The sequence below is a fragment of the Castor canadensis genome, chromosome 5, assembly GCF_047511655.1.
Source record: "Castor canadensis chromosome 5, mCasCan1.hap1v2, whole genome shotgun sequence".
In the NCBI taxonomy this organism is placed as follows: domain Eukaryota; kingdom Metazoa; phylum Chordata; class Mammalia; order Rodentia; family Castoridae; genus Castor; species Castor canadensis.
The window spans coordinates 8,405,016-8,477,104 of record NC_133390.1 but is presented as its reverse complement, the minus strand read 5'-3'; the positions used below and the strand labels follow the sequence as shown (position 1 = coordinate 8,477,104).

Below are 72,089 nucleotides of genomic sequence, written 5' to 3'. Positions count from 1 at the left end.
TGTCTTTATTCTTTAAGGCCTCACTCCTTGAAGTTCTTTAAAACCTTGCTTCTAAAGTCTTTTTTAAAACCTTGCTTAAAACCTCTTCCTTAGACTGCACTGTCCCATGTTTTCTCTTAGCTTGTCTTTAGCCTAATCGCTCTTAAAGTCTTTTGCCCCCAACCTTGCAGCTTTTCTTCAGCATTCTCTCTTTAGCTTTCTTAAAGCTTCAGTGTTCAATTTGCAAAGTCTCGGTCCTCTATCTAGCACTGTCCCATGTTCTCTTTGGCTTTTCTTTAGCTTTTAAAGCCTATGTTAAAGTTTTCTTTGTCTTAGCTTTCTAAGGCTTATGTTAAAGCTCTCCATGCAGACTTTCTATCAACCCCTCTTTAGCCATTCTTTTCCCTTTAATAATTTTCCCTTCAGTAATTCTTTTCTCTTCCAAAACCTTCCCACACCAAAAAGCCCAAAGCAAAAGGCAAAAACCAAAGCCCAAAAAACCTCCAAAGTAAAAGTTGAAGGCAAAAACCCAAAGCCCAAACCCTCCTTCAAGGGCCCTTTTATAAACAGCAGCAAACAGGGTGGAGCAGCAGCTTTTGGGGAGGGGCGTGGCATTGTAACAGGAGAAACCTGCGTTCCTGTTTCTCTGAACACAAGTTTAGGAGATGTGGCTGTTCTGCTTTTTTCTGCTTCATGGCCGGGGCTGTGCCTATCTCAGCCTACAGGTAAAAACAATTAAGCCACACCTCACCTTGCTTACATCCAGTTCTCAAAGGCTTTTCATAATCCACTCTCCACAATAGTTTCTTGTCATTTCCAGTTAAATGTAGAATATTGATCTTTTTTGAACTCTAGTTTTAAAAAATTCAAACATAAAATTCCTAAGGATAAGATACCAGATCTTGATATGGGGACTTTGTGAAATTCTCTTCATTCTGCTCAGCATCACCTATGATATAACTCAACATGGGGAGAAAAAGCCTACAGAAGTAAAAATCCATCTCTATGGTTCATAACTCCACACATCTGCAGACCAGGAGTCAATCAATCCCTGCATTCTTTCCTTTTCCTTTACCACAAGGGCAGGTGATGTTTAGCAGGGAAAGGGCACAAGCAAGCCACAGTTGTTCTGCTTCCTAACTTGGCGGAAGATGTCACATGGCAAAAGGGTACCTGCAAGAAAACAAGAAGGCAAAAGAAAAAAGTGAAGGAAGCCTAAACTGGCCTTTATAATAACTCATTCTCCCAGTCCATCAAGAGGGCAGAGATCTGGTGACCTAAACACCCCTTAAGGACCCAATCTCCCCTACCATCACAGAGGCTATTCAATTTCAACAGGAGTTTTGGGTGGCTGGACATTCAAATTATAGAGTGATACATTGAGTGCACTCAAGATAATCTTCCCACCTCAAAATCTTTGCATTAGTTATACCCACAAAACTCTTCTGAAATGCAAGTTCTGTATTCACAGATTCTGGGGATTAAGATACCACCATCTCTAGGGGCCCATGATTCTCCCAACAACTTCAGATATATTGTTATGTTCTTTATACTTAGAAGCTACAATGACAATAAGGCAAAGGAAGAGACAGAAAAAAATAGTAGCAGTGGCCTAATGAAAGTCATTGCCTGAATATTAAACAAATTAAAGTCTGGGGATCCAGATCAGTGGTAGAGCATTTGCCTAGCATGAGCAAAGCCCTGGATTCCATCACTGCAAAAAAAATTTTTTTTAATATATTCAAGAATGAATCCAAACAAATTCATAGACAGAACTTCCAGAATGGTCTACAAAGAAAAGCTAGGGATATTTGTGCTGTGTCATCAATATTTGAAAGCATTCCACATAACAACCAAACCTTTTTTAGTAACTATGTTGATTTCGTTTAAAATCATGAGAATCAGCAAGGCACCAGGATGCATGTCTATAATCCCAGCTACTCAGGAGCCAAAAGTATGAGGATCACTGGGCAGTCCAGGGAAAGTTAAAACTTATCTCAAAAACAAAGTACAAAGAAAAAGGTTGGGGAAGGGCTAGTGGAATGGTTCAAGTGGTAGAACACCTTCCTAGAAAGCATGAGGCTCTGAGTTCAAATCCCAGTACCACCAAAAACAATAAAATAACAATAAAAAGGCTGGAAGTGTGGCTCAAATGCTGGAGCACTTGTCTATCATGTGTGAGACCCTAAGTTCAATCTCTAATATCACAAAGAAATACAATAAAATCATGACAATCACAGGGCATTTTTCAGCCTGAGATTGACAGTGGACAAGTTTGGAAAACAATCTGCCTGTGCCTGTGCCACAGTAAATGCTCAAGACATGATTCCACATCTTAACATCAGGAATGTAGTGTTTCCAAGGCTGAAGAAAGAGGAGGTGAGGCTCTGGTACTCTGACTTGAGAGACAGGGAAGGAATCGGGAGACATGATTAGCATATATGCATCTGAAGTCAATACAGACTAAATCCAACTGTTGACCAGTCCAGCAGGGCACTAACAAGTGGCAAAAGAGCTAGTTGTCTGCCCCCCTTCCTAAGGGAATCCCTTCCCTGTGCTCTGGATTCCCAAATTCCTAAAATAAAATCTTTTAGAGATTTTTAATAATATAAGTTTAAGAATTTGACCACTTCTTGGTGGTTAACAGGGCTGTGTACACACTGCAGGTATAGAATCGCTCTCTGGGGCTTTGTGTTTACTCAGGTCCCAATCATAAATTCCAGTATGATGCCCGTCTCTGCTCTGAAGCTGCAGAAAGGGTTACCCCAAACACTGAAGATTTCTGAAGGTACATGTAGTTAGTTACCAACCTCTATTACAATGCTGCTTTATGGACCACCCCACCAAGAACCTCTGACCTTGTAAGTCCCAATGAGCCCTCCACAAATAAGCCAGAGGCTAATGTCCCACAAAAAAACAAAATATAAACAAACTTCTGTTGGGTAGAAATAATTACCAATTATGTCTCTCAGTGCTAAAGAAACTCTGCTAAGAATTATATTGGTTATCTTTCTGACACTCATCTGTGAGGAGAGATCATTGCTATTACTAATAAAATTGCTACTATTATTTATGAGCACTTGTGTTCTGTCCACACTAATCTTACATATTTTAACTCATTTAACTCTCAACAATTTGGTGAACTTTCACTATTTTGCATGCTACCTAACAGAGGGACACAAAATTCCTTGCTCAAAGTGGCAGAACAAAGATTAAAACTCAAGCACACTGGTCCTGGTCTTAACTCTAAATACTCAACTCTACTCCTCTCAACAATTAGCATATTAACTCATAGTGGTCCTGTTTATATTTTTAAGCATAAATATTTTTGTCCTAAGATATTTTGACCCCATTAAAATTAATTGCCAAGCAATAAGACTTCCTTGGCTCACTTTTCAGAGCAAGGACCAAGACTCATTCAAAGTTTTAGTATACTACTACCTAAAATAAAAAAAAATCTCACTTGTTTTAACAATAGACAATTCTTCACCATAGAAATAACCACTGCCTCACCCATCTGTTGGGGGCATCTCCAACACTTGGCCTTCAGCCATACGTGTTACTTACCTAAGAGCTCAGGGACAGTGTCATTATCTTCCAGATGTCTCTCCAAGATGCCCCCAGCACTGACACATAACTCAGGTTATGCTTCTCTAAAATATGCATATTATAAATTTTTCAGATGCCTCCTGGGTTCTATGTGTGGTAATAAAAGGGAGCTTTGGTCACAGAATACGCCCTAACTAACAATGTGTATTGCAAAGTGCAGCTAGAACATTGTTAAAGACAGAACGGTGAGCAGGTTCTTCTCAAATGTTAACCAAATAGAGGTTGTTGGCAGAACAATTCTGGGATCTGGGGTACCACTCTGAGCCCCAAAACTTGATTGGTCTGGCACCAATTTACAGGAAGGATTACATAACTCTTTGGAGTTTGTCCTAAACCATTTTGCATAGTTCTAACTACCCAATATCTTAACCCTCATACATACTACCCACCATGAAAACCTGTCCCTGTAGAAGCTGAAAATGGCACACCGCACTAGCTGCCCAGAAAACAGAGGCTGGACATGTGTCTTTTCATGGCTAATCAGCTGTGAGGATTCTGGACTGGGTGATCAGCTTTATTAGACAGTAAATTTTTTTCATGCTTATTTTTTAGTGCTTAAAATAATGCCTGACTCATAAAAAGAGCACAATTAAGCCAGGTGCCAGTGGTTCACACTTATAATTCTAGCTTCTTGGGAGGCAAAGATCAGGAGGATCGAGGTTCAAGTCCAGCCTGGGCAAATAGTTTCCAAGACCCCATCTCCAAAATAACCAGAGAAAAATGGACTGGAGGTGTGGCTCAAACAGTAGAGCACCTGCTTTGCAAGGGTGAAATCCTGAGTTCAAACTCCAGTCCAACCAAAAGAAAAAAAAGGAGCACAATATATTTCTCAAATGAATCCAATATATGGATTGGATAGATGGATTAATATGCAAAGAAAGTTTAATTTTCTAGAACCTTCTTCATAGTATCGTGCATAATAAAGAAATTTATTTATGCACTTCCTCATCCAACCATTGTTATCTAGAGAAAGATCCAAAGAGGCAAAAGAGATCATTTTATTGTTTTATGAAGGATATGTTCATTCCCCCACTTTGAAGATGGTCTTCCTGAACCAAACTACATCCCATCTCCAGTGGCAGTGCACAGTTTAAAATGGGGATTTTTGAGATTCCAAGATGGCACTTAGAGGGAGGAAGCAGAAAGCGAGCCTCCTATAGTGAAATCTTGGAGAGACGCTGGAGACACACCTTGAAGGCAAAACCACTGAGAAAAGGCAAAACTTTGACCCCTCCACACCTCCAACCAGCGCAGAGAATCTCCACTTCACGTTAAACAGAGAAACCAGGAGGGCCCCGAGTTCGCCAGTTGCCCACACCCAGACGGCTTGGGAAGATGCAGACAAGGTGAGCTTAGCGGTAGGCGGTACTCCCACAGACAACCTTGGCCCAGAACAGCATAACCCCCTAGACAGACCGACTTCCACCCAGGGAAATAAGAGAAACTGAGTAATAAGCAATAAGAATAATAAAGACACATTGCAAAGAGGGTGGGGTGCACTGAGCACTGAAAAGCAGGAGAAGGGAATCCCTCCCGGAACTGTAAATAAACAAGCAGGGCCTGGCCGAAGAGGCTCCGGAGCGCCCAGCAACCAGGAGCGGGAAAGCTTGTGAGAGTGGCGGAGGGTGGAAAACTCCACAGGAGACGGGGGAAGACCCACTTCCCACGTGAACTGTAAATAAACACGCAGGCCTGAGAAAGCCGGTGCAGTGTCACCTCCCCCCAGTGTGCTTGGAAAGGGGAAAGCTTGTAGTAGTGGCTTGTGCACAGGAGAACTCTGAGTAAACAAAGTCTGTGGGGCCAGGTGAGTGCTAAGCTCACCCCAGAGATCTGCATAAATAAAGCCTCCAGCAACAGCAGGCTGACAGCAACGGGCAGGCAAGGCACAGCTGCAGATACCATTCTCAGAACTGTCTCCAGACTCTTTTTTTTCTCTCTCTCTACCTTTGATGAGAAAACAACTGAACTACACCTACATGCTGAAAAACTTACTGAAACTGTTTTGCATTTGAACTTGGGACACTTTGTGGGTTTTTGTTTTGTTTTGTTTTTCATTTTGTGCAGTTTTGTTCTACTTTATGTGTCCCCTTTGATGAGACAAATACAGAACAACATCTGAGGCACCATCTCCAGGATTGGAGGCTGAGACAGACACCAAAATTATTAAGACTGAAACTTCATTGCATTTGAACTTGGAGGTTTTTTTTCTATTTTTCATTTTGTTTTATTATATATATATACATATATTTCTTTCATTTACTTATTTTTTATTTTTATTCTTATGTTTCTTCTTTTCATTGTTTATTTTCAATCCTCTCTCTGTCTCTCTAATGCCTGTTCAGCTTACTGTCAATTAGTACACTAACACTCCCTGTTTATATCTTTGAAACTTTTTGTCTGTTTCTTTGTTTTCCCTTTTTCTTTAACTTCTTTACTTTCCATCTCCTCTCACCCTTCCATTCTAAATATCACCATTGTTATTATTACAAGCTAGAAAATACTTAATTGCACACAGTACAGGGACAGTAACAACACCAAAAGCAATGATGAGAAGACAGAAAAAACAGGGAAACCAGTTTCCCCACAGCAAAAAATTAGTCCAGGAACCAGAGGGAAATGAAGAAAACAGATACTCAGATCCAGACTCCAACCAAATGAAGATAAACTATGCCAAAGGACCCAATGAAGCCCACAAGAATAATTTAAAAGAAGACATACTACAGGTACTCAATGAGAATTTTATAGAGATGATACTGGATATGGTCAACCAAAATGTACAGGAGACACTCAAGAAAATCCAAGCAACAAAAATAGAGAATTTGAAAAAGCAAAAGGAGAAATAAAGGAAACCACAGAAGCACTGTATAAACACCAAAGTGAAACAAAGAACATGATTGATAAGCAGATAAATGAACTCAGGACAAAAATAGACAACATTAAAGAGGAAACGACCCAGGATATGAAAAACCTCAGAAAAAAAAAATGAAACAGAACTGCAAAAAAAAACGGAAGGCCAATCCAGCAGAACAGAACAAACAGAAGACAGAATCTCAGAACTCGAAGATGAAATGGTAATTAAAGGAAAAACTGAAGAACTATTAATTAAACAACTCAAGACCTGTGAAAACAAAATGCAAGAACCCACCGACTCCATCAAAAGACCAAACTTGAGAATCATGGGCATCGAAGAAGGAGAAGAGGTGCAAGCAAAGGGAATGCACAATATATTCAACAAAATAATAATGGAAAATTTCCCAAATCTAGAGAAAGATATTCCCATACAGATGCAAGAGGCCTCCAGGACGTCAAACAGACCAGATCAAAATAGAACTACCCCATGACATATCATCATTAAAACAACAAGTTCAGAAACTAGGGAAAGAATATTGAAGGCTGTAGGAATGAAAAAACAAATAACATACAAAGGTAAACCCATCAAAATCACAGCAGACTTCTCAACAGAAACATTAAAAGCAAGAAGAGCATGGGGTGAGATCTTCCGGGCACTGAATGAAAATAACTTCAACCCAGGATACTCTACCCAGCAAAACTATCATTCAAAATAGATGGAGCAATGAAAGTCTTCCATGATAAGCAGAAACTAAAACAATATGTGACCACAAAGCCACCACTACAAAAGACTCTTCAAGGGATTCTGCACACAGAAAGTGAAACCCAACTTAACCATGAAAAGACAGACAGCACCAAACTACAGGAAAAGAAAAAGCAAGACAGTAGAGAGTAACCTCAACTTAGGTACACACAATCAAACCTTCAAACAACTGAGACAACTGAATGACAGTAATCACCACATACCTATCAGTACTAATGCTTAATGTTAATGGACTTAATTCACCCATCAAAAGGCACCGCTTGACAAAATGGATTAAAAAAGAAGATCCAACAATTTGTTGCTTACAGGAGACCCATCTCACTGACAGAAATAAGCATAGGCTTAGGATGAAAGGCTGGAAGAAGATTTACCAAGCCAATGGCTCCCAAAAACAGGCAGGAGTAGCAATACTTATCTCTGACAAAGTAGACTTCAAACCTACATTGATCAAATGAGATAAAGAAGGATGTTCCATACTAATAAAAGGGGAAAAAGACCAAAAGGAAATAATAATTATCAACCTGTACGCACCCAATGTCAATGCACCCAATTTCATCAAACATACCCTGAAGTACCTAAAAGTATATATTAACTCCAACACAGTGGTTGTGGGAGACTTTAACACCCCATTATCATCAATAGATAGGTCATACAAACAAAAAATCAATAAAGAAATCCAAGATCTAAAATATACAATAGATCAAATGGACCTACTTGATGTCTACAGAACATTTCATCCAACTTCTACACAATATACATTCTTCTCAGCAGCCCATGGAACAATCTCCAACATAGATCATATCCTAGGGCACAAAGCAAGCCTCAGCAAATACAAGAAAATAGAAATTATACCGTGCATACTATCTGATCACAATGCAGTAAAAGTAGAACTTAACAAAAGTAAAGACAAAAAACATGCAAACAGCTGGAAACTAAATAACTCATTACTTAATGAACAATGGATCATTGATGAAATAAAAGAGGAAATTAAAAAGTTCCTGGAAGTCAATGAAAATGAAAACACAACCTACCGGAACCTATGGGACACAGCTAAGGCAGTCCTGAGAGGAAAGTTTATAGCCATGAGTGCATATATTAAAAAGACTGAAAGATTCCAAATCAATGACCTAATGATACATCTCAAACTCCTAGAAAAACAAGAACAAGCAAATCCCAAAACAAATAGGAGAGAAATAATAAAAATAAGAACTGAAATCAACAAAATAGAAACCAAAAAAACCATATGAAGAATTAATGAAACAAAAAGTTGGTTCTTTGAAAAAATAAACAAGATCAACAGACCCCCGGCAAACCTGACTAAAATGAGGAGAGAAAAAAACCCAAATTAGTAGATTAGGAATAACAACAAACACCATGGAAGTCCAGGAAATCATCTGAGACTACTTTGAGAACTTATATTCAAATAAATTTGAAAATATTGAAGAAATGGACAGATTTCTAGATACATATGATCATCCAAAACTGAACCATGAGGAACTTAATCACCTGAATAAATCTATAACACAAAATAAAATCGAAGCAGCAATCAAGAGTCTCCCAAAAAAGAAAAGTCCAGGACCTGATGGATTCTCTGATGAATTCTATCAGACCTTTAAAGAAGAACTGATACCAACACTCCTTAAACTGTTCCACAAAATAGAAAGGGAAGGAAAACTGCCTAACACATTTTGTGAAGCCAGTATTACACTTATCCCAAAACCAGGCAAAGACACCTCCAAAAAGGAGAACTATAGGCCAATCTCCTTAATGAACATTGATGCAAAAATCCTGAACAAAATAATGGCAAACCAAATTCAACAACACATCAAAAAGATTATTCACCACGACCAAGTAGGCTTCATCCCAGGCAACAACACATCAAAAAGATTATTCACCACGACCAAGTAGGCTTCATCCCAGGAATGCAGGGGTGGTTCAACATACGAAAATAAATAAATGTAATAAACCACGTTAACAGAAGCAAAGACAAAAACCACTTCATCATCTCAATAGATGGAAAAAAAGCCTTTGATAAGATCCAACACCATTTCATGATAAAAGGTCTAAGAAAACTAGGAATAGAAGGAAAGTACCTCAACATTATAAAAGCTATATATGACAAACCTACAGCCAGCATTATACTTAATGGAGAAAAACTGAAACCATTCCCTCTAAAATCAGGAACTAGACAAGGATGCCCACTATCTCCACTCCTATTCAACATAGTACTGGAATTCCTAACCAGAGCAATTAGGCAAGAAGAAGGAATAAAAAGAATACAAATAGGTAAAGAAACTGTCGAAATATCCCTATTTGCAGACGACTTGATCCTATACCTTAAAGACCCAAAAAACTCTACTCAGAAGCTTCTAGACATCATCAATAGCTACAGCAAGGTAGCAGGATATAAAATCAACATAGAAAAATCATTAGCATTTCTATACACTAATAATGAACAAACTGAGAAAGAATGTATGAAAACAATTCCATTTACAATAGCCTCAAAAAGATCAAATACCTAGGTGTAAACCTAACAGAAGATGTGAAAGACCTCTACAAGGAAAACTATACACTTCTGAAGAAAGAGATTGAGGAAGACTATAGAAAGTGGAGAGATCTCCCATGCTCATGGATTGGTAGAATCAACATAGTAAAAATGTCAATACTCCCCAAAGTAATCTACATGTTTAATGCAATTCCCATCAAAATCCCAATGACATTCATTAAAGAGATTGAAAAATCTACCGTTAAATTTATATGGAAACAAAAGAGGCCATGAATAGCCAAGGCAATACTCAGTCAAAAGAACAATGCTGGACGTATCACGATACCTGACTTCAAACTATATTACAAAGCAATAACAATAAAAACAGCATGGTACTGGCACACAAACAGACATGAAGACCAATGGAACAGAATAGAGGATCCAGATATGAAGCCACACAACTATAAGCAACTTGTCTTTTACAAAGGAGCTGAAAATATACGATGGAGAAATAGCAGCCTCTTCAACAAAAACTGCTAGGAAAACTGGTTAGCAGTCTGCAAAAAACTGAAACTAGATCCATGTATATCACCCTATACCAAGATTAAATCAAAATGGATCAAGGATCTTAATATCAGACCCCAAACTCTTAAGTTGATACAAGAAAGAGTAGGAAATACTCTGGACTTAGTAGGTATAGGTAAGAACTTTCTCAATGAAACCCCAGCAGCACAGCAACTAAGAGATAGCATAGATAAATGGGACCTCATAAAACTAAAAAGCTTCTGTTCATCAAAAGAAATGGTCTCTAAACTGAAGAGAACACCCAAAGAGTAGGAGAAAATATTTGCCAGCTACACATCAGACAAAGGACTGATAACCAGAATATATAGGGAACTTAAAAAGCTAAATTCTCCCAAAACTAATGTACCAATAAAGAAATGGGCAAGTGAACTAAACAGAACTTTCTCAAAAGAAGAAATTCAAATGGCCAAAAAACACATGAAAAAATGCTCACCATCTCTAGCAATAAAGGAAATGCAAATTAAAACCACACTAAGATTCCACCTCACCCCTGTTAGAATAGCCATCATCAGCAACACCACCAACAACAGGTATTGGTGAGGATGCGGGGAAAAAGGAACCCTCTTACACTGTTGGTGGGAATGTAAACTAGTACAACCACTCTGGAAAAAAATTTGGAGGCTACTTAAAAAACTAAACAGTGACCTACCATTTGATCCAGCAATACCACTCTTGGGGATATACCCAAAAGACTGTGACACAGGTTCCTCCAGAGGCACCTGCACATCCATGTTTATTGCGGCACTATTCACAATAGCCAAGTATGGAAACAGCCAAGATGCCCCACTACTGACGAATGGATCAAGAAAATGTGGTTTCTATACACAATGGAATTTTATGCAGCCATGAAGAAGAACGAAATGTTATCATTCGCTGGTAAATGGATGGAATTGGAGAACATCATTCTGAGTGAGGTTAGCTTGGCCCAAAAGACCAAAAATCGTATGTTCTCCCTCATATGCAGACATTAGATCAAGGGCAAACACAACAAGGGGATTGGACTTTGAGCACATGATAAAAGGGAGAGCACACAAGGGAGGGGTGAGGATAGGTAAGACACCTAAAACATTAGCTAGCATTTGTTGCCCTCAATGCAGAGAAACTAAAGCAGATACCTTAAAAGCAACTAAGGCCAATAGGAAAAGGGGACCAGGAACTAGAGAAAAGGTGAGATCAAAAAGAATTAACCTAGAAGGTAACACCCACGCACAGGAAATCAATGTGAGTCAATGCCCTGTATAGCTATCCTTATCTCAACCAGCAAAAGCCCTTGTTCCTTCCTATTATTGCTTATACTCTCTCTTCAACAAAATTAGAAATAAGGGCAAAATAGTTTCTGCTGGGTATTGAGGGGGTGAGGGGGAGAGGGAGGGGGCGGAGTGGGTGGTAAGGGAGGGGGTGGGGCAGGGGGGAGAAATGACCCAGCCTTGTATGCACATATGAATAATAAAACAATTTAAAAAATGGGTATTTTCAAAAGAGTGGATTATCACTGTTTTAATGACTGAAAACTCCCAGGAAAAGGAAAATATCACAAAACTTTGCATATGCTCAGATTACCAGCCACTGCTAATCACTTTACAAGTCAAGGAGAAGTGTTTACAAATGAGTTAGGAAAATATTGCATTAAATTTAAAAGAGGATTCATAACATAGACCACTTTACTTAGTATCAAGTCCCTTAAAATCTAGGGCAAATTAACATTTGACATAAAATCTGGGTAACTGACACATCCATATCCATGCACTTACACTTGACTCTTCATGCAAAATGTCCTTGTTTGCTTCTACAATTATCCTATGACATGTTTTTCAGAACAACCCCATCAAAGCTATGAACTTGATAAAGATCAGTTTGTCTACGTCTGTTACAAATTGCAATATCAAATGAGAAAGTGCATTCCAGATAATAGGGGAGTAGAGAACTACTGATCTCCATTTTGGTATCAATAAACATCTATCAAAATAGCATTTTTTTTTAGCAACCTCTTCTTTCTGCACATTGGAACTTCTCCTATATTAATCATTTCATATTGTCACATTTCACAAAAAAGATGACACAGAACCACAATGGCAAATGTAGGATATTCACCTAGTTCCTCTTCCACTCCACATCCTTGAAATGGTAGGCAAAAACGTTAAGAACTGTGCCATACAAGGATCAGCAAACAACATTAGCCAGAAATTTTGAGATGAAAAGCAGAAAGACACAAAGCAGACAAAATCAACTTGTCAGAGAAAACTACAGATAAATACTTGTACAGAGAGGCCTGCTAGAGAGGCGTGGTGATGAAGTGTTCCAAGCTCTGAGGCAACGGATCCAAGCAGCAAAGGGGCAAAGGGGCAGAGATAACATGGGATTAATTGAGTTGCTGCATGTGAAGCAGCCACACCCCTTGGCTCCGCCCTTCCCCACTCTGGAACTAAGCGGTGACTGACAGTTGCATATTGCACAGGCTCACGTGATGGGTTGGTATATGTGGGCCTAACAGGCCTCATTCCACCCCAGCAGTGGTAGAAAGTGGATGAATGCTCACCTTGCCCATCTTCCTTTTCCTAAGCTCACAGGAAACTATATGTGCCCACTTCCTCTGCAGTAATGACGAGATCGTGTAACTAGTTTCTAGCCAATAGATGGCAAAGAAAGGTACCCCACCCAGGCCTGGCCATGCAATCCTCCTCATTCTTTCCTCTCCAATAGAAAAGGATGCAGCCAAGATCTAGGAGGAGCCATTGGAAAAGGACAATGCCCCAAGATGGAAAAAGATTGAACACTGAACACTTTGAGCAAAACACAGAGAAATAAATCTTTATTGAACTACTAAGGTTCTAGGGACATTTATTACAGCTGACAAGCGTTATCCCATTAATACCACAGCCAAGGAAGCTCTGAGAGGATACAGAGTAGCCACACAGGATATACCTTCACAGCATCTCCATGATCTTGGTCAAGGTATTGACAGGAAATAGATTATCTAAAGAGATACTTAGAAATCTGTTTTAGGAGATATTCATAAATGGACTATTTTAAGAGGTTGTGATAGAACTAAAGGAACCATTGGGAGAAGATGAGCTCTCAGAGGTTAGCAATGGTAGGAAACCATGACCTCCTCCAGTCCTGAAGAGGAAGGGGATAAAGCACTTACCAGGAACGGAGGAAAGCAGTAAGCACAGTAGAAAGTATCCCTCCAGGAATTCTGACTATAGAAAGAAAACCATCTCCAAAACCGAAGAGAAAGTGGAAGGGCAGGGGAGAGGGAAATCAGTACTCTTAACTTTCCTTCTGTGCTCTAGACTCAACTGGAGTCTCCCTTTGTATGAACCAAGGCAGCAGGCCAGGGAGCCCAGTGATGACAGATCAGCCTCTGGAGCCCACAGCCAAGTGGATTAGGACAGAGCATAGATCTGGGAGGCAAACTGAGAAAAGTCACATGTCCTCCCAGCAGCTCTTATACCCAACTCTAGCTCCAGAGTGAAGCACCTGTGATCAGAGCTGGTATCCATGAGGGACAAACAGGAGTCACAAAAACAAAGATGAGTATACAACAAAGAATCAAAGATTTAAAGTCACTGCAAAGGAAGAATGACACCAAAAGAAGTAGAGGTCATAGAACAAACTGAAACAATTATCTTTCATGTCATATTTTGGGAACATAAGAGTGGCTCTCACATCTATAAACTAAGAATCTGCTATTATAAAGGAGAATTTGAGACCTAAGCAATTTTTAAAAATTGATTCAGCCAATAAAATGCTCAGTGGATCAACAAATTTGGAAAAAGTTCGCAGCTAAATAGTAACTTATTGATCTAGAAAGTTCAGCCATGGAATTATTTAAAACTAGATCACAAAATAGTAAAACTGGAAAATATTTCTTTTGAAAAAAGGGCATAAAGTACAATACCCATTTAATGAAAACTCTAGAAATAGAGAACACGAAAATATTTAGAAATGTAATAAAATAAATAATTTAAAAGAAAATTTCCCCAGGCCAAGGAAACATACAAATTTTAAAAGCTCATCACTTGTGAAAACACCTACCCTTTGACATAGAGTTGTAAAATTTAAAAGTTCAACGATGAAGGAAAAAGTCCTATCTACTTCATGAGAAAATGAACCTGAAGTGAAGAGTGAAAAGTGTACGGCCAGCATCAGATACCTCCTTGATAACCCTTAATGCTAACAGATAAATCAATCAATACCTGAAAAATTCTAAGGAGGAAATATTTTGAATCAAGATTCTTATTCTTATTCAAATTAGCACTCAAAAAGAAAAACACAAGAAAGACAACTTGCACCACGCAGACCTTCTTTAACAGGTTTAACCAGGCAAAAGAGAAATTAACTCAAACAGGGACAGAGGAGGGACCCAAGAATCAACAATAAGCAGAAACCAACCAAGCATGCTATGAAAACATTTCTCAACTTTTTTTAACAATAATCTGCAGCTCAATCCCAGATGACTTCAACATGGGAAGGGGAGAGGTTAGGGGAGTAGTAGAGGAGATAAAAGGGAAAACACGCCAACAACCCAGTTTTGTTTGGAGTGTGAAGTCAAAACAACTACCCAGTGATTCCAAGTAGTAATTACCCTAGCAATGAGAAAAAATTACTGTAGATTTAAGATTTTATTAAATAAAAAATGCAACTGCCCAAAAAATGAAGCTGATCATCTCAACAAGTGATTTTTTACAAAAGTCTGAATTAATCAAATGTGACCCAAGAAGAGTTAGAATATGTGAACAGATCAATAATACACTTATGAATTTTAAAAAGATAATTCTAATACTTTAATTTTTTAAAAAGATACCAAGTCCAAATATTTTATGAGAATTTCTATTCCTTAAAGGACATAATAATCCTAAATTACGTGTCTGTTTGAAAATACACAAAGATGACTTTTAGACTATGTGTAGCTATCTGGTATAATACGTAAGACATAAAGTGGGAATCTAATTCAGACTTTTAAGATTTTAGAGTATCAATAATAACAATAAATACTTACATAATAGACTTTGAAATAGGCCTAATGAAAGATATGCTGGAACTGAGTTTTAAGAGACTACACAACAATGGTTTTGCTCCCTGGGTGCACACTGGAATGACTGCAAGACTAAGTAAATCAAGGCTTCTCAAAGGGAGAGCCCGGCATTACTATGCACAGCTAGAATTGAAAATCTCTATTATAAAATGGAACGGTGCTTTTTAATAATGCCAATACAGTCACTTTGCATGGCGTGTGGTTTGATGTGTTCCCTGAAAGGCTCACATATTGAAGCCTTGCCCCCAGTGGTGACACTGAGCTGTGATAGGAACATGAGCTCTGATTTCTCACTTGATTAACCCAGACTAAGTGGGCTATGAGGAGGTGGGGCCTGGTGGGAGGAAGTAGGTCATGGGACAGGCCTTTGAAGGGTATGCCTTGTCAAGGCTCCTCCCTGTCTCTTTCTCTCTGCTTCCTGTTGCCTTGAGGTGAGCTTACCTCTGCCATGCTATTCCTTGATGCTGTCCTCACCGCAGGCCCAGAAACACGGACCCAACTGAGCATGGACTGAAACCAAAGCCAAAGTAAATCCTTCCTTCCTTCAGTTGTTCTTTCAGGTATTTTTGTCTCAGAGCAAAGAGCTAACTAAAACAGATGTTAAATAAAAAATTGTAAAGAAGTCAGGTCTCCCAAGTTTTTCCATAAATTCAATCTGAATCAACAACCAACAGCATTTTTTAAGAAACTGGCAAATTGATTTCAAAATTCATCAGGCAGAGAAAATATATAATAACAGTTCAATGTTTTTTAAAAAGTTAAAAGCAACTCCCATTAAATTTCATAACATACTTCAAATCTACATTAGTTAACTGTGTGCCATTAAAACAGCCCATTTTGCTCAGGTTATTTGGGAAATTGGTCTTGTGAACTATTTTCCCAGCCTGCCTCCTGATCTCAGCCTCCCAAGTAGCATAGGGCACCAGCACCCAGCTCTTTAGGTTTGTTTGAGACAGGCTCCTGCTATGTAGCCCAGGTTGGCCTCAAACTCATGATCTTCTTGCCTTTCCCTTCCAAGTGGCAGGATTACAGGTATGCACAACCATGCTTGGTTTATATTTCAGTTTTATAGAGCTTTAATTTAGTGGGAAAGGATGAACAACCAAATAAACAACATTGAAACAATTATATACTTATTAAGAAAAATTAGGTTAGGCTTCCTCCCTCATAACATCCTCCAAAACAGATTCTAGATGCATTAAACAGCTAAACATCCTTTAAAATTATAAATATTAGGAAGAAATCAGGGGAGTTCTAAGTTATCAGGAGTGATATCTAGAATATTTAAAGAATTTAAACAAATCCATAAGAAAAAAAGAATTTTTAAAAGAAGAAAGCAAGAAAAGACACAAGGAATAACACACACACACACACACACACACACACACACACACACAAACGGCCAAAAGCAAACAACATGATCTGATAAACAGGAAATTGCTAATTAAAATAACAACCCTGTATTCTCCCATCAATACAGCAAAAACTCAGACTGACTAAAAGGTAGTGCCTATAAGAACAGGGAAGCAGTCATGCGTCCTTGCTACAAATTAGTAAAGCTTTCTTGACAATTATTTTTAAGAAATCATCTTGATCTAATGTCCGCATATGAGGGAGAACATATGATTTTTGATTTTTTGGGCTAGGCTAACCTCACTCAGAGTAATGTTCTCCAGTTCCATCCATTTTACCTGCAAATGGCTGCATAAAATTCCATTGTGTATAGATACCACATTTTCTTAATCCATTCGTCAGTGGTGGGGCATCTTGGCTGTTTGCATAACTTGGCTATTGTGAATAGTGCCGCAATAAACATGGGTGTGCAGGTGCCTCTGGAGTAACCTGTGTCACAGTCTTTTGGGTATATCCCCAAGAGTGGGATTGCTGGATCATATGGTAGATCTATGTTTAGATTTTTAAGAAGCCTCCATATTTTTTTCCAAGGTAGTTGTACTAGTTTACATTCCCACCAGCAGTGTAAGAGGGTTCCTTTTTCCCCACATCCTCACCAACACCTGTTGGTGGTGGTGTTGCTGATGATGGCTATTCTAACAGGGGTGAGGTGGAATCTTAGCGTGGTTTTAATTTGCATTTCCTTTATTGCTAGAAATGGTGAGCATTTTTTCATGTGCTTTTTGGCGATTTGAATTTCTTCTTTTGAGAAAGTTCTGTTTAGTTCACTTGCCCATTTCTTTATTGGTTCATTTAATTTTGGGAGAATTTAGTTTTTTAAGTTCCCTATGTATTCTGGTTATCAGTCCTTTGTCTGATGTGTAGCTGGCAAATATTTTCTCCCACTCTGTGGGTGTTCTCTTCAGTTTAGAGACCATTTCTTTTGATGAACAGAAGCTTTTTAGCTTTATGAGGTCCCATTTATCTATGCTATCTCTTAGTTGCTGAGCTGCTGGGGTTCCATTGAGAAAGTTCTTACCTATACCTACTAATTCCAGAGTATTTCCTACTCTTTCCTGTACCAACTTTAGAGTTTGGGGTCTGATATTAAGATCCTTGATCCATTTTGAGTTATTATTGGTATAGGGGAGTTATTATTGGTATAGGGTGATATACATGGATCTAGTTTCAGTGTTTTGCAGACTGCTAACCAGTTTTCCCAGCAGTTTTTGTTGAAAAGGCTGTCTTTTCTCCGTCGTATATTTTTAGCACCTTTGTCAAAGGTAAGTTGGTTATAGTTGTGTGGCTTCATATCTGGGTCCTCTATTCTGTTCCACTGGTCTTCATGTCTGTTTGTGTGCCAGTACCATGCTGTTTTTATTGTTATTGCTTTGTAATATAGTTTGAAGTCAGGTATTGTGATACCTCCAGCATTGTTCTTTTGACTGAATATTGCCTTGGCTATTCGTGGCCTCTTGTGTTTCCATATAAATTTAACAGTAGATTTTTCAATCTCTCTAATGAGTGTCATTGGAATTTTGATGGGAACTGCATTAAACACATAGATTACTTTTGGGAGTATAGACATTTTTACTATGTTGATTCTACCAATCCATGAGCATGGGAGATCTCTCCACTTTCTATAGTCTTCCTCAATCTCTTTCTTCAGAAGTGTATAGTTTTCCTTGTAGAGGTCTTTCACATCTTTTGTTAGGTTTACACCTAGGTATTTGATTTTTTTGAGGCTATTGTGAATGGAATTGTTTTCATACATTCTTTCTCAGTTTGTTTATTTTTAGTGTATAGAAATGCTAATGATTTTTCTATGTCGATTTTATATCCTGCTACCTTGCTGTAGCTATTGATGATGTCTAGAAGCTTCTGAGTAGAGTTTTTTGGGTCTTTAAGGTAAAGGATCAAGTCATCTGCAAATAGGGATATTTTGACAGTTTCTTTACCTGTTTGTATTCTTTTTATTCCTTCTTCTTGTCTAATTGCTCTGGCTAGGAATTCCAGTACTATGTTGAATAGGAGTGGAGATAGTGGGCATCCTTGTCTGGTTCCTGATTTTAGAGGGAATGGTTTCAGTTTTTCTCCATTAAGTATAATGCTGGCTGTAGGTTTGTCATATATAGCTTTTATAATGTTGAGGTACTTTCCTTCCATTCCTAGTTTTCTTAGAGCTTTTATCATGAAATGGTGTTGGATCTTATCAAAGGCTTTTTCTGCATCTATTGAAATGATCAAGTGTTTTTGTCTTCACTTCTGTTAATGTGGTTTATTACGTTTATTGATTTTCGTATGTTGAACCACCCCTGCATTCCTGGGATGAAGCCTACTTGGTCGTGGTGAATAATCTTTTTGATGTGTTGTTGAATTCGGTTTGCCATTATTTTATTGAGGATTTCTGCATCAATGTTCATTAAGGAGATTGGCCTATAGTTCTCCTTTTTGGAGGTGTCTTTGCCTGGTTTTGGGATAAGTGTAATACTGGCTTCATAAAATGTGTTCGGCAGTTTTCCTTCCCTTTCTATTTCGTGGAACAGTTTAAGGAGGGTTGGTATCAGTTCTTCTTAAAGGTCTGATAGAATTCAGCAGAGAATCCATCAGGTCCTGGACTTTTCTTTTTGGGGAGACTCTTGATTGCTGCTTCAAGTTCATTTTGTGTTATAGATCTATTCAGGTGATTAATATCCTCTTGGTTTGGATGATCATAAGTATCTAGAAATCTGTCCATTTCTTCAATATTTTCAAATTTATTTGAATATAGGTTCTCAAAGTAGTCTCTGATGATATCCTGGTTTTTGTTGTTATCTCCCCTTTTGCATCCCTGGTTTTACTGATTTGGGTTTTTTTCTCTCCTGATGTTAGTCAGGTTTGCCAGGGGTCTATCAATCTTGTTTGTTTTTTCAAAGAACCAACTTTTTGTTTCATTAATTCTTTGTATGGTTTTTTGGGTTTCTATTTTGTTGATTTCAGCTCTTATTTTTATTATTTCTCTCCTATTTGTTTTGGGATTTGCTTGTTCTTGTTTTTCTAGGAGTTTGAGATGTATCATTAGGTCATTGATTTGAGATCTTTCAGTCTTTTTAATATATGCACTCATGGCTATAAACTTTCCTCTCAGGACTGCCTTAGCTGTGTCCCATAGGTTCTGGTAGGTTGTGGTTTCATTTTCATTGACTTCCAGGAACCTTTTAATTTCCTCTTTTATTTCATCAATGACCCGTTGTTCGTTAAGCAATGAGTTATTCAGCTTCCACCTCTTTACATGTTTTTTGTCTTTATTTATGTTGTTGAGTTCTAGTTTTATTGCATTGTGATCAAATAGAATGCATGGCATAATTTCTATTTTTTTATATTTGCTGAGGCTTGCTTTGTGCCCTAGGATATGATCTATTTTGGAGAAGGTTCCATGACCTGCTGAGAAGAATGTATATTGTGTAGAGGTTGGATGAAATGTTCTGTAGACATCAACTAGGTCCATTTGATCTATGGTACGTTTTAGATCTTTGATTTCTTTATTGATTTTTTGTTTGTATGACCTATTTATTGATGATAGTGGAGGTGTTAAAGTTTCCCATACCACTGGTCCCTCAGGGTATGTTTGATGAAATTGGGTGCATTGACATTGGGTGCATATAGGTTGATAATTATTTCCTTTTGGTCTATTTCCCCTTTTATTAGTATGGAATGTCCTTCTTTATCTCATTTGATCAATGTAAGTTTGAAGTCTGCTTTGTCAGAAATAAGCATTGCTATGCCTGCCTGTTTTCGGGGGTCATTGGCTTGGTAAATCTTCTTCCAGCCTTTCATCCTAAGCATATGCTTATTTCTGTCAGTGAGCTGGGTCTCCTGTAAGCAACAAATTGTTGGATCTTCCTTTTTAATCCAATTTGTCAAATGGTGTCTTTTGATGGGTGAATTAAGTCTGTTAACATTAAGTGTTAGTACTGATAGTAATGTGATGATTCCTGTCGTTTACTTGTCTTAGTTGTTTGAAGGTTTGATTGTGTGTACCTAAGTCGAGGTTACTCTCTAATTTCTTGCTTTTTCTTTTCCTGTAGTTTGGTGCTGCCTGTCCTTTCATGGTTATGTTGGGTTTCACTTTCTGTGTGCAGAATCCCTTGAAGAATCTTTTGTAGTGGTGGCTTTGTGGTCATATATTATTTTAGTTTCTGCTTATCATGGAAGACTTTTGTTGCTCCATCTATTTTGAATGATAGTTTTGCTGGGTAGAGTATCCTGGGGTTGAAGTTATTTTCATTCAGTGCCCAGAAGATCTCACCCCAAGCTCTTCTTGCTTTTAATGTTACTGTTGAGAAGTCTGCTATGATTTTGATGGGTTTACCTTTGTATGTTACTTGTTTTTTCTCTCTTACAGCCTTCAATATTCCTTCTCTAGTCTCTGTACTGGCTGTTTTAATAATAACATGCCATGGGGTAGTTCTATTTTGGTCAGGTCTGTTTGGTGTTCTGGGGGCTTATTGCAGCTGTATGGACATAGATTTCTCTAGATTTTGGAAATTTTCTGTTATTATTTTGTTGAATATGTTGTGCATTCCTTTTGCTTGCACCTCTTCTCCTTCTTCAATGCCCATGATTCTCAAGTTTGGTCTTTTGATGGAGTCAGCGAGTTCTTGCATTTTCTTTTCACAGGTCTTGAGTTGTTTAACTAGTAGTTCTTTGGTTTTTCCTTTAATTACCATTTTGTCTTCGAGTTCTAAGATTCTGTCTTCTGCTTGTTCTATTTTGCTGAATTGGCCTTTCATTTTGTTTTGCATTTCTGTTTCATTATTTTTTCTGAGGTTTTCTATACTAAGTCACTTCCTCTTTGATATTGTCTATTTTCATTCTGAGTTCATTTATCTCTTTATTAATCGTGTTCTTTGTTTCACTTTGGTGTTTATACACTGCTCCTATAGTTTCTTTTATTTCTTCTTGTGCTTTCTCAAATTCTCTATTTTTGTTGTCTTGGAATTTCTTGAGTGTCTCCTCTACATTTTGGTTCTCAGTCACATTGCTTAAACTCATTGAACCTTATTTTTCCTATCAGAAAAAAATAACATCTATGCTATAATCGTTTGGAGGACTAAACAATGAAATTCATGAAAAGCCACTAGCACAGTGCCTGGTGTTGCCATTTCCTAGGACTTCAAAACAAAGCACCCCAAACTTAGTGGCCTAAAGCAACAATTGTGCATACAAATCTGATTTTGACCAGGGCTGAGCAGGGATGTCTCATCTCTCTACTGGTACTCTCTGTTACACAGCCCAACTAGGGCTAAAGGATCATTTCCAAGGCAAGATGTCCTTGCTGTTGGATTCTCCCCCTGACAGCCTAGCAACAGGGTAGCTTGGGCTTCCTCTCAATATGGCGACTGGATTCTAACTTGCCTCTCAAAAGAGGAAGTAGAGGCTGCCAAGGCCTACAGACTGGCTCAGGGTCACTTCACCATATTCTATTGGTCAAACAGTTATGGAATCAGACCTAATCTGCTTCTGGACACAAAGTATTGATAACATGTAAAATATTTCACCTCTCCCAAGAGCACCCAAAAGTCTCACCTTTCTAAATTATGTCCACATAGAAATGAAACTCCCTGTGTGTGTCTCTTTGGATATAGCAAAGAGGTATCATTTGAATGCTGTGAACTAAAGAGACAATTATCTACACACACACACACACACACACACACACACACACACACACACTCCTCATACAATAGTGGAATAAGCACAGGATAACCACAGTAGACACTCAATTCCAAAAGAAGTAAATAAGAGACACACAGCCAGCACTGGTCCAAAGCAATTCTGCAATCCAGAATTCCTGGTTGCATTCTCTGGTGTCTTGGTTTTGACCCTAAGTATCGCTCCTTTTCTGCAAGATGGTAATTTTGTAGACTCCTCAACCTACATCCTCCACAGAAATAGGACTCTGTCTCTTTCACCCAACTTGATGATATTTCCAGCCAAGTGATCAAGGTCAATAAATAGAGGCAATTGTGATAATTGCCATTAGTAACATGGATAAAGATATAAAGACATCTTACCAAACAGGTAATACCTATTGTATTAGCCAGCTTTCCATCATGTGACAAAACACAAGAGATAATCAATGTAATAGGGGAAAAGGCTTATTCTGATCCATGGTTTCAGAAAAGGTTCAGTCCATAGTCGCTTGGACCATTATTTCTGGGAATGTGACAAGGCAGTACATTACGGCAGGCAGCACAAGGCAGAGGACACTGCTTACCTCCTGACCACCAGAAAATGAAAGAGAGATGGAATGGGGTGATGTCCCAATATCCCCTCCCAGGACACGCCCATGATGACCTAACTTCCTCTCACTAGACCCCACCTTTTTTTCCACAGAGAAGGAAGCAATATTCTCTTTATTTTGTAGTTTAAGAAATAGACAAAACCAATTTGAATAACTAGGTTTCCCTTACTTTATATCAAAGCCCTAAACATTTATATTTCTACTTAGAAAACATAATAAATAGAATAGTTTTAAGCAAATAGTTAAATTTCCTTACATCTAGAAAATAACTCAATAAAAGTTAAAATACAGTCTTATTGTGTAATAGTGTTACTAGTCTTGAGCAACAAAACTCTAAAATTAGATATACTAACACACTTAACATATCTAATACAATTATCATATTTAATACACCAAATTATCACATCATTAATGATTCATATATTTGGATATTCAGAATATTCTTGGTTTTCACAAAACACAAAGAAAATCTGAATGTGTAACTAAAATAGTTTTCTGAGGTTATGATGTCTTAGTCAAATGAGAACAATGAGGCACCACCTTTTAAAGGTTCTACAACCTCCCAATAGAGGCACAGACTGGAGACCAAGCCTTCAACAAATGGATCTTTGGGTGACATTACAGATTCAAACTATACCACTTACTAATACAGCTTTTTTCCATTTTTTTGAAAGCATTGTACATTAATATATATTAAGCAATATTAAGTACATATTGAGCAAGGGGTCTCATTGTGCTTTTTCATACATGCATATAACATACTTTGATCACATTCACCCCTCTATGACTCTTTCTATTGCCCCTCCCCCAACTACCCTTTTTTTAACTTTCATAAAAAATTTTATATGGATTTCATTATGACATGTACATATAACATACATCCAACATATTCTTTCCCCACCACCACCATCTCTCCCTTCCCCCACCTCCCACTGTTTTCCTCCCCAAAATGCTTTCCATAACTTGGCTATTGCAAATACTGCTGCAATAAACATGGGTGTGAAGGAATCCCTATTGTATGTTGCTTTACTTCCCTTCAGGTATAGCCCAAGGGTGGCAGAATAGGATCATATGGTAGTTCTATTTTTAGTTTATGGAGGAACCACCATACTAAGTAACATAGTGGCTGCACTCATTTACATTCCCACCAACAATGTATAAGGCTCCTTTCCTCTGCATTCTCACAGAATTTCTCATTGGTTTGTTTTTTTTTTAATGGCACTAGGATTTGAACTCATGGCCTCACACTTGCTAGTCAAGTGCTCTTATAGCTTGAGCCACCCCAACAGCCTTTTTATGTGATAGGTTTTTTTGAGGCAGGGTTTTATGGACTCTTTGCCCAGGCTGAATTTGAACCGTGATCCTCCTGATCTCTGCCTCCTGAGTAGCTGGGATTACAGTAGGAGCCACTGGTGCCCACCTCATTGTTAGTTTTCTTGATAATGGCCATTCTGCCTGGGGTGAAATGGAATCTCAATGAAGTTTTGATTTGTATTTCCTTTATGGCTAAGGATATTGAATGTTTCTTCATGGGTTTATTTTCTTTATTGCTATATGAGTGTAATATTTCCTTGATCTTAAGTCTCTGCTATTCTGTCCTCTACTTGTTCTAGCCTACAGTGAGGCTCTCTACTGTGTCTTTTTGTTTATTTTTTGGTTTGGATTTTTTGTGATACTGGGGTTTGAACTCAGAGCTTTGCACTTGCTAGGCAAGTACTCTACTGCTTGAGCCACACCTCCATCCCTTTTTTAGATAGGCTTTCATTATTTGTCAAGGCCAGCCTGGACCACAATTCTACTATTTTATGCTTCCCACCGTAGCTGAGAGGACAGGTACTTCCCACCATGCCCACTGAGATGGGAGGGGGTCTCCTGAACTTTTCTTTTCCCCTCTTAGGCTTCCTTGAACCATGATCCTTCCTATCTCAGCTCCCACATATCTCGGATGACAGGCATGCATCACTGCACCCAGCTATTGGCTGAGATGAAGCGTCACAAACTTTTTGCCCAGGGTAGCCTTGAACCATGATCCTCCCAATCTAAGCCTCTCAAGTAGCTAGAATTATTGGTGTGAGCCGCTGATGCCCAGCTTCTGCTGTGTTTTCTATTTGATTTATTGAACTTTTCATTCCAGCATTTTTGTTTGCTTGTTTGTTTGTTTGTTTAGAATCTCATTTCCTTACTGAATTTTTCATCATGTTTCTGGATTTCTTCTCTAGGTCTTAGACTGATCCCTTACTTCATTTATCTGTTTGTTTGAAACCTCTTTGAGATCAATGATCATTTTTTAAAGTGAGGTTTTGAATTTGTTGTCTAGCATTTCAGCCATGTCCATATCTTTGAATTCAGTTATTATTAAGGTGTTATGAACATTTGTGGGGTCATATTGCCTTGCTTTTCATATTACTTATTTTTCTACATTGAGATGTTCCTGTCTGTTAAGTTGAGTATCTCTTTCACTAACTCTCGGGAAAGAAAGCATGCAGCAACAATGATATCACATATTCAAAACTAAACCAGATATTTAAATGGACTAAAAGAATGCCAATTTGAAATATTAACTACATTCTCAATATAGTTATAGGAGAAAGGAACTAGGATTCTTCTAGGATAAATTAGAAGTTTAAAAACAATTAAAGTTATAAGTACTAAAAAATAAGCAGTAAAAATGAAGGGGTATGAGAAAGAACAAAAGAAGGAAGATAAGGAAAGGGGGAGAGGCACATGGTATGAAGGTCTAAATAATAATGTGTGAGAGCACAGTATAGTTGGTACAGAGAACGGCAATAGCATAAGAGAAAGAGGAAAAAATAAGAATAGAAAAAAATAAGTCAGTATCTCTTCTTTTCTGAAGAGGACAGCAGCTGGGCTCCATCAGGGCAGCAGGTGTTTTCCTCCAATCCCTGGCCTTCAGAATTCTGTCTGTGACTCTCTCAATGTATTGTCTCCTGGTTCCCCTCTAGGCATAGGGTGGCCCACAATTTCCCCTGGGTGCAATGGTTGTGTGGTAGTGGTTGTTAGCTAGGGCTCTGAACCTGGGGCAGCACTTGTGGTGGGGGAAAGCCCCAGCATGCAACAGTGTCTGGGTAGGAGCAGAGCAGTTCCCATTGTGAAGTTTAAGTAGCAGTGATGCCGGCTTTCTCCCCAGAACAATTCTATCACAGTCACTGAGTATGGGTCACAAGCAATAAAGATTTTGTAAAATTTACCAAATGATTACATTGCACTTCTGCAATTGTGTATTTTGGGGCCAACCTATAGTAAAATCAATAAATGAGCTCACTCACTAGAACTGATCTGCCCATCACCAAAAGTATTCAAACAAGACTCTTAGTCACTGTCAGTAAACATTGTTTTCATAGACATATCCTATGTCAAATGAGAGAGCAGACTAGCTTTAAGACCCAACTCCAGGACCTTCAGATTCAAGGGTAAAGAATGATTTGATTCTACTGAACAGCAGCAAAGATCTAAGAGATTCTTAAGTGCTGAGGGAGCTGAGCATATATGTTGAGACCTCCCCAGCCTTGTGGGATAGGCAGCTGGATCCAGTCCTCAGAGTGAATTTCTTTGCTCAAATGGACAGTTTAAGATGGGAATTATTAAGAAAATAAGAAGTTTAGGATAGTAAAAAATAGGAAAGGGATATTTACAGTCCTTGATGTGTGTATTTTAACTCAAAATTCCCTGACCTTATTGCCACAAGGAGGTTCTCCTAGCTCTCTAACTTCTACCTAGTGAGTCCTTAGCCCTACTCAGCCCTTTGGATAAAGCTAAATTATTCCTGTGTTGAATTGTTCTGTTCAAGTGTACACAGCTAGCTAGTGTTTCACACTATTTGCTGTTGCTAAGTCAAAGTCCACACAAGGTATTTAGTTCCTACAAGTATAAATAAGAGCTGGGAGCATCAAACATCTGATCCTCTGTCCCCTTTGATCTCACTCCCAGTTCCATTTGTACACCTTCCTATTGTTGAACTGCCCCAAATGTATTAAAACATCCCAGCTGTGTTACCAGCAGCCCAGAACAAGAAATAAACCATATTGACGTTATTCCTTACAGAATCATATTTCACAAATAAAACACATCCTCATTTTCCTATAACTCACATCATGAGAGAAGACACCACTGCAGGTCCTTAGGCCATAATCCAAGGGTGGATATCTACATATGTCAGTTGAACATCTTGTTTCTCCATGTGAAATTGGGTTTTGAGTTTTCCTATCTGCAGATACAGGTCTCCTTCACACCAGACATTGATCAAGGCAGGTGACTAAAAAGAGATTTTCTTGACTCAAAGTACAGATTAAAGAGGAGGAAATTGTTATAAATCATGGCACTGTCTTTTGAAGGCCAAGTGCACATCACAAAACTTTCCTAGTTCATTTCAAACAACTGTTTAGTTTATCAATGCTTTATTTGTGAAAGCAAATACTTGGCCTTATAAAACATCTATTCAAACATCAATGACTCAGAATTCTGGAACTTCCCTGCTTGTCTGGGAATCATGTTTATGGTACAAATGCCTGGTTAATAAAAGCCTGCCTTCCACACGTCAAAGACCTTTATGATCTTAAAGAAAGAAGAGGGAAAGCTGCCATAGCCATTTCTCTTTGTTCTTCTTTTGCTAAGTACATGATATGTGTGAGGTTTGATTGCACTTGAAATGAACCAGAGGATTCACAGAGCAGTGAAATTACTCTGTATGATACTGCAATGGTGGATACATCATAATACATTTGTCTAAATCAACACCATGAATGAACCCTGATGTAAACTAAGGACTTTGGGTGGTAATGATGTGTCAGTGTAGCTTTTCCAAATGTAAGAAATGTACCATTCTGATATGGGATGCTAATGATGGAAAACACTAGACATATGTGGGTCAGTGGTATAGAGAAAATCTCTGCCCCTCTACTCAATTTTTCTGTCTACTAAAATTGTTCTTAAAAGTAAGCAACCGGTCCTGCTAGAAGTGGCCTTGCTAGTTCACACTTAGGCTCTTAAAAAAATTAAAAGGTTGTTTCCCATCAACACACAAGAAAGCCTAGGTGCTTGGTAGAAAGTGCCCTTTGAAAGCTGGAGTTTTTGAGAAAGATTGTTACTCCATAGAATGTGTACACTTGCTGTTCTCTCTCTGTGACATCCCTTTCCCCAGGTCTTTGCATGGCTGATTCATTCCTCTAAACAGAACTGAAATTGAATGGCATCTCCTCAGTCCTTTCTCACCTCTTACTAAAATATTCCCCTTACTCACTTTGTGTCATATCATGTTTCCTTGTGTGTCTTACTTCATTGTCTCACCCCCACTAAAGTTTCCTCAGTGTTCACAAAGTACTTCCTTATTCCCTCTGCCCATATTTATCAACTGCCAACAAACTGCTGCAAAGTGAGGTATTGCCTGAATTGCCAGGACATTGCCCATTTGATAGAGAAGGTGGTACGCCACAATTTAATGGTGCCCCCAGTGTCTCCTCATGTGCTACGAGGTAGGAGGCTAGTGGGAGGAGAACTTCAGGCAGCCCTTTGGCTGCTCTAATATAGTCATGGACACAGGTTGGCTGAGAGAGTCCAAAGGGGAGAAGGTAGGCACACAGGTGGCTATTTGGGAGAACAGGATATTTAAAACAATGGATGTCTAGAGTCATAAAACAGATGCATTATTTCCTTTGGAAACAAAATGTCCTTACCTCTAAGAGTTGCAGTTGTCACTACAACTGAGATGTCTTAAGACATCTCTGTCTTAGATAGTGGTTGACTCCTCCAGCATAACCTAGCAAGATTGGACTGAAAACTAAGCCTTCCAACCCAGAAGCTAGTTAGGGTATACTAGTAGCCAATGAATCAAAAATAAAATAATAGATGAAAGGTTTAGGGTGTTATTTCCTTTCCAAGGGAGAGCTCCATCCAATAGAGTGGCTATAAACATGTCAACCATATCACAGTAATAGAGCCAAAATGAACTTTGAGAAAGTCAGATATCAGCATTCCACTGAAATTAGATAGATAGACAGATAGATAAATAGATAGAAGATAGGTGATAGAAGATCGATGATAGACATGTATTTATATATATAAATAATCATAGTCATATAAATAGAACCTATATTATTAAATATAGTATATAATTTGATAAGATACATTATATTGGTGTACTATAATGTATATAATGTTTATAGACATATAATTTTGTATTTAGAGTTATAAGATACATATAAATATAAACAGGTACAGAGAGAGAATGTAACAGAAAGATTGCCTTCGTCTTAACCCCCCTCTACATTCATATCCTTGCCCAGCCTCATCATGACAAGAATGTATGTTCATGCTTTGGGCTCAGGCATGTGACTTGCCTTGGCCAATGGCATGAGGATAGAAAGGAAGTTTGCCATTTCCAGAACTTGCGTGACTTTGCTTATTTCCATTACCCTCCAGCACCTCTGTTGTCAACAGAACAGCATGCATGGTTCCCCAAAAGGAGGATGAGGCGTACTTGGAGCAGGACCACCCTAGCCACCCAGCCACATCTAGATGCATGAGCACCACAATTAGTTCTGGTTTTCAGTCACAGCATTTCGGGATGCTACTGTGGAGCATTCTGTGGCAAATGACAATTGATACATAAGGGAAGTAGATGTCGCTGCATAAAGGCTGAAGGCACTCAACGGGCATTTTTCTGTGTGTCATACCTCACCACTCTGCAGATGGACTTCCCAACCCCTTAACTGACATTTTTGTGTTTTGAAATTACAGATGAGTATAGAGAATAGCTAATAAGTACTCGTGTTACCAATCACATATTTGCTTACTTTTATAACATCTATCATATTTATTTCAGATCATTCCCAATATGCCAAAGCTATAACATTACCATAAAGTTGTTTTAACATGAGAAACTACACTGAAACCACCAAAGGTAAACCAGCAAAACCCATCATGGCGACCAATGTAGCCATCCATACCTTCCCCGCTTGTCATGTTGCCATGGCATCAGTCTGTAGGGGGAGGTTGGCAGGGACCAGAAGAGGAGTGAAAGAGGGAAAACAACAAGGAAGACTTCATTCAGAAGCTAAAAGACTATGTTGTCTCTTGGTTAGAATCAACAGAATCTACCTCTCGTGGGGGCCATTACATCCTGAGATATTTATGAAAATTGCAAGCAGGATCAAGCATCTTAGGAAAATGGCTTAAAAACTCAATGAGGCCATTCATAAGCCCTGAAGTCTCATAAGCAATTAATGGAAATTTTTCTTTGAAGGTTCCAAGATTTGTTTGCAACTCCCAAGAAACACACAAACAGGTAGAGAGAGAGAGAGAGATCCAGACCTTCTACACTTCACTGACTAGCTAAGACTAAACAAGATATATTCGCCAGTTTCCTGCTGAGATGTGACTCACCTCTAATTTCCTCTTTCCTGACATCTGTCATCTGTGCCACCTCCCCTTCCCACACTTCACTTCTCACCACCAAGCTACCAGAAAAGGGTATAGTGTCTACAGACATGATGAAGAAGCCAGCACACTCACGCATTCCTTGGGGATTTGCTTGGTTTCACTGATGCATGAGACAGCACACAGGAGGAAAAAATGAACAAGTGCAAGGAAAAGATTTCTTTGATCCTAAATATGGAAACAAAATGAATTAATGCAAAGCAATGAAAGCCAGAAATGGTAACCACAGCCTGACTCTTAAAATTGAACATCTTTATCAAGTTTTTGTATGTCCCCAATGGCCCCTAAAACCTCCATTTAAAAACAAACCCAAGCTATGGCTGGCCAAAGAGGTTCTTAGAATTGGTGAGCCCTTGGCCTATGTGAGATCTGCCAAGCTTGTAAACCTCTACTCCTTGCCACTCCCCTCTCCCAGTGGCAAGCTTCTCCCATACATAACTCTGTTCAGCCACTCATTATTTTGGCAACCTCTGGGAGTCTCTCGCCAACATTCTGGGCTCTTTCAGTCAACATGACCAATTCCACAGTCTTTTATTAATTACTAACCATTTTCCGTTGTCGTTAGTCCTGAAATCCCTGTTTGATCTGCCTGACATGTCACATGGTGTGTGCTTCTCTGAATGTAGCTCTCCCATGGCCAGCTTAGAACTGGCAGGCCTGGCAGACTTGCTCACAACAGGAAAGACATTTTCTAAGGACACTAGAAAAGGAAGAGCTCTCCCTGGAAACTGATGGCCATAAGCAGAGAACTCATTTTGTTTCATTTACTCAGTATTTATTCATTGGTAGCCTGTTGGTATAAGTGAAAGATCAAAACAACAGTAGCTGTCATAAACACTCTATATCTTGTCCAATTAGAGGAACCATAACTCATTCCACAGTTGGAATGGCTGGAGTGGTGAGATGTTTATCTGTCAAATAGGATAAAAGACATGAGCGCACCCATCACTCACAACACTTTCTTCCTTGGATCACTCTCTATATAAACATCCCTTCTGTTAGTTCAAATTGAACTTACTTCAAGCCAGAAGCATTTCCAAGGACTCACTAGTTTACTCCAAGAGTACAGGACCATTATCTTCCTCAGGCTGAGATCAGAAACTCCCAGGGACATCTGAAGGCAAGCACTGGCTGAATTGAACAACAACAATTGAATTTTTGCCATCTACCCCAAGTATCAAAAAGAAAATAGCCTTTTCTAGTCTCAACTTGGCTGGCAAGCCAAATTACAGGAGCTGAAATTGGCCACATAATTAAAACCATTAAATAGCCAATAATTTGCCTTCATCAAATATGCAAACTATTTCTAGTTAAGCAAAATGTGAACCTTTTTCACTGTACCACTTAAGATGCAGGTAAGCTAATAATGCTGGTGACTTCTCCTTGACAGTACCTGCACATGCAAGTTGGTAATGCCTGTCCTACTGCAATTTAAAAAAACTCATCAACTGCTTCTGCTGAAAAGGCTGCCTGGTGCGAAGATCAAAGGCGCCTTTCCTCGCAGACTGCTGTCTGTAGTCCCCTGGCTCACTTGGTCTCTGAGTGTAGTCTTCAGCTGCTACCACTAGTCATGATGCTTAGAAAGGAGCAGCTTCCCAGATCTTCCAGCTTTGTGATTGGGCTTATAATGACAGTAATTTTCAGTCTGCTAAGTCACCTCCAACCAAGGAGGAAAATGTCGTCCAGGCACATTTCTCAGACCCATGTGAAGAGACAGGAATGAATTCATAAAAGAAAATTACCCAGTCCTGTTTATTACAAAGCCACTCACTAAGACCAACAGAACTTTTTTTTCTTTTTATTAATGGTTTTCTATTGTTGGGCCACAAAATGGAACAACACACATGTCTACTTCCTCAGGCTTCCAAGTTCTTGATTGGTTGTGACCACCAGAAACCCACCAGAATGCATAGGTCTGTTCTTGAAGCATTTTCCACCTGTCTAAGGCATTTGTTGAGCTGGACTTGCCTTTGGAATGATACCTGCCTAGATTTGAGGCCATATTTTACTGACATGGGAGACACAAGAGTGAGTTTCATCTTATTTCTTCACTAACTTTTCTGTTACAATTTAATCCTTTTGAGCGCTTGACATGGTGGCACACCTATAATCTCAACCACATGGGAGGTAGAAATGGGAGGGTCATGATTTGAGGCCAGTCAGGGAATAAAAGATAGTGAGACCCTGTCTCAAAAAAGAAGCTGGAGCCAGACACCAATGGTTCACATCTCTAATCCTAGCCACTTGGAGGGCTGAACTAAAGAAGATAGTGGTTCCAGTTCAGCACAGGCTAAAAAGTTCATGAGACCCCATCTCAATGGAAAAAAGCTGGGTACAGTGCTTCACACCTGTCGTCCCTGCTAAGGTGGGAAGCATAAATAGGTTGATCACATTCTAGGCAGTCTAGGTAAAAAGCAAGACCCTATCTCAAAAATAATCAGCAATAAAAAAAGAGCTGGAGGCATGACTCAAGCAGTAGAATGCCTGCTTAGCAAGTGCCAAGCCCTGAGTTCAAACCCCAATACTACTAAAAATATGATTCTTTTGGGTTATTGGAGACAGGATTGGAATGGTGAGCAGATAGAATCATGACAGTTTGGATCCTTTTTCAAAACCAATAAAGTCAGTGGGTAATTTAAACAAACATCAACATGCACAGTTTATTATAATACCCATCAACTTCCACACAACATGGAATTTTACATACATGTTATATCAGAATTTTAAATAATTTCACAGAGAGATTTAAAGAGCTGATAGTTTGGCTAGCAATAAAAAAATTCTCTCATTGATTCATTACACCTACTGTAAGTTTATTTAGGAAATGTTTTTGAAAGTTCTTGGTTGTCAGCACCACCCTCTCCCACGTTTCTGCTCCTATCTAACCCAGGAACAGAAAGCCTAAAAACTACATTTCCCAGATGTCCTTGCAATCAGCCATGGGGCTATGGGAAACTAATATTGGAAGGCAGAAGTGAAACGGATGCTTCCTTTCACCTTCTAGCAATGCCTGTGGACATGGTGGCAGCAGAAACAGAGGATGAAGAATATGGCTCTGAGTTTCTGCTCAGCATCTCAGTTTCACCAGCAACAACCTTAGTGTCTCAGCAGGCATCCAGTGGGGGTCTTACCATATTTCTTTGGATTTCTTCAATCTTAATGGAGCAGTGTCTTCCTGCAGTTACTAATCTTTAAGCAAATTCTCCTCTCTCAAATCACATACTACAAATTTTGGGTTTGTATTCTTCCTTTGACCTATACATTCTTCCTTTGACCTATACATTCAGTGGTTTTTCAACAGTATACTGCCCCGATTGGACACTAATACTTGTTACACAAGTAATTGATCCCCATAAACTATGCTTTCAATGAAGAAGAACTAAAATCTAGTTATAATTTTAAAATGATGTTAAGGTCATTTCATTCAGTCCCTAAAACCATGGCAGAATTAAGGAACAAATTTTAATTATAAAAATCCTTTTTCCTAAAACAATATGAATGGCCATATAAGTGGCCCAATCCCTTCTCCAAATAGCTCAGGTTTCAATATTGTATGTGTTGGTCTGAGGACTGTCCATGTGGGTCTCGTGTTGATTAGGCACAGAATGTCAGGGTTGTCGTTGAGCTTGCATGGCTGTCCCCTGACCTAACATGCAGGTATTGGATATCAGCACTGTGATGCATGCACACACACAGGATGTAGACATAAGAGCTTCCCAAACCAACTGTAAAGAGTCCCAGAGGGACTACTCTCTGACACATTAATCAAAGTCAAATGGCAGAGCAAATTGAACTGGTTCATTAATTATGAAAATTCTCTCACAAAGTGACATCTTGTTAACTATGTGGAAGCTTAGCACATTTTCACATGGACCTTTCTGTCTACTTGGATCTAAAAATGTCAGTTAGTAAGGAATTGAAGTCTTTTCCTCATTTAGGAAGAAAAGGCTATCTTATGCCTAAACCACATCTAAATGTATACTTGTGTGTTTACATATGCCCACTCTGTGGCTGGAGGTAGCATTATTGATAAAAGGAAGTTTACGATGCCAGGGTTTATACAGATGGAATTAGGAAAACAAAGGTTGATATTTTTAAACCTTTGATTTCATGTCAAGAGCCTGCAACCCTGGACTAGCTGGGCAGAGTCAGCTTTCCAGTGAAAACCTAGCCTAACTGCTCTTGAATGTTTGCTAAAATGATGGCAAGAATGTGTGCCTCTCTCTACCCATACTGGTAAAATTTGTATTACCCCAACATGTGGGAATAAGAACTCTAATCAGTTTCAGAATGTTCCGTTTCTGTATTTGGGACTTCTATATAAACTGAAATGGTCATTTTACACTGTTTTATTTACAAGAACTCCTAAGTGTCTTATGTTTCCAATCTTAAGGCAATCTTATGACCTGACCACTTGAAATTCTTTCTGGTTCAGTTAGGTTAGTGATTGGCTACTATAAACACACACGCACACAAAGTAATAATGACTTAACTGCTGAGAGTTTCTTTCACGTACTATCTAATCATAAATATCAAAGGCTGTTACAGTACTCCATAGTATCAGAGCCCTGGATTTCATTTGTCTTGTTCTGCCATCCAAAACACATGGCTTTCATGTTGCCAACTATTGACATGTGCGTAGAAGCCAAATACAGTTCTACGCATGCCCTCAAGATCCCATCCCTTTGGCCAAAATTCAGTCACATAGCACTCCTCTCTGCCAGGGAGTTGGGAAACAGTTTTTGCTCTGGGTTATATGTGTTCACCAAACTAAAGGAGGGACTGGAGAAATCAGCCACCTCTGTCACACTCCTTTTTGTTAAGATGCAGCATATCCCTAAGTCTTTGTACAGAAAAGGCACAAAATAAATGTTTGTTTAATTGTTAAGTGAACAATTAAACAATTGAATGGATAAAATCCTTAAGGGAATGCTAATCTAAAAGCAAACACGAAGACAGATTCCTAGGATGGTCATGGTTGGTTATTTTCATCAATTTCTCAGAAGTGAAATTTAATTTTAATTAGATAATTAAGTCAATTTAAAGAAAGATATATTTGTATGTCAGAATCAGGAATAAGAATATGATGGTGACACCATCATATTCTTCCCCAGCAATTCCCAAACCCATATGGCCATGGAACCCTTTTATCTTCTTTCTGAGAACATCCACGAACAATTCATGGGTCATTCACGAAAACCACCCTCCTGCTTAAAAGCTTGGCAAAAAAATAGAATACATCCATTCATCTATTTAGATTAAGACCTTTAAAAAAAGTCAATCTACATATTGGTAAAATACATTGCTTAAGTCATTTCAAACATACCAATAATAGTTCCATTGTATCTTCCCGTGGTTGTGAATAACTCATGGGTTTATTTGCCACCTTCCATGGTGGCCTCATTTCCACAGTGATTCCCAGCAATCATGGAAGAATCAAAAAGGCAACCACCTTGAAATCTCATCAAAGCTGCCCACTGCCTTCAGATCCTGGTGTTACTTCACTACTGAGGAAAAACAACATCAAAGCGAAACCTCATGACATGTTCTCATTCCCACCCAGAGTCTGGATAGCATCACTTCCACTTTAAGTAAACACCAAAAAGGGAAGATAAGCCAGACAGACAACCTTAGATGTGCTACGTTGGGAAGATGATGGCATTATAACCAGTCTTCCGAGGAAATCTGGTATTTGTTCAGAAAATAAGTCTGGATTTTGAAAGACTCTGCCTAACACATTCAGTCTATGCCCAGAGGTCTCTGAGGAAGCACACTCATGACGAGGAGGTGACTGTTAGAATTTTGATTGATGCTACACACCCATGCAGTGCTCTTGCTTAAAGCAGAAGTAAGACCAGTTCCCCCTTTGAAAGTTTCTCAGCAACAGGTGGCTTTCAAACACTCAAATAGCAGGCACATGATGTCACATTCTTGAAATCCTGCTATTTTTGTAATGATTCTCCCTTTATCCATTAGAAGAGGGTGGCAGTGAGAGCAGAGAAGTTAGAATTAATTATTAATTGATAATAGTCCCTTATAACTGCTGGACTCAATAGATTATAGAGAGACTGAGTCATTTGTACCATTTCCAAGATATGTCATAAAATGTGACATTTTTGAAAAACTCAGTATTGGAGAACTTCTAAAAGTAGCTTGGTTTGAAAAACAGAGTTAAGGTGAAAATCTATTAAGAATAGCATGGAACATTCTATTAGCTAGCTATCTACCCTCTCCATCATAGTTTTCATTATTCTATTAACAAATGCTGAAACTCCAGAAATTAAAAAGACTGTTTCTCCACATATCTGGGCAAGAATCCATTTTAAAAAGCTAAATATAGTGTCAGTGAGAAGCTAGATAATAATAGAAATAATTGTGCTATTTTGAAAAAGAAAAAGTATGAGCAAAGCAAGGCTGAGGATGTAAAACATAATGAAAAGTATGTGTTACTCAATGCAGTCAACTAACAAGATAGAAATATGTTCAACTGTCACTCATTACAATTGAAACAGGAAGGAAGCTAAAGCATTGACATCTAAGATGTTAAACTTACTAAGTCAGAACAATGCTGCCCCTGTGGGAGAGTCACTGGATCCCAGGCACACATGCACAGGTGGAATCACACACACACACTATGTCAATCAACCCCTAAAGGACCAAGACAGACAGTAGACATCTTTCAAGAAGGGAAGGAATCAAGAAAACAATGTTCACAGATGGTTTAGGTCAAAATCATGTCTGGAGAGGGTTGACCAGATGTCTGGATTGAGAAGTCCTGAGAGTCCAAACTTGAATATTTTTGGTAGGCACTTCAAGTAAGGAGACCAGGGCTGATGTAGCAGGAAAAGGAAGGAGGCCCCACAGAGAAAATAAAGCAAAAACTAGATCACTTAAACACAACATATGTGTCAAAGTTTTCAGGTCCTGGGGGTCTGGCACTTGAAAAAAGTGACCAAAAGTTATTTCTGGAAAAAAAAAATAACTCATGTTTCTAAAACGTGGGGCTGGAAGAGTAGGAAAAAGGAATGACCTTGGCTTCTAAGAATCTATGTTCTTTCTTTAAATTCCTTAACTAGAAATTTTGTATAAATAATTCTTTTTAAACCCCTAAGCAGAAATCTAGCTGAGAATAATCAACATGATTTGCACAGAACAAATATTCTCTTATTTATCTAACTTCCTTGTAAAGGAAGCTATAAGCTTCACACTGTAGAAGAATGAAAGGTGGGTCATTTTTATTTTTAAATTTTTTTCATTTAATCCAACCAAGATATTTGTGGAATAAGGTCAACTACCCCAGGAAGGCAAGGGAATTATAACTTTGAGATGCAATCAAATCTAGATGTTTCCTCCTGTCTCACGCCCAGTTCAGCCTCACCCAACCAGTTGCCATTGACATTCCACCCAGTTCCATAGCCAGAAAACTGGCAGAAGGAACCCTGCCTATAAAGCCCTCTCTTTCTAAATGTATTATTCACAGAAAGGAATAGCTATTAGCACTTTGCAAACACAGCAACTGCAATGTGTTTTCTGTGTTATTTTTAAAATATTATACAACTATAGAAGAAAATAAAGAAATAAAAAGGATGAAACTCAAAGGATATATTATTTATTATGATGGTTAATTTCATGAGTTAACAGGGCCATAGGGTGCCCAGATGTTTGGTCACACTTTGGGGCTGAGAAAAGCAGATTGCCTGCTCTAAAGTAGGTGGGCCTTGTCCAATTATTCAAAGGCTTGAATAGAACAAAAAAGCTGATCTTCTCACAAGTAAGAGAGAATTCTCTTGCCCGATGGCCTTCGAACTGGCTTTTTTCTTGCCTTGAGACTTGAATTGAAGCATCAGTTCTTCCTAGAAATTAAAAATAATGACCTTCAAACTGCAACTACACCATCAGCTCTCCACGTCCTTAGGCCTTTGAAATCAGACTGGATCCAAACCATCATGTCTGCTGCATCTACAGCTGGCCAGCTTATCCTGCAGATTTGGGGACTTACCAGCCTTCACAATCGGATGAGCCAGTTCTGATAGATGACAGATAGATAGATAGATAGATAGATAGGTAGGTAGATAGAGCGATAGACTGACAGATTCTGTTTCTCTGGCCTCCTGACTGATACCCTTACATAGACAGTAATCTAGTGGCTTGTGTGATGCAGGTGAAAATTTTTGATGTGTTAATTAAACTAGTGCATTAAGCATAGACTGTACATAGGCATGTAGTATAATCCAGAAGCTGTGCTACATAGAAATAGTAAGTTAATAGCATATAAAGTGTGTTAAATATCAATAGAATAAATTTAATTTATGATTTTAAGAAGGTAATGGACAGGAATTTTATAGTCCAAGATATAATAAATGTCATCTTTTTAAAAGTTCACATATATAAATGGCTCTTTACTTGGATGTAGAGATATATCAGTGTTAGAACCTAAAAAAAAAGGTGATAGAACAAGCAAGAATGTGACTTACAGAGAGAATTACATAGAATCACCATGTCATAAGATACAGACCACAAGACCTCCAGATGGTCAGTTTTGCCCTAAATTGGCTGCTCATTGGTGACACATTAGGTTCCATTTTGGGCCCCATATGGGTACTGTCCAAATATACATACAATAAACCCACAAAGACTGTATCTATTTCCTATTGTTTCTATAACAAATTACCACAAACATAGTGACAAAAGAACAACAAATATTTTATCTTACTGTTCTAGAAGTGAAAATTATCACACAAGTCTTAGTGAATTAAAATCAAGGTGTTGGCATACCTGTCATGTCTGGAGGAAGTCTAGTGGAAATCCATTTCCTAGGTATATTACTGCTGGGGCAGCAGTTTTATAGATATAGATACAGATATGTTACACAGACAAGGCTACCCAAAAAACAGAAATGCATTTTCTCACAGAGGCCAGAAGTCCTAGATCATGGTGTTAGTTCTTTCTAAGGGCTGTGAGGGAGGGATTGAAGCCAAGCCCTCCACTGCTGGTAGATGACCATCATTTCCATGTCTTCACATCATCTTGCCTCTGTCCATGTCTGTGTCCAAATTTCCTGTTTTTATGAAGACGCTAATCATATTGGACTAAGACCCACCCACACTTCAGCTTACACCTCTGCAAAGTCCTTATCTCCAAACATACTTATGTTCTCTGGTGCTGGGGCATATCTACATTAATATGAATTGGAGGGAGAAGGGAGGGCAGGAACACAACTCAAACCCATAACACTTAGCTTTTTCATCTTCTATAGGCCACCTACATTCTTTGGCTTATGGTCCCTTCCTCCACTTTCAAAGCCAGTATATAACACTTACAAGTAGCATCGTGTCTGACCTCTGCTTCTGTCACCACATCTTCTCTGACTTTGACTCTCCCACCTCCCTCTTTCCTTAAAGGATTTAATTATGCTGACATTGCATAATATCCCTATCTCAAGAGCCTAATCACATCTACAAGCTCCTTTTGTGATATAGTATAATATATTCACAGTTCTAGTAATTAATGCAGGGATATCTTTGGGGAGCCACTATTCTGCCAAAAAAAAAAATTTAACAGAATAATTAGTGAGCTACAGCCACGGGTCCATTCTCATTCCCATTTCTCTCCAATACAGGAAGTGTGTGCTGGTGCTGGCTCAGACATCTTCCATCTGCTGAGCCTTGACTAGCAGAGGACTAATACAGCAGATAAAGAGACAGAACACTTGAATATTACACAGAGCAGGATTCTAGAACCCTGCAACTATGGTTCTTCCACTCTGGGTGGACTTGGGTAGAACCCAGCATCAAGCAGCCCACATCCCTGTGAGGACCTGAGCACTGAGGCCTGTTGGGAGGAGGGTATAACAGCAAGTGGTGACCAGGAGAACCTGAGCTCTACTTCTCCTTTCCCATGCCACCCTGACCATCACTGTTTGTCCAGTATCTGAGGCTCAAGGCAGGTCAGATGCAGGCAGCACTGATCAACTTTCTCTGAGGCAGTTTGACATGCCAATGAACTTGGAATAATGTGGGAAAATTGACAATCTGTGCACAAACCAGAGAGCCAGGAAAAGAACACTGAACAAAACTCTTGTTCCCTCTTTTGTGTTGTTTCTGAGCTATGACTACCATAATTTGTGAAATCCAAAGCAGAAATATAGACCATTAAAAGATTTGTGTATACATAGAGTTAAAAAAAAAACTGTTTGCACTTTTCCCAAAACACTAAAAGGAGAAGCAAATTTTTCAGTAAGGAAATGCATATTTCATTTCATTATTTTAAAAAGGACTCCATTTGAAAATATTAGGAGAGATTCTCTTATATATCAAAAGGTAACTTTTTAGAAAGGAATTAATTTTTATTTTAAAAAAGACTTTAAAAGTTAAGTTAAGGAATTCCAAGATGGCGGCTAGAGGGAGGAAGCAGAAAGCGAGCCTCCTGTAGTGAAATCTTGGAGAGACGCTGGAGACACACTTTGCAGGCATAATCACCAAGAAAAGGCATAACTTTGACTCCTCCACATCTCCAGCCGGCGCAGAGAATCTCCACTTCACTTTAAACGGAGAACCGAGGAGGCCCCCGGGGCCGCCAGTGGCTGGCGCCCATACGGCTTGGGAAGACGCGGACCAGGTGAGTTTCACGGTACCACGGTACCCCCACAGACAAGCCTGGGCCAGAGCAGCATAGCCCCCTGGACAGACTGACCTTCACCCGGGAAAAAAAGAGAAACTGAGTAACAAGCAATAAGAACAGTGAAGACACACTGGAAAGAGGGTGGGGCGCCCTGAGCGCTGAAGATTGGGGGAAGGGAACCCTTCCCGGGACTGTAAATAAACAAGCCGGGAGGCCGGAGAGGCTCTGGCGGGAGCGGGGCGCGCCCAGCAACCAGGAGCGGGGACGCTTGTGAGAGGAGGGAAGACCCACTTCCCACATGAACTGTAAATAAACACGCAGGCCTGACAACGCGGGGCAGTGTCTCCTTTCCCAGTGCTTGGAAAGGGAAAAGCCTGTAGCAGAGGCTCCCCTCCCCCGCACAGGAGAACTCTGAGCAAACAAAGCCTGTGGGACCAGGTGAGTGCTAAGCTCACCCCAGAGATCTGCATAAATAACGCCACCAGCTACAGGCTGAGAGCAGCAGGCAGGCGAGCCACAGTTGCAGATACCACTCTCAGAACTGCCTCCAGACGCTTTTTTTTCTTTTTCTCCCTACCTTTGATGAGAGAACAACCGAATTACACCTGCAAGCCGAAAAACTTACTGAAACTGTATTGCATTTGAACTGGGGACACTTGGTGGGGCTTTTTTTTTTTTTTTTTTCTTCTGTGTGTGTGTGAGTGTAGTTTTGTTCTACTTTATGCATCCCCTTTGATGAGACAACTACAGAACAACATCTGAGGCACCAACTCCAGGACTGGAGATTGAGACGGACATCCAAATTATTAAGACTGAAATTGCATTGCATATAAACTTGGAAGTTTTTTGGTTTTTTTTTTTTTAATTTTCTATTTTCCATTTTATTTTAATTCATTTTTATAAATAGATATTACTTTCATATACTTATTTTTTATTTTTTTTATCTTTGATTTCCAATCCTCTCTCTGTCTCTCTATTGTCTGTTCAGCTTACTGTCGATTAGTACACTAACACTCCCTGTTTATACCTTTGAAACTCTCTTGTCTGATACCTTGTTCTGCTTTCTCCCTCTTGTCTGTATATTCGTTTTCCCCTTTTCTTTAACTTCTTGCTTTCCATCTCAGCTCACTCTTCCATTCTCAATATTACCATTGTTATTATTACAAGCTAGAAAATACTTAATTACACACAGTACAGGGACAGTAACAACACCAAGGACAATGACAGGAAGACAGAAAAAACAAGGAAATCAGTTTCCCCACAGCAAAAAATTAGTACAGGAACCAGAGGGGAATGAAGAGAACAGAAACTCAGATCCAGACTCCAAAAAAATGAAGATAAACTATGCCAAAGGACCCAATGAAGCCCACAAGAATAATTTAAAAGAAGACATACTACAAGTACTCAATGAGAATTTTATAGAGATGATACTGGATAGGGTCAACCAAAATGTACAGGAGACACTCAAGAAATTCCAAGACAATAAAAATAGAGAATTTGAAAAAGCAAAAGAAGAAATAAAGGAAACCATAGAAGCACTGTATAAACACCAAAGTGAAAGAGAGAACACAATGAATAAATGGATAAATGAACTCAGGACAAAAATAGACAACAATAAAGAAGAAAACAGCCAGGATATGGAAAACCTCAGAAAAAAGAACGAAACAGAACTGCAAAACAAAATGGAAGGCCAATCCAGCAGAATAGAACAAACAGAAGACAGAATCTCAGAACTTGAAGATGAAATGGTAATTAAAGGAAAAACTGAAGAACTATTAATTAAACAACTCAAGACCTGTGAAAAGAAAATGCAAGAACTCACTGACTCCATCAAAAGACCAACTTGAGAATCATGGGCATCGAAGAAGGAGAAGAGGTGCAAGCGAAGGGAATGCGTAATACATTCAACAAAATAATAACGGAAAATTTCCCAAATCTAGAGAAAGATATTCCCATACAAATGCAAGAGGCCTCCAGGACACCAAACAGACCAGATCAAAAGAGAACTACTCCACGACATATCATCATTAAAACAACAAGTTCAGAAACTAAGGAAAGAATATTGAAGGCTGTAAGAGAGAAAAAACAAGTAACATACAAAGGTAAACCCATCAAAATCACAGCAGACTTCTCAACAGAAACATTAAAAGCAAGAAGAGCGTGGGGTGAGATCTTCCGGGCACTGAATGAAAATAACTTCAACCCCAGGATACTCTACCCAGCAAAGCTATCATTCAAAATAGATGGAGCAATAAAAGTCTTCCATGATAAGCAGAAACTAAAACAACATGTGACCACAAAGCAACCATTACAAAAGATTCTGCAAGGGATCCTGCACACAGAAAGTGACACCCAACTTAACCATGAAAAGGCAGGCAGCACCAAACCACAGGATAAGAAAAAGCAAGACAGTAGAGAGTAACATCAAGTTAGGTACACACAATCAAACCTTCAAACAACTAAGATAACTAAATGGCAGGAATCACCACATACCTATCAGTACTAACACTTAATGTTAATGGACTTAATTCACCCATCAAAAGACACCGTTTGACAAAATGGATTAAAAAAGAAGATCCAACAATTTGTTGCTTACAGGAGACTCATCTCACCGACAGAAATAAGCATATGCTTAGGATGAAAGGCTGGAAGAAGATTTACCAAGCCAATGGCCCCCAAAAACAAGCAGGAGTAGCAATACTTATCTCTGACAAAGTAGACTTCAAACCTACATTGATCAAACGAGATAAAGAAGGACATTCCATACTAATAAAAGGGGAAATAGACCAAAAGGAAATAATAATCATCAATCTGTATGCACCCAATGTCAACGCACCCAATTTCATCAAACATACCCTGAAAGACCTAAAAGCATATATAAACGCCAACACAGTGGTTGTGGGAGACTTTAACACTCCATTATCATCAATAGATAGGTCATCCAAACAAAAACTCAATAAAGAAATCCAAGATCTAAAATATGCAATAGATCAAGTGGACCTAGTAGATGTCTACAGAACATTTCATCCAACCTCTACACAATATACACTCTTCTCAGCAGCCCATGGAACCTTCTCCAAAATAGATCATATCCTAGGGCACAAAGCAAGCCTCAGCAAATATAAGAAAATAGAAATAATACCATGCATACTATCTGACCACAATGCAGTAAAAGTAGAACTCAACAACAAAAGTAAAGACAAAAAACATGCAAACAGCTGGAAACTAAATAACTCATTACTTAATGAAGAATGGATCATCGATGCAATAAAAGAGGAAATTAAAAAGTTCCTAGAAGTCAATGAAAATGAAAACACAACCTACCGGAACCTATTGGACACAGCTAAGGCAGTCTTGAGAGGAAAGTTTATAGCCATGAGTGCATATATTAAAAAGATTGAAAGATCCCAAATCAATGACCTAATGATACATCTCAAACTCCTAGAAAAACAAGAACAAGCAAATCCCAAAACAAATAGAAGGAGAGAAATAATAAAAATAAGAGCTGAAATCAACGAAATAGAAACCAAAAAAACCATACAAAGAATTAATGAAACAAAAAGTTGGTTCTTTGAAAAAATAAACAAGATCGATAGACCCCTGGCAAACCTGACTAAAATGAGGAGAGAAAAAACCCAAATTAGTAGAATTAGGAATGCAAAAGGGGAGATAACAACAAACACCATGGAAGTCCAGGAAATCATCAGAGACTACTTTGAGAACCTATATTCAGATAAATTTGAAAATCTTAAAGAAATGGACAGATTTCTAGATACATATGATCATCCAAAACTGAACCAAGAGGAAATTAATCACCTGAATAGACCTATAACACAAAATGAAATTGAAGCAGCAATCAAGAGTCTCCCCAAAAAGAAAAGTCCAGGACCTGATGGATTCTCTGCTGAATTCTATCAGACCTTTAAAGAAGAACTGATACCAACCCTCCTTAAACTGTTCCATGAAATAGAAAGGGAAGGAAAACTGCCAAACACATTTTATGAAGCCACTATTACACTTATCCCAAAACCAGGCAAAGACACCTCCAAAAAGGAGAACTAAAGGCCAATCTCCTTAATGAACATTGATGCAAAAATCCTCAACAAAATAATGGCAAATCGAATTCAGCAACACGTCAAAAAGATTATTTACCACAACCAGGTAGGCTTCATCCCAGGGATGCAGGGGTGGTTCAACATACGAAAATCAATAAACATAATAAACCACATTAACAGAAGCAAAGACAAAAACCACTTGATCATCTCAATAGATGCAGAAAAAGCCTTGGATAAGATCCAACATCATTTCATGATAAAAGCTCTAAGAAAACTAGGAATAGAAGGAAAGTTTCTCAACATTACAAAAGCTATATATGACAAACCTACAGCCAGCATTATACTTAACGGAGAAAAATTAAAACCATTCCCTCTAAAATCAGGAACCAGACAAGGATGCCCACTATCTCCACTCCTATTCAACATAGTACTGGAATTCCTAGCCAGAGCAATTAGGCAAGAAGAAGGAATAAAAGGAATACAAATAGGTAAAGAAACTGTCAAAATATCCCTATTTGCAGATGACATGATCCTATACCTTAAAGACCCAAAAAACTCTACTCAGAAGCTTCTAGACATCATCAATAGCTATAGCAAGGTAGCAGGATATAAAATCAACATAGAAAAATCATTAGCATTTCTATACACTAACAATGAGCAAACGGAAAAAGAATGTATGAAAACAATTCCATTTACAATAGCCTCAAACAAAATCAAATACCTAGGTGTAAACCTAACAAAAGATGTGAAAGACCTCTACAAGGAAAACTATACACTTCTGAAGAAAGAGATTGAGGAAGACTATAGAAAGTGGAGAGATCTCCCATGCTCATGGATTGGTAGAATCAACATAGTAAAAATGTCGATACTCCCCAAAGTAATCTACATGTTTAATGCAATTCCCATCAAAATTCCAATGACATTCATTAAAGAGATTGAAAAATCTACTGTGAAATTTATATGGAAACACAAGAGGCCACGAATAGCCAAGGCAATACTCAGTCAAAAGAACAATGCAGGAGGTATCACAATACCTGACTTCAAACTATATTACAAAGCAACAACAATAAAAACAGCATGGTACTGGCACAAAAACAGACATGAAGACCAGTGGAACAGAATAGAGGATCCAGATATGAAGCCACACAACTATGAGCAACTTATCTTTGACAAAGGAGCTAAAAATATACAATGGAGAAATAGCAGCCTCTTCAACAAAAACTGCTGGGAAAACTGGTTAGCAGTCTGCAAAAAACTGAAACTAGATCCATGTATATCACCCTATACCAAGATTAAGTCAAAATGGATCAAGGATCTGAATATCAGACCACAAACTCTTAAGTTGATACAAGAAAGAGTAGGAAATACTCTGGACTTAGTAGGTATAGGTAAGAACTTTCTCAATGAAACCCAGCAGCACAGCAACTAAGAGATAGCATAGATAAATGGGACCTCATAAAACTAAAAAGCTTCTATTCATCAAAAGAAATGGTCTCTAAACTGAAGAGAACACCCACAGAGTGGGAGAAAATATTTGCCAATTATACATCAGACAAAGGACTGATAACCAGAATATACAGGGAACTTAAAAAACTAAATTCTCCCAAAACTAATGAACCAATAAAGAAATGGGCATGTGAACTAAACAGAACTTTCTCAAAAGAAGAAATTCAAATGGCCAGAAAACACATGAAAAAATGCTCACCATCTCTAGCAATAAAGGAAATGCAAATTAAAACCACACTAAGATTCCACCTCACCCCTGTTAGAATAGCCATCATCAGCAACACCACCAACAACAGGTGTTGGCGAGGATGCGGGGAAAAAGGAACCCTCTTACACTGTTGGAGGGAATGTAGACTAGTACAACCACTCTGGAAAAAAACTTGGAGGCTACTTAAAAAGCTGGACATCGATCTACCATTTGATCCAGCAATACCACTCTTGGGGATATACCCAAAAGACTGTTACTCCAGAGGCACCTGCACACCCATGTTTATTGCGGCACTATTCACAATAGCCAAGTTATGGAAACAGCCAAGATGCCCCACCACTGACGAATGGATTAAGAAAATGTGGTTTCTATACACAATGGAATTTTATGCAGCCATGAAGAAGAACGAAATGTTATCATTCGCTGGTAAATGGATGGAATTGGAGAACATCATTCTGAGTGAGGTTAGCCTGGCCCAAAAGACCAAAAATCGTATGTTCTCCCTCATATGTGGACATTAGATCAAGGGCAAACACAACAAGGGGACTGGACTATGAGCACATGATAAAAGCGAGAGCACACAAGGGAGGGGTGAGGATAGGTAAGACACCTAAAAAACTAGCTAGCATTTGTTGCCCTTAATGCAGAGAAACTAAAGCAGATACCTTAAAGCAACTGAGGCCAATAGGAAAAGGGGACCAGGAACTAGAGAAAAGGTGAGATCAAAAAGAATTAACCTAGAAGGTAACACCCACGCACAGGAAATCAATGTGAGTCAATGCCCTGTATAGCTATCCTTATCTCAACCAGCAAAACCCCTTGTTCCTTCCTATTATTGCTTATACTCTCTCTACAACAAAATTAGAGATAAGGGCAAAATAGTTTCTGCTGGGTATTGAGTGGGGGGAGCGGGAGGGGGTGGGGGCAGGGGGTAGAAATGAACCAAGCCTTGTATGCACATATGAATAATAAAAGAAAAATGAAAAAAAAAGAATAATAAAAGAAAAAGGAAAAAAAAAGTTAAGTTAATATCCTTTTAATTCAATGTCAACCACTTAAAATTTAAAAAGAGCTTTTCTCAACAGTAATTGTCACTGAAATGCTTTCAAATCCCTACATTTTTATCTATTAGAAAGAATAGTAATAAAATGTGTCCTTGCTGATGAAAAAAAAATATAGGTTGTTACAAGGACCATGCCCAAAACACTTGCCTTTAGATTCAAAATTCTGAATCAGGATGAAACTCACATGCGTCACCTATATTAAGCCTATCAGTGCTTGGAGTAAAGTGTCACCATGAGCAATGAATCCCCTTAATAACCCTCCCCTTAATAACCCAAGAGGCTTCTCATGGGTCTCTCCAGGTGATAGAAGACCTTACAAACATACACCAGGAAGATGATGTATTAAAAGCATCTGCTGTTTTGGTTACATGAATAAGAAGTGTCAGGTAACACAGAAAATATTATATTCTGAAAACAGAAAGAGAATAAGAGCACGGGGAATCATGAATGAGGTCAGCAGACAGGCATGCAGAAACTGAGGCAGCAGAGAAAGGCAGCAAAGAGTTCCAAGCCCCATCCCCAACTCTACAGAAAAGACACCATCACAAGGTAAGCCAGATGGCCCTGGCAACAGAATGGCAATTCCAGCTGCAAAATAAGTACACACCTCCTGCAAGCCTTAAGCCAGTGCTAAGGTTTGGTGAGGCTGTGACTGCTCCAGTGTGGACGACTAACCTCAGTGAAGAAAGACATTCTGTCATTCCCCTTATCTCAGCGGGCAAGAGCAAGGCACAATCTTGAGTGAAGGTCTATTGTTTAAGATTGAGATACTCTAGGGGCCTGGAAACAAGGAATATCTATGGCTCAGGGAGTTTGGGGACACCCTACTATAGTGTCTGGATGGGGCACCCTACTAGTGTCTGGATGGGAGATGACCATGAGAGGTGGCTGAGGAGGGGGAGAGGGTCAGACATGGTCTTGCTGAGAAGTTCAACCAGTAGGGATCTCTAGCAGTGAAGAGCACAGTGACTGAAGGTTCTGCCCTCCCTAGTGAGGATCGAGGGAGTGAGTTCCATTACCTGGGGCTCTGGCAGGCTAGACCTCTGAGCCCAGACCCTCAAAATTACGTGATACCCACAGCTTCTTTCCTTAAATAGGAAGGTGGACTGTTGAGCAGGGTCTGAAAACACTGAGGCCCTTCTGGGAACTGCATCTTGGCATTGATTGGCTACCAGGCAGGACATAGGGCCCTAAGTTCAGATGCTCTAAATCACAAGACTTTCATAGCCATCTCCTCCCCAGAGGGATGTAAACTGCTGAACAGGGTCTATAAACATTGAGAGCAGCAAGCAGAGTGCATAGGTCCCTCAGTTCTCCCCCAGCCAGTGTAGAATTCAGTGCTCTGTTTTTCCCCCTTACTGTCTGATGCATTTGGGGGTCACCCAAGGCTTGAATGCTTGCTTCCCCTGGAGATAGAAACTAGGAAGCTTGTGAAGCATTGGGAGCATGTGTAACCCACAGACTGTAAAGCTCTCTACAACCAGTACCAGCTCTCTGTACTCAAAGAAGGGAAGTTCCTATGGTGAAATCATCCCAGAAGTGAACTGGCCCCCCTAAAGAGACTCTAGCTAGTTCACCTTGATCTTTGCAGAGTTGGCCCAGTGCCCCGAGCATGTGGGCAAATGCTTAGCTATTGAGTCACAGCTCCCAGTCAAGTGGTGAGAAATAGCACTTCAACCCAGCCACTACACTACCTGCTTAAACACTGAGACTACTTCAACTAAAAGAAGAAAGGTGATTACAACTTCCAACCAACAGTTTGGCTTCCGATGTATAAATCCCAACATATAAACACAGGTAACATGAAAAGCAAGGCAACATGTCTCCTCCAAAAGTGAACATTTCCACAATAAAGGGCTTGAATGATAGTGAGGTAAATAAAATTTCAAACAATGAGCTCAAAAGGTCAGTGATAAGATTGATCAACAAAATTAAAGAGGACATGTATAAGCACCTGAATGAATTCAAAGAAGATACAAATAAACAGCTGAATGAACTCAAAGACAATTCAAATAAACAGTTGAATGATATAAGGAACACAATGCAGAATATGAAAGGGGAATTTAATAAAGATATAGAAATCCTGAAAAAAAGAATCTGAAATCCTGGAAATGAAAATCTCAAGAGCACAAATTTTAAAACTTAATAGAAAGCCTTGTTAATAGAAAGGAGCAGGCTGAAAATGGAGTATTGGGGAATAAAGATATAGTAGAGGAATTAGAACAATCAGACAAAGACAAAGAAAAAATACTAAGAAAATAGGAACAAAACATGCAAGACCAATGGGACACTACCACACTATAAATCATGGATATAGAAGAAGGACAAGAAGTACCAGTTAAAGGCATAGATGATGTGCTCAATAAAATAATAGTAGAAAACGTCCCCAATCTTGAGACATATAGGGTCATCCAGGCAAAGGAGGCTTTCACAACATCAACCAGGCAAGATCAGAAAAGAAACATCCCTAGACATATTATAGTTAAGACACTAAATATACACAACAAAGACAGAATATTGAAAGCTGAAAGAGAGAAGTGACAAGTCACTTACAAAGGCAAAACCATCAGTAGAACAGTAGATTCTTCAACATCAAAAAAGAGAGAATAAATAAATAAATATCCTAAGGATGCACCTCAAGCTCCTGGAAAAAATAAGAACAAGCCAAACCCAAAATTAGTAGGCAGAAATAAATAATAAATATTAGGGCAGAAATTAACGAAATGGAGACTAAAAATAAATGCAAAACAATCAATGATACAAAATGCTGGTTCTTTGAAAAGATAAATAAGATTGATAAACCTTTAACCAAAATAACTAAAAGAAGGAGCGAGAAGACCCAAATTAATAAAATTAGGGATGAAAAAGGGTCATCAAGCCAAATACCAATGAAGTTCAAAGATCCTTAGGGAATAATTTGAAAACTTATGTTCTAATAAACTGAAAACTCAAGAAGGAATGGATAAATTTCTGGATTCATAGACCTACCAAAATTAAATCAAGAGAATATAAACCACTTAAACAGATATATAACAAACAATGAAATTGAAGCATTAATAAAGAGCCTTCCAACAAATAATAGCCCAGGACCTGATAGATTCACTGCTAAATTCTACCATATCTTTAAAGAGCTACCATCAATGCTCCTCAAACTATTCCACAAAATAGAAAGGGAATGAATGCTACCAAACTAATCCTATGAAGCCAGTATTGCCCTGATAGAAAACCCAATAGGGACACAACCAAAAACAGAAACTACAGACCAATTCCTTGATGAACATAGACAAAAAAAAATTCCCCAAAAAATAGTTGTAAACCTAAATTAGCAACATATTAAAAAGATCACATACCATGATCAAGTTGATTTCATCCAGGGATGCAAGGATGGTTCAACATATGCAAATCAATAAACATAATACAGCATATAAACAGAATCAAGGGCAAAATTCACATTATCTCCATAGATTCAGAAAAAGACTTTGACAAAATTCAACATCCATTTCTGACAAAAGAGCTGAAGGAACTGGGAATAGAAGGAACGTAGTTCAACATAGTAAAGGCTATATATGACAAACTTATAACCAACATCATACTAAATGGGGAGAAACTGAAATCATTTATCTAAAGTCTGGAACAAATCAAGGTGTCCACTCTCTCAACTCTTATTCTTATAGTACTGAAATTCCTAACCAGAGTAATAAGACAAGAGAAAGAAATAAAAGGGATTGAAGTAGAGGGAAGAAATCAATTTATCCCTATTTGCAGATGCTATAATCCTATACTTAAAAGACTCTAAAGATTCTATCAAAAATAGCTCCTAGATCTAATAAACACTTTCAGCAATGTAGCAGGATATAAAATTAGCATACAAACATCATTAACTCTTCTACATACCAACAATGAACAGGGTGAGAAAGAAATCAGGAAAACAATAACACTCACAATACCCTCAAAATAAAAAAACAAACCAGGAGCAAACAATTAAGGAGGTAAAAGATTTCAACAATGAAAGCTATAAAACACTAAAAGAAAGAAATTGAAGAAGACACCAGATACAAAGGTCTGCCATATTGGCAGAATTAGTATTGTAAAAATGACCATACTACTGAAAGTAATCCACAGATTCAATGTAATACTCATCAAAATCCCAGTGCTATTCCTCACAGAAATACAAAAGAGGATATCAAAGAAGTGAAGCTTGCTTGGACTCATGCTGACTCTGTGACTATGCCATTAGCTGTCTCCTTTTTCCTTCTTATATGGGTAGAATTCTTTTTTTTATTGTTTTATTATTCATATGTGCATGCAGGGCTTGGGTCATTTCTCCCCCCTACCCCCACCCCCTCCCTTACCACCCACTCTGCCCCCTCCCTCTCCCCCCGACCCTCTCAATACCGGGCAGAAACTATTTTGCCCTTATCTCTAATTTTGTTGAAGAGAGAATATAAGCAATAATAGGAAGGAACAAGGGTTTTTGCTGGTTGAGATAAGGATAGCTATACAGGGAGTTGACTCACATAAATTTCCGGTGAGTGTGTGTTACCTTCTAGGTTAATTCTTCTTGATCTAACCTTTTCTCTAGTTCCTGGTCCCCTTCTCCTATTGGCCTCAGTTGCTTTTAAGGTATCTGCTTTAGTTTCTCTGCATTGAGGGCAACAAATGCTAGCTAATTTTTTAGGTGTCTTACCTATCCTCACCCCTCCCTTGTGTGCTCTCAGTTTAATCATGTGCTCAAAGTCCAATATCATTGTTGTGTTTGCCCTTGATCTAATGTCCACATATGAGGGAGAACATACAATTTTTGGTCTTTTGGGCCAGGCTAACCTCACTCAGAATGATGTTCTCCAATTCCATCCATTCACCAGCGAATGATAACATTTCATTCTTCTTCATGGCTGCATAAAATTCCATTGTGTTTAAATACCACATTTTCTTAATCCATTCATCAGTACTGGGGCATCCTGGCTGTTTCCATAACTTGGCTATTGTGAATAGTGCTGCAATAAAAATGGGTGTGCAGGTGCCTCTGGAGTAACCTGTGTCACAGTCTTTTGGGTATATCCCCAAGAGTGGTATTGCTGGATCAAATGGTAGATCAATGTTTAGCTTTTTAAGTAGCCTCCAAATTTTTTTCCAGAGTGGTTGTACTAGTTTACATTCCCACCAACAGTGTAAGAGGGTTCCTTTTTCCCCGCATCCTCGCCAACGCCTGTTGTTGGTGGTGTTGCTGATGATGGCTATTCTAACAGGGGTGAGGTGGAATCTTAGTGTGGTTTTAATTTGCATTTCCTTTATTGCTAGAGATGGTGAGCATTTTTCCATGTGTTTTTTGGCCATTTGAATTTCTTCTTTTGAGAAAGTTCTGTTTAGTTCACTTGCCCATTTCTTTATTGGTTCATTAGTTTTGGGAGAATTTAGTTTTTTAAATTCCCTATAAATTCTGGTTATCAGTCCTTTGTCTGATGTGTAGCTGGCAAATATTTTCTGTATATGGGTAGAATTCTTATGTGGAGTTCCCTTCTTGATAAATAGGCTAAGATGCACAATTTGATACTGTTTTAGTTTCTAGATGGCTGTATAAAGCAAAAGTTAATGTGGTTATGTGATTTCAGAAGAAAATAAATGATTAGTTACAAAACTCTGTCATTTTTTCATTACAAGCTCTGTTTTCCTACAGTTAGCTGACTCCTTTGTCACTGGTGAATGGTTTGTATCACTATGGATTTCTTGGATTTCTCTGGAAATCTCTGGATTTCTTGGATTTCTGAACACTGTTCCTCTTAGGACTAACTTGTACGTGGGTTTAGCACAGACTATGAAATGAATTGTTAAAATTATTTTATTAAATTAAAAAATAATCTTTAAAAAGGAATAGAAAAACCAATCCTAAAATTCACATGGAAAAAAATAAAAGACCCTGAAAAACAAAAGTAATTCTGAGCAAAAAGAGTAGCACTGGCGGTATCACAATACCAGGCTTCAAATTATACTACAGAGCCATAGCAAGAAATACAGTATAGTATTGTCACAAAAACACATGAAGGCCAATGGAAAAGAATAGAAAACCCAGAAATAAATCCACACAGCTACAGTCATTTAATTTTTGACCTACCTTAAGAACCTGCAATACCACTCTTGGGCATATATCCAAAGAAGTTTAAATCAACATAAAAAAGACATCTTTATACCCATGTTTATCGCAGCACTATTTACAATAGCCAAGCTGTGGAATCAGCCTAGGTGACCAATAGTCAATGAATGGATAAAGAAAATGTAGTATATGTACATTATTTTCAGTCATAAAGAAAAATGACATTGTCAGGGAAATGGATGGAATTGGAGCTCACCATGTTGAGCAAGATAAGCCAAACTCCGAAAGTCAACTACCAATCACATGGTTTGCTCATATGCGAAATCTAGACCTAGATTTTCCCAGAGCACAGGCTCTGGGAGAGAAAAGAAAGAAGGAAGGAAGGAAGCAAGGAAAGAAGGAAGGAAGGAAGGAAAAGAAAGAGAGGAGAGGAGAGAGGAAGGGAGGAAGAAGGGTTTGACAAGTATTTCGTGATCTGGGAATATATTCTGATATAATGTGGCATGAAAAGGAGAATATAAAATTGTATGTATGATAGATCTTAATTTGTCTCTAAAATAGTCAGAATTATTATTTTCATGATAGTTTTCTGTTTTCCAATTTTCTACAATGGATATGTATCACTTCTGTAACCAAGGGGGAAAATAATATTATTCAAAGAAATGGATTTGTTCCACAGAAAACTCCTCCACTCGGCTGTGAAGAGAGATATAATAATGGTTACACTGGTTACATCTTTTTCTACCCACACCCCTATTGTTTAAGACTGCTGTCCACTCACAGGAAAAATACTATCACAGACATGAGGCCAATTATATTTTTAATAGCACACATTAATTGCACAAAATATTGGGTGTCGTTAGGCCATTTTCATGCATTCATAAAACACATTGACCGTATTCCCCTCCCCAGTACCTCCATTTTCCTTACCTCCTGCTGGCTCCCTTCCCTTTCCCTAATGGTTGTCTTCCTGAGTCCAGATATTTCACTTATTGTGATAATCTCTAGTTCTGTTCATTTTCACTCAGGCATCACAATTTTCTTCTTCATAATGGCTGAATAATAATCTATTGTGTATACCTCATAATTTTTTTATCCATTTATCCATGCATGGGCATCTAGGCTGATTCCCTAGCTTGGCTGTTGTGAATAATGCTGCAGTAAACATGGTGTGCAGGTGTCTCTGTTTCTGCTATGATCCAGCTCTCCGCCCCAGGAATGGTATGACAGCTCTATTCTTGGTTTTTTTGGAGAACATCCATACTGATTTCCACAGGAGCTACACTAATTTACATTCTTACCAACAGTGTATAAAGGTTCCTTTTTCCCACATCCTCACTGGCATGTTTTGGTTTTAGCTTTCTTGATGACAGCCAGCCATTCCAACCGAGGTGAGTTGGAATCTCAATGTAGCTTTGATTTGTATTTCTCAGATGTCTAAAGATATTGAACTTTTTTCTTGTATTTGTAGGCCATTTGTGCTTCTTTTGAGAACTGTTCAGTTAATTTGCCCATTTATTAATTGGGTCATTTGTTCTTTGGGTGGTTTCTTTGAGTGCTTTATATATTCTGGATAGTAATCTCCCATCAGATGAATAGCTGGCAGGGATTTTCTCCCATTTTCCAGGTTGCCACTTCCCTCTGCTATTTCCTTTGCTGTGTGGAAGATTTTTAATTTAATGCAATCCCATTCATCAATTTTTACAGAATTCATACAGAATTGAACACAGAAATTCATTCCTATTCCTATATTCTGAAGTGTTTCCCCCAGGTTTCTCCAGTAATTTCAAAGTTCCATGTCTTATGTTGAGATCTTTGGTCTATTTTGAGTTGATTTTTGTAGAGGGTGGAAGATAAGGATCAAGTTTCAGTCTTCTACGTATAGACACCAGTTTTCCCAACACCATCTGTTAAAGAGATGTCTAGTTATAACTTTTCAGGTACTCAGGTGGTGCAAAGTATGACCACCAAGTGGTATAGCACAGTGGGTTTCATCTATTCTACATAATCACAGATAAGCAAGCATCATCAGCCCAAACAACCCATACTGGGTTCTAGTATTCGTGCAAATCTGAAATCTGTGCCTAGCTAATTTAAAATTTTGCTGATGATAAAATTTCTCCAGCACTTCCATGTAGGGAAGAATACATCGTGAGCCCCCAAGAAAGGACAAAGCTCCTCTGTTTCTTTTTCCAACAACTTAACATTACCAGCTTTGCCGCGTGCCTCCGTGCAGCCCAAGAGTCTTGAAACTGGTGCCCCGAGCAAGGGGAACTTGAGCTGCCCAAGCAGCAGTTCATGGCCGAGCTGTTTCATCTGCATGCACTGAGTACACTTATTGATGGGTGGACGTGGAGCGACATCTAGTGACCAGCTGTGTAAAACACAAGGAAGCAGTTTTATTTGATAAATAATTACCAAAAATCTCAAGTGTCTCTATGTGTTCTTTGTATTTATGAAAAACAAAACAAAATTTCACATTTAAAACAGAACATCCCTCGAATAAAAATCAAATTATTTGCTTTCCTACTTAAAATGATACTTTCCAAAAGCTCTAGAACTAAAAGACTGTTCTGTGTCAGCACTTCCAAATATCCAAAACTTGCAACAGATTGTTTCCTTTCTTTGATTTTTGAGATGACTTCCCCATTTTCTCTGTCAGTCCCATGGGCTGAGTGCTACAGAAACAGTCATTTTTAAATGGACTACTTTGTTCTAAAAATAATAAACTCTATCATAACATTCCTTAAGTTTATCAGTTCAAAATCAGGTTCACAAACTAAATCAAAAGTAAACACAAAACTGCAAATTCTGAATGCAGGATTCCAAAGCACTATCAAAAACTTGTAAACAGAACTCTTTCTCTGCTGACAATGGAAGGAACCTGTGTGTGTCTAATGCTGGAGTCTCTGACATCACTGAGGAATATCAACATGTAGAAATGGTGGAGTTCATTTTATTTGAAATGATACCATAATATGTTACATATATAAAACCGCACATAGAATATCACACCATTATGTCTCTTTTCAGTAACGGAAGGAGAACTTACTACACATGGAGTACTTGAAGAAGTTTGTGAGCAACCATACAGACAGATGGCTGGTGACCTTTCTCCAGAGAAGGCCAGTGTCAGTCCTAATCACCAGATAGCATAAGACCCACACAGGTAAAAGTAACTCAATTTAGAGTACTTTATTTAGGGGTTTTGGAGACTAAGAAATACAAGATATTGCCGTCATTTTAAAAAGTGAAAACTGGCCGGACACGGGGGCATACACCCGTGATTCCACCTACTCAAGAAGCAGAGATTGGAAGATTTGCAGGTCCAGCCTAGCCCAGGCAAAAAGTTAGTGAAACCCCATCTCAATCACTCACTCACTAAGCTGGGCATGGTGGTACACTGCTGCAGTCCCAGATACACAGGAGGCAGAGGCAGGAGGATCACAGTCCAAGGTCAGCCCAGGCAAAAACACAAGAACCTATCCAAAAGATAACTAAAGCAAAAAGGACTGGGAGTGTGGCTCAAGTGGTAGAGCCATTTCTTAGCAAGAGCAAGACCCTGTGTTCAAATCCCAGTACTGCAACAAAGAAAAAAGAGAAAGAAAAATAAAAGCAAGAACTAAGAAATGAGCATTCAGCAAATGCAATAAGTAAACATTCTTACCATGTACATTTCAGGGAAGGAAGTGGGATGGGGTGGGTTTAGGATAAAACAGAATCTGAGACTTTGTACACTTAGCATCTGCCTCATGCCCTAGAGGCAGGATGGCTTTCTTTGGGGAAATCTCATCCCAAAGAATTGCTTAATTTAAAAATGCCTTCTGTCCTTCTCCACTTTCTTCCCAAATCATCCCAGTTTGGCTCCCTGGAGCCTCACAAGCCCTCCAGTCCACATCGCACGGGTCCCAAGGAGCTGGCTTGGCCATTGTGACCATCGCCTTGCAGCCATGCTCCTCGAACCCCAGAGGCCCACCAACCCTTCTTTACAGAAGCCACTGCCCCATGCTGGCCAAGGGAGCCAGAGTGGCTTGTCTTGGTGCTCTGTCTTGGCAGAATCTCTTTCTCCCCAGTCTTTTGAATTAGCTCACCCATCACCACTTCCTTGGTATCTTCTTAACAGCTCTGAACACCAGTGCCAGGCCAGGCTGAGCCCACAGAGGGGACCAACGGAACAGCCACTAAGATAGAGCTTGGGTCAAACCTATTTGAGCCCACGCATCCTGCCTGCACAATGGTGTGCTACACACACAGGCCTAGTCACATGCGCACCCACGCACACCCACACACACCTGCATGCACACACCTATGCACACGCACGTGCACACACAGGCGCACACACACACAGGCCTAGTCACACAAGCACACACATGCACACACGCATGCACACCTGCACACGCACAGAGGCCTAATCACACAAGCACACACACGCAGAGGCCTAGTCACACACATACACATGCACAAAGGCCTAGTCACACACACGCACACATGCACACACATAGACCTGCACACCTCTCTGTTATACACCTTTCACCTACACACCGACACACACACAGTCCCTGATAATAATAATTTTATGAGACAAATAAACAACTGGTGACTGTTATCATCAAACCAAACTTGCTCAGCCCTGATTTAGAAAGTGTTGGCTGCCCAAAGATGTAAGGTCAACACTGGCCTCAGAGACAGGACCATGTGCTTCCAAATTTAAAAAAAAGAAAAAAAACAGATAAATTACAGACTTAATTAGATGGTTTAGAATTTACCTTCAATTTGTCTTCTGCTTCCATTCATAACAGTGCAAGCATGTCCGCTCCAGGACAGACCAATGGCCCATCAAGACCTCCATCCATGCAGCCCCTGCTCCGCCTCCAGCAAGGCCCAGGGCGCTGCTCTGCCCACCCTCCAGATCACACCATGCCCCACAGGCTGGAGGTAGGACGACCAGGACAACAGTCTACTACTGTCACCCTCATCACCGTTAATGGCACCCTCTTTATTCTGAAAGAAGCTTTGGTTCAGACAACAAATGACATGCTGCTCTCCTGTGGGAATGTCCTCCCATCCAACACACCCTCCCTATATACAGTTCCGTTACAGACTCGGTTTAGGCAGGGGATTTTCCCTTGCACACTCCTGTGATTAGGTGTTGGCCTCATCCATGGTTCCCAGAAGCCAGTGTGGCCCTGCTGGGCAATGTATGGATTGTCCAAGTAAATGGATCACACGTGCCTTTTACCTTCTCCTTCACCTTCAAGCAGCTTGAACCCTAATCTTCTAATCTACATCACATTAACCTGTGCACATGCACCCGGCGATGGAGGAGTGCTCTAACATGCTGGGTGCTGGAATTTGATCCATCATAGAAAATAATCATCTTTAAGCTTAGGGAAGATACTCAACTACTCAATAGGAAATAATCACTTGTGTAACCTAGTATGGAGACTCAATTCAAAATTTAATTGGATGAAATTCACAAACCTTTTAATTTGCTCATAACCATTAATGACTGTACAGAAAGTGGCAGAGTATTGTTCAAGTGAATTATTAGGACTGACATTTAAGTGTAAATAAGTCTTGCATTTCTAAATGTCATCGTGACTCTCCACCTACCCCCTCGTGGTAGAAACTCAGCAAGTTATTTATTGACTCAGGTATTTGTAGTATCATCACAGGTGGTAAAGAGCTAGGGCAGAAGTCAGACATCTTTCATTTTAAACCCTGGTTTTACCCTCTTAGCTCTGTCCCTTCCCAAATTCGGGTGCAGGAACTTAAATGACCAATGTGGTGGTGTATTAAAAGGTGGGGCCCTTGAGCAGTTATTAAGGGAACTGAGGACATAGTTCAGTGGTACCATCATATCCTTACATGTGCAAAGCCCTGGATTCAATCCCCAGCAACACATACACACACCAAGACACCATCAGGCCATGAGGGCTCTCTCCCATGCCTGGGAAGTCCTTCAAAAAGAGGCATCACACAGCATTAGGACAGCTCTCTCCTTCCTCTGCCTACTGCCTTGTGAGGACAGAGCATTCCTCCCCTTGGACGGATGCAGCCCTCCCAAGATCACAGAACTTGAAGTGCCTTGATCTTAGGCTTTCCAATCTCCAGAACTGTGAGGACACAGATTTCTGTTCTTTATAAATTACCCATTCTCGGTTACTTTGTTATAGCAGCACACAATGAGCTAATACAGCTGCTCTGCCATTCTTCGTATTGGTTGAGCCCACAAATGGAATCAATAATGGATCCCATAAAGCCAAAAGCTGTGGGAGCTGAGTTGGAAGGTCCACAAGAGGTGCCCAGCACACAGACATGGATATGGGACACTGTCACTGCAATACACCACACAGTAACATCCCAAGACAAACGATAGCCAAATAATTCTAGTTTGAACCCAGATAGATCCTGTGTCATCCATTACTTAAGAAAACTACTTTTTTTTCTCTTTTGCAATGATACAAATAATCATGGAGAGAAACCAAATCCAACAGCACTGGAGCTGAAACAATGCCAAATTATTCCTTGAAAAGTAGAAATGCGATGCGCAGTTACCACAGCACTGGAAAGATGGCAGAGGGAGAGGAAAGAAAAAAGATCCCATTTGTTCCAGAAAATCTCCTGAAAAAGAGGAAGGCTTATCAAGCCCTCAAAGCCGCCCAAGCAAAGCAAGCACTTTTGGAAAAGAAGGAGAGGAAAGGAAAAGAGTTCAGGTTGAGACGGCTGGAATCATTCCTACGTGATTCCTGGCGACAGCAACGCGATAAGGCGTCAGAAGTGAAGCCTCGTGCTTTGGCAGTGCCTGATAAACGTTCCTTGGCCTTTGTTGTGCACATCCAAAGGACTGAAGGCATCAGTTTACTGGTGAAGAGGACCGTTGCAAGACTTCGTCTGAAGAAATTGTTTAGTGGTGTCTTTGTCAGAGTCACTCCCAGAAACATGAAAGTGCTTTGTGTATTGGAACCTTATGTGACCTGGGGATTTCCAAATCTGATCTGTCCGAGAACTGATCTTGAAACGTGGACAAGCAAAGGTTAAGAGTAAGACCGTCCCTCTGACAGACAGCACTGTGATTGAAGAGCACCTGGGGAAGTTTGGTGTCATTTGCCTGGAAGACCTCATTCATGAAATAGCCTTCCTGGGGAAGCATTTCCAGGAGATCTCTGGATCCTTGCATCCTTTCCACCTCTCTGTGGCCTGTCACGCTACCAAGAATAGAGTGGGCTTCCTTAAGGCGATGGGCTCACCTGGCTATCGGGGTGAACGCATCAATCAGCTCATCTGCCAGCTGAACTAGACCTAGAATATCTGAAAGCACAGTACAAAAGCATATGCTTTTATCTTTTGGAACTGTTATCAAGCATCTTCAGAGAAGATTATTTTCTACCCTCAGAAATTGGAAGGAAGGGGTAAGGGAAAGACAGTAAGTTGTGATCATGGCATGCCCCTGGTCACAGCCCAGATCAATGGAAAATTCCAGCCAACACATGTCGTTGAGGAACCTGTCCTACTTTGACATCTTCAATTTTGGGTGTTTAATTTTGGTGGATAAATAAGCACATGTACAGTGTCCCCAAGACTGTTGTACAATAGACCAAGCCCAGGGGCATGCCTGATTCTAGGAGTTCAAGGGCCTTGAAAACTTGGAATACAGTTTTGAAATGTACTAAAAAAAAAAAAGTAGAAATGCTTCAAGGGAGTCTCTGATTTTACTTTTAAAAAGGAAAAAAAAAAACCCTCAAACTTTACTTGAGACATACATTCTGCTGAAAACCACAACTTGCTGATAGATTGAAGGACTTTCTAAGCTCATGAGGAGACGGGGTTTGTTATGAGTAAAGTTGTGTTCCCCAACAAGTACTGGTTAGAATCTGAACCCCAGGTACCTTAGGATGCAGCCTTATTTGAAGACAGTGTCTTTACAGAGTAACCGAGTTAAAAGGTAGCCGTTAGAGTTAACTCTAACGCGATACTACTGGTGTCCTTATGAAAGTGAATGTCATACTGATACGTGCCACAGCCTGGACAAACCTTGGAGACCGTATGCTCAGTGACACAACTGGACACAGAAGGACATTGTGTATGATTCCATTTATATGACATATCTGTAATATGCAAATTAATGGAGACAGAGAGAAGGTTAGAGGTAAGAAGCTGGTTGGGGAGAAAGGCATGGGTAGGGATTGCTTCATGAAAATGTTTTAGAGGCAGACAAGCATGATGGTTCTCGAAGTTGGAAACACAATGCCTCTGGAGCTGTACCCTTAAAATTCTTAAAATGGCAAGTTTTAGGTGATATTTTTATTTCAATGTGTTTTTTTATTTGCATATTAATGCAAATTTAAAATCTTATGAAAAGGGAAGGGGGAGATTCAGACACAGAGACAGACATGCCTGGAGGGAAGATTATGTGTGGTGACCTAAGGAGAGGACAGTCATCTACAAACCAAGGAGAGACACGTGGAACAGACTGTCCCTTGGAGCCCTCCAAGGAACCAATGCTACTGACACCTTGATCTCGGACATCTGGCCTCCACAACTGTGAGAAAAGAAATTTCTGCTCTTTAAGCTATGCAGTTTGTGGTTCTTTATTACAGCATCCCTAGAAAACTAATACCGACTTTGGTATCAGGAGTGGGGTTGCTCCAACCCAGAAAGCCAAGAACTGAAGCGCATTCAAGATGCACACGGAGAAGCTAATGTTGTTTAGACAGTAAGCAGAGATATGGAATCCACTGACCCCACACAAGACCAGCAAGCCCCAGTTCATGGCCACTGCAGGATCCACATTGCTGTAGATCTGACATGGTTCATTAACAGCAACACTGCCAGGCACAAGGCCCAGGCTGAGGAGTGTCGAGCCTTCTGCCACCCACTGGGGAAAGGCCAGGCCACACATCTCAGTAAACATCCACTTCTCTTTCCCTCCCTCTTTCTAACTTGCTGACTGAGGAATCCTTAGGGAAGTCACCTGCCCACTGGAGCCAAGGAAAGTCCCTCTACTCTCCCCATCCAATTCAGCTTCATTGGACAGCCCCACCCAAAGCAAGTCCCTTGCTCTCACCCACCATTTCAAACCCGTGTCTCCTTTATGCTGGCGGTAATCTCAAATGACCAGCCTGGGACAGCCTCAGCTCCTGAAAGACTGGACAGGCATATATCAACATGGGTTCCTCTCCGTTTGTATCAATCTGTTACCTAACTGGCAGAGCTGCAGCAAATGAAGCAGTGGAACCCTGGGAAATCAGAAGTCCTTCCCTTTATACTCTTATCTTTGTCCTTGACCTCAAGCTTTCCCTAACAAATAACTATTGGCCTGTGGACTCCAACCCTCTGTGCTACAGCTGGTCAGTTGCCTGATAAACACACCACTTGGCCCTCTTAAATCCCACCGCCTCCACATTCCCAGTGATTACCATTCTGGGTCTGGTGCCATGGATAGCAAGGATACAGACAAGGGGATCCAGGATGATTTGAGCTCTGAAAAATACTACATTTACATTCAATGCCAGCTTGAGCTACACACTCCAGATTTGTAGGAATTACTCCTTCTAGTGAGATTTAACTACCTCCATGACTTTAGAAAATGTGTGCAGTATATAAGAAACAGAAGAGGCCATGCCAGACACCTCACTACATTTTTCTTAGTATACAATATATAGATTTTAATGGCCTTCAAACAGCTCTTGCCCTGTCACTAAAGCAGAGATGCCTTTGTTTTGAAGAAATGAAGAGAAAAGGATGCTTTATGCGGTGTTGTTTTGGAAGCACCAAATGTACAGCAATGCCAAGTATCAAACAATCTTAAATTGACCAATTAAGGCCTTAACTGCTTCTAGTATACTCAAAGAATACTCAATAACATGGAGAAAACATTTGTACACCAATGTTGAGGGAGAAAAGTCAAATTCATAATTATGTGTTATGTAATATATATGCACATATATAAATCACACACACAATTGCTCTATAAATGCATAGATAAAAGAAAAATACTTCAAATGACGGTAGTTATAACTGAGTGATTATGGGGTTTACAAGTATATGAGTACCTGATAATGCTTGCATACTAAGATACTAGCCCATTCAAAAACATTTTACTTTCAAACCCAAAAGTCATTATAAATTCTATGCTAGGATCCATGGAAGCTAAAGATATACACCTGTAAAAAAAAAAATTAGAGAAAATATATGGGCTGTTATCACTTGGGCAAGGATAGTTTTTGGTAACTGATTCTGTTTCCATGTACCACTAGAAATGTATCTTCTTCATTTATGTCCTGCCTTGCTTTCTCTAGGTGTATAAAATGACAGCTCATGTAAAAATCAAGTCCAGGTCAAATTACCAATATTGTGCAAGTGGCTGGAGGTCAGAATTACCTTCATAAAGAGCTTCGAGGTCCAGAGTGAATTTCTATTTATTCAGCATTCTACTTCCCAATCTCAGCTGAGACAAAAAGAGAAAAGAGGGCAAAAAGATCCCAAGCTTAGAGTTCAGCCTATGTATGCAAATGACCAAGGGAAAGAAAGATGAAAGAAAGACATTAGCAGGCACAACCTATCAGAGTATGGGTTAGAAGTTGCTTGTGTTTCAAAGACATTTTATAAAGGAAAATGTTTGATTAGTTTGATTTAACTTGAATAATTCCAATTGTATATTAGAAAGAAAAATAAATCATACACTGACATATGGAAAAGAAATCCTTGATATGGTTTTGGGACCCTCAGTGCTTATTAGTGCTTGTTTTTAATGAGCACTTAGATATGCTGGGCACAGTGTTAGGACATAAGTGCCCTGATGAGTAAAGCCGGGTCTAGGTCACTGGAAGAGTGGAGCTACTTCTTTCTCATTTTTGACCATGTTTTCCTATTTTTGGTTTTAGTACATGTGTGAAAGCAAAATTAACCTTCCAGAAATACCTGTTACATCAGTTTAAGTGTACGATGCTTATTTTAACTTTAATCAAAAAGCATCTGGATTTGGATTCCTCTAAAGATTGACACCTCTGGCCTGACATAACCCTGGACACAGCCTTACCCATCCTCGTTCATTCCTCTCACTCCTACTCCAAGCTGCTTCATGTGAAGAAGTGGGCTGTTCTGGCTTATCCATGGCAAAGGAACATCATTTTTAATGAGTTGCTCCTAAAAATTTATACTCCTTTTGTACATACCTTGCTACCTTTATCTCATTTGTACTTCACAATACCTTTGAATAATTGATAGAAAAGGAAATTTGATTTGAGTTGAGATATAAAGTGTTCTAAAGTCTTGCAACTCAAGACCAAATCCCTCTTTGACACTTACCACTTATAGTGAGACAGTTTGGATGTGTTTTGTACCCTCCGTTTTGTACCCTCCAAAACTCAGGTTGAAATATGATCCCCAATGTAACAGTGATGAGAGCAGTGGGAACTTTAAGAAGTGTGTGGGTCAAGAGAAGCCCTCATGAAAAGAATAACACTACGCTCTGGACTGGATTAATTCCCACAGAAGTGAGTTTCGACTCTTTCAGGACTCTCCCACGGAGCAGGTTGCTATCAGGTGAGGGTTTTGCTCATGTTTTGTCTCGCTCGCATGCACTCACTTGCTCTTCTTTTCCCCATATCATGATGCAACATGAGACCCTCACCAGACACAGCCACCCAGTCTTGGGTTTCCCAGCCTCCAGAACCACAAGCTAAGTAAGTTTCTTTCCTTTATAAATTACCCAGTCTCAAGTATTCTGTTATAACAACAACAACAACAAAAAAGAGACTAAGTCTGCTAGCTATTCTCTCTCCCATCTTCAACCCATTGTCACCATGGCACCAAATGGCTCCTTCAAAAATTCAAGTCTTTCCCCTGCCTGATCTTCTCCAATGGCACCATGTCACCTACCAAGAACATCAGAACAACTTTTCTGGTGGGTCTGTTTGTTGCTTGCCTTCTTCTATGGCCAATAATACAGTTCCATCAAAGTTTCTGAACATCAAAGAAAAATGTGGTCATTAAAGCAAGCAAATCTAAAAATGTGCTAATATAAAAATACATTTTTCTTTATGCAGGAAGTGTATGAGTCCGTAGTGAGTGATCTGCCTGGGTCCCCTTCATGACTTTGTACCAAAAGTCAGCCTAAATTCTGTGTTTTCCCAGTCCTTCATCGATTTTTGCCAATAAAGCAGAAATGCAGAGGGCTAGGAGTTCCAGAACATTCTTGCTCAATCACCTCTCTATCCACTGTATCATCAACAGGAGATTATTCAAAAGTGGCAGTAGTTTTTGGAAGGAGGAAAATAGGTTACTACTGAGAAAAGTCCAGAGAAAGAGCTTTGCATATGCTTGCATTTCATTTGAGCTCTAATCCCTCTGCCTCAGAGGAAAGAAAGAATTAAGATATTCTGAAGAATGTACAAAGGGAACTCATTAACTGGGCAATTTTAGGGTCAGTGTTCTAGATATTCACTCCCACTGCTCTGCAGACAGGGAACAGCAATATCATTTCAGTAAATATCAGTGGACATCTTAAGTTAGCATGTCCTGTGAAGGTGTAGAGAAAAGGATGATCAGCTTTCAAGAACTTTGAGTCTATTACGTGCCAATTCTAACTTATCTAAGGACTTCGAAAGTCTACCCCAATGTGAATACAGAAGCATTACCAATTGTGACGATGGTGGTTATTAAAATATTTCTGTCACAATGATCCTTTCAACTGCTCCCTAAGAGTTTCTGCAAGAATTTTGGAGTATGTCACATAAACCAATGACTACTTTAGAGAAGATATTTTTGTTACATTGAAGGGGGTTTCATCCTAAGGTAAGGATCACATAAGAGCCTTAAGTGAAACTTTCATAAAACCTTTCTACATATTTTAAATGGAAGTTTTATTTTTTTAAAGGTGAAGCATGTTGTTTTTCATGACAGCTTTGTTGCCACCAACAGAAATTCAAACTAGAGATCCAAAGGTGAATCAGGTAGGATTACCTACATGTTGTTCTTGGAACTCAGCTCAGATCATGGAAGAACTGTCAACTCTTTTAATAATTCCATTTTCCAGGAAAACACAGTCCATATTCAACCAAAGCTCATTAAATTCCAAAGTATCCAATCAGACCAGATCTATAACCAAGCAAGATGTGACTACCTCTGGGTCAACACTCAAAGAAATTCTTTATCGAAGTGTAAATAAAAATGGCTCCAGGAAGTACACCTTGGCATTCTTGTCTTTTGTTTCACTGAAACCAGGACATGGAACCCACACTTACAGACAAGTTGAGTCCACTTTGACCCTTGCTTCCAATAGGTACACTAATGCTCCAAGACAACGGAGAGTTGCCTGGCTGAAACCAAAGAATCTTCTGGCAACTCCCAAACATGCCCTTGGCTGTGGCCTTTACAAAGCAAATCTGAGAAATGTAATACATCTTCAGAATGCACCTGGAAAACAGCAATGTTATACCCACCGGGGGAAAGGCCTTCCTGGGGATTTTCATGGCTCTGCAACTTGAAGCTTTCATAATTGTGATCCCAATTAATGTAGCTACAGACATCACTCTTATATTCCTGGGTACAATTGGGTCCCATTCCTTTGAAGCTCATCAGACCATTTGCTTCAACACTTGCTCTAGGAGACAGCCTCAAGGTCAACAACCCTCCATGAAAACCTGTCATCTGTGTACTACACAAAAGTGTTTTCTTTGCATTTCAGTCATGCCTTGACCTTGGAGAGGATGACGTAAAGGTGGAAGGCCTGATTAATTTTCCACTTACAGCCCAATTATTTTACTATTGGCACCTTCATTCTACCATCACTGACATAAAATCTTTTACAAAACAAAACGTAATAAATGAGAAATTGATTGGATTTTTTAAAGCTTGCTTTGAAAATCAGCCATTAATACAAATGTCCTTTTTCAGAAGAAAAGTTCATCTGTAGAAGTTGCTGGACCTCAGAACCCAGCTGTGGGGCCACAGGGGGAGACATGACCACATTCAATCACAGTTTAGAAATCTTCCTCATTCATGTTTGACTGCACGCATAGACAAGTAGTAGTTTTCTACCTAAGGAGGAAGGTTTTCATGTAGACCCGAATGTACTAAAATTATGCCAAAAACTCCAGCTTTCCCCAACACTCTTTCTTAGAGGTCCACAAGATTCCCTAATTTATCTTCTCCAGGTGTTCACTCAAAGTGTCACCTAGTAAAGTCTTCCTTAATCACCCTGTTCACAATTGCAAACCAGTTGTCCAACTTCCCCTCCCCAGTCTCTCCTTAACTTTCTTCCACAATACTCCTAAACTTGTCCTCCTCCATCTTTTGTCCTCTCCTTTACTTTGCTTATTGCACACCTCTTCCCACAAAAATGTAAGCTCCATGAGACAGGAAGATCTCAGCAGCCTCTAGGACAGATGCCAGCAGAGAGCAAGTACCCATTAAATGACTTCAACTGTCTAAAATGGAAAGTCCAAATAACATTGGCTACCTTGAATGAGCAGTCCACCTTTCTCTCCATGAAGGTAGACAGTATAGTTAAGTCATTGCCCAGGTGAGCCAAGAACAAAACACAGGGAAGAAAATTGTTCCCATTCTGCGCAGCAGATACAAAGTCTTGTGCCTTCCATTCCACCTGGGAGCTAGACTTGGGTGACAACCATGATTCTATCCACATAACTCTGAAACTCTACAGAGAGGGAGGGGAAATGCTTCCTCTGGCTTCTAGTTTGCTATGACTGGCTGGTGGGCATACAATCTGTGCAGTCACAAAAGATCCCATCAGTGGGATCCCATGCTCAGTTTTATGCCCCGCTGTCCTTGTCTGGAAATTCTTAATAATTTTTCCTTTGAACTTGTATTTGGGGAAGTCCAGTGGACAATATAGCATGCAGATGAGCACAAGATACACATGAAAGAAAGAAAAGCATTTCATATCTTAGTACCTTTACCAGCACTTTTCCTTGCTATTTCAACAATCAGTCTCATATTTGCATTTTGCATTTTAAAAATTAGGTAGTTGGTTCTGGATGTATTCTTGTTCTTTCTGGAGAGTGATAAAAGCTAAGGTGGAAAAAATACAATCTATCTTACAATTCTGTTCTCCCTACTCAAAAGAGACATGGTTATCTTTTTTGGCTTTCAACAATCACAGCAACAACATTTATATTCAATTAAAGTTGAAATTAAGGAGAGTAATGGAGGCAATGTGTTGCTTTGAAGGAAAGAAAAAAATAGAGAAAATTCTTTTACAAAAATAATTACTGGAAATGTGGAGGCCTAGCAAGCTTACAGTTCTGAGTTCAAATTCCAGTACCATCAAAAATAATAGTTGCTGGAAATGTTAATGCAAGAATCTGGGGAGTTATTTTGTTGTTTAGAAACAATTTGAGACTCTGCCTGGTCCTGGTCAAAGCTGTCTTAGTCTCTTTCTAGCTCTCCAGGATGAACCACCATGGTCTCTGTAAACCTACGTGTCACCACCAACTACATGAGATTTCAGCCATCCACAATCCAATGGATTAGTTGAACTGCTCATAGCAACACATTTTCTAAAAAAGCTGTCATACATCTGTTGGAAGTCAGTCACTAGGAGCTGCCTTCTGGTCACAAAGTTTGGATCAGGTGTTCAGATTGTTCCATTTCCCCATGGAGGTCACAGTGCCTTTGGATGAATGTGGCTGGATAAGTTACAGAAAAAAATTTAGAACTAATTTGATGCCAGCTTCTGAAACATAAAGTGATCTCCCATCCTCTGCCTTTATAAAGAAAAGTGTTCACCTTAGGAAACCTCCAGTGATCCACTCCCCCCTCCACAGATATGAGAATGTTTCAGTGTCATATTTTAAAAGTTGGGAAGACTAAATCTCATCACTATGAAACCCAGGACCTGTGAAAATATCAGCAGCAGTGTTGACACACAGCAGGACTGGATATACAAAGGCTGAATTCTCCAAGGTAGTCTCAAGTTACAAAAATCATTCTGTGGAAGGCAAAAAGAAAATAAAGAAAAGTCTTTGTACACACAGAACCAGTGAAGAGAACAATAAAAAGGCAGCCTTTCAAGATCACAAATGTAATTTGAAACATGAAGGAAGATTAACAGCCAAGCCCTCACAGGAGAACCACAAGAAAAAAAGACAGCTACCAGGAAGCCCAAGAATTCTCAGACTCCATGTGTTCCCAGCAAGCACCCTGCTCTCCTGTTTTCTTTCAGGAAACAGCAGCCCCACCTCTTCAATTGTTCTCACCAGAAACCTATCCATGCTTAACCACTTCTCTCCTTCACTCCTTCGACAACCCATCGTCTTGGTTTCATTTCCTCTTGAATCCGTCTTCTTCTCTTAACTGTAATCTCCACCCTGATCCAAAGATCATTTTTCATCTGCTCCTTAGCAATGTCCATCCAACTGGTCTCCTTGATTCAACTCTTGCTCCATATCCTATGTTTCTCCAGAGTCTCCACTGATCTTAAAACATAGATGGGGCCATATTGTTCCACAGTAGTCTGAACATCTCTTGTGGCTTCCCATCTGGCTTTCATTACAGAGACCCTCATCCTCAACATTCCTTGCAGATCCTGAGTGTTTGCACACCCCTCCTTCTCTAGTACATCTGTGCCACCTCCTCAGCCCTTACACACAGCAACACTGGCTCTCTCAGGGTTCTTCAAAAACCATGCTCTAGCTGGCCTTAGAGTCTTCATGAATACTGCTCCCTCTGTCTTTCCTCCATCCTTTTGCCTACTGCCTCCTACGTCACCTGGAGTTCAGAAGCCACTTCCTCAGGAAAGCCTTTTCTAACACCCATCCCAGAATAACTTGGTTCTTTTTTATACTTTTTGTAGCATGATTGATATTTTAGCATATTTGTGTGGTAATTTGACTAACCTCTATCTTTACATCTAGACTTAAGGCAAGAACTATGTCATTTTTCTCAGCTATTTCCCCTGTAGTACCTGGCACATAGATAAATAACTATAATGGTTGGATGGATGGATCAATGGATCAATCAATTGATCACTTGATAAGTATAAGAGAATGTTATAAATTCATAAGCCAAAAAGTATTTCCAGGAGCAGGTATAAATTTCAAATATAGCAGAGGTTAATGGGTAAGTATTCCACATTTTGAATGTTTGGATTTTGAGAAGATTTGCTCCTTATCTGGTATCCTTCTACTCCATCCTTCACCACCCTTATAGGTATCTCATTAGATAAGTAACTTAGATTCTTTGTGTTTCTTTTCACAGATGAAAGCAAATATAAATACACATCCTTATTTTCAGTCTTACATAAAAGACACATTGCCTTGTTGTTATTTAACAATATACCCCAAAGATCTCTGGGAATCGGTCACTGAGAGTTTTCTTACTCTTTCCTACAGCTACTTGACAGTCCACTGTATGAATGCACCGTACTTTATTTAACCCTTCCCCTCCTGCTGTCTTCAGTCTCCTGCTATTTCAAACAAGGCTGAAATGATGACATTGTTTATGTGTCATTTTGTACATGTCCAGATCTGTCAGATGAATTCCTACAGAAGTGTGATAATTGGATCAAAGTGCAAATGCACTGGTAATTTTGGTAAGTAACCATTCAGAGGTATTTTAAGACAAAGTCTCACTTTGGAAATTTGAAATATGAATACTTGCAGGTGATGGAGTAAGCCTTAGCAGCAGAAGTGACCAAATTTGAATGTCAGTTCTCATTTATCAGCTAAAGCAACATGATACAGCTCTCTGAACCTGCTTCCTCATCTACAAAACAGAAATCACACTTCTCAGCAGTGTAGTTCCGAAGAGGCACACAATTATTTTGCTTCTTTGCTCGCTAAATGGACTCAGTGGATCATGGACCTCACTGAGTCCATGATTTCAAACAACTCCCATCAGTGTGCAGACTCCCACATCTTCAGCCGACATTCTCCCAGTTTTCCAGTTGTCTATTGGATGCCTTCTCTTATATGCCCCAAACCTGTAATTTGCGAATATTCAAAATCAAATTCAGGAACTTTTCAAAGATGTCATTTAAAATGGTATTCTTTTCCTGTACTTTTCAATCACCCAAAGACCAATGGACTTGGAACCTTTCTTCCATTCCTCCCTCCATCTCCCCACATTCCCAATTCAGTCA

General features: G+C 39.3%; 1 pseudogene; it reads left to right on the top strand.

Moving 5' to 3' along the window:
- Positions 1–60,529: 60,529 nt before the first annotated feature.
- On the top strand, positions 60,530–61,663 carry LOC109674437 (ribosomal protein uL30-like; annotated as a pseudogene).
- Positions 61,664–72,089: the final 10,426 nt, after the last annotated feature.